The 72,089-nt window shown below is 34.5% G+C and overlaps 2 long non-coding RNA genes and 1 pseudogene across 7 annotated transcripts; 2 read left to right on the forward strand and 1 right to left on the reverse strand.

Moving 5' to 3' along the window:
- Positions 1-4,976: 4,976 nt before the first annotated feature.
- Positions 4,977-18,697, reverse strand: LOC146899074 (uncharacterized). Of its 6 annotated transcripts, XR_015022919.1 has the most exons (9): positions 18,568-18,697; positions 7,243-17,014; positions 7,083-7,122; positions 6,947-6,964; positions 6,731-6,789; positions 6,320-6,418; positions 6,114-6,191; positions 5,872-5,981; positions 4,977-5,783 (listed from the first exon to the last, which is right to left on the reverse strand). It is a non-coding gene; the product is annotated as an uncharacterized LOC146899074 (long non-coding RNA). The 6 variants fall into 6 exon arrangements; XR_015022917.1 differs by having other exon boundaries at positions 7,083-17,014; XR_015022916.1 differs by having other exon boundaries at positions 4,977-5,225; positions 5,362-5,427; positions 5,547-5,783; positions 6,731-17,014.
- A 4,211-nt stretch (positions 18,698-22,908) lies between these two features.
- Positions 22,909-33,198, forward strand: LOC146899075 (uncharacterized). The gene is made up of 2 exons (XR_015022921.1): positions 22,909-23,048; positions 30,092-33,198. It is a non-coding gene; the product is annotated as an uncharacterized LOC146899075 (long non-coding RNA).
- Positions 33,199-65,966: 32,768 nt separating this feature from the next.
- Positions 65,967-69,299, forward strand: LOC146899076 (uncharacterized; annotated as a pseudogene).
- The last annotated feature ends 2,790 nt before the right edge of the window (positions 69,300-72,089 follow it).

Here is a 72,089-nt window from a genome sequence, read left to right on the forward strand (position 1 = left end):
CTTTTACGTAATACTTATTTACGGGTAAAATAGTGTTTTGAGGGTAGATTTTTTAGTAAAACTATGTATATTAAGTCACCGATTTGTGGAAAAATAATTAAGTTTTTACGATTGTAATCTATTATATCAAGTGGCATAGTTTATTTTTTAATACAAGTTATTTTTAGTGCATGGTCATATATCAATCACAGGGTTTAAATTCAATTTGTTGACAAAAACAAGATAAAAAATCATATAGTCAAATTAAATGGTGGTGATGTTTCCGCAATCAATTCATGTATTAAAAAAATCAAAGGCTTGTTGTTTACATGCAAACTAAATTACCTTGTGAAATCTTAATTTCTAACACGAATAGAAATAATCTATTTCCGATATAGATTCATCGGTCCAATTATTTGGAATGTCCGTGGTATGTTTACTGTGGAATTGAGTAGAATGTGTACAAGAATACTCGCTAATAAGTGGTCTTTAGTTCGATGCCTTAAAATATAATTGCTCACACCCATTGCAAAGTTCACCAACCGGAAAAAAAATATAAAAAACAAGAAAACCTTATTTTCTTTAATAGATTTGATCAATTTTTCGTTTTGTCTATGACAACTGATCCAATCCAATCTAAGCCAAATAAATTTCCATTTGTTTATAATAAATGTTGTTGACTTTTATTTTGAAACATTGACCACGTGACTTGGGACTTGTGTGATTGTATATGTTACTATTTACATTTTTTTAGTAATCTATTTGGTCTCATGAGAAATGTCATGCATGGTTGCATTTTTTTTTCAACATCGTCGTTCCTTTGTGCCAAAATAGTAAATAATTTTGATATCAATTTATTGTTGCCAATCAAATCAAAAGATATGCTAGGTAATATTTTTCGTACACCTTGAAATATTATCCTCATTTTTTTTAATGTCTTTAATATTTTTCTATATTATATTGAAAAATGGTAAAAGTAAAATGTCCAAATTTAACTTATCGATTTTCAACACAATTATTTTTTAATATTTAGAATACTTAAATTTTAGTCAAATAACCTTAAAGGAAAAACATAATTTCAATTTATTTCTATTTTAAAGTTTTATAGAAAACAAATATTATTATTTTTTTTATAAATTTCCTAATAAAATAAGTTCAAATCTTAAATCCACCATTCAAAATATAATATTTGATGCTATAAATACCTAGGAACTTGTTTAATTTCATGGAGGCACTTGAATTTTATAATTGTAGACATTTCGTTTCTCATTCGTGTATGTTTTAGATTTTATTTTATCTTTGTCACAATGATTTTTCTCCATCTTCGTTTTATATTGTGCCACAAAAGGCACCTCATTAGCCAAATCATTATCATATGTTACCATCATTAGTCTTATGTTGGAGGTGAATTTTCTATCAGTCGATGAATTACCAAATGCATATGATTGAATTATATTTTTCTCAATGCATTTTGTAGTTCGTCGATTTGATTGAATTTCACATTTCAATAAAAACGTTTTAAAAACTTATCAAGTATATATTTCTCCTTTACAAAGGCTACACTGGGTTTAAGCTAAGGAGAAGTCAAATTGAATTTCTTTTTATGTTTACAACATTGTAATAACGTAACAAAATATGGACCTAAGTTTTAGATCTCTTTGTTGAATAGTATATATGAATAAATTGACTTAGAGGAAGAGGAATGCTAGCAACACTCTCTTTTGAGCACTCTCTCTAGCACTCATTCTTTTATTATGTTAACTTGTTTTTAATTGAAATTTCATTTATTTTGGCTAACAATTGGTTCAAGGCTACCGTATGTGTTGATTTGACTAGAATTGGTCGCGTGGATGCTTATTGTCGCAATGCTGTGGGGTTTTGTATCCTTGTTGGCGGTGGAATCTCTCACCTTCATAAAGATCTAGATTTGGGTTCTAAGAATTCACGTATCACTTTTATTTTGCAATTTAGTTTTGAGCTCGTATGTTGGCTCGTTTAATTATTCATTGTTGCGTGGAGTTTTACTCTAGATTGTGATTTGTTTTTACCATACCATTTAGGGTTATTTTTATGTTGTTTGTTTTTTCATTTTTACCATCTGGGTTGGTTGTATTTTTTTCAGCTGGGTAAGGATTTATGTCCCCGCAATCTTTGTATAACTTTCTTTTTTAATCGACTTAAGACGTCTCAAATTCATCTCCACGCCATATGCTTTAAACAAAATTTGTGGTTAATTGATAAATTGTCGTTATCTTGAAATATAATATGAAAATATTTGAACAAAAAAATTAAAGGCTATAATAGTAATACACAAGTTATCGTTTGGTTAAACATATCACAAGAAACAAATCATACTCATTTGCAATAAAATTATTGAGGCATTTTATTATTTAATTGTCAAATCACAATAAATATGAATGTACTTAAACAACTAAAGTTTTCGAGCAAGTGTTTATCACTTAAAAATAAAAATGCATGATTTTTTATTCGAATTAACTACCCAATAATAAAGTTAGAGAATCACCAAAAAAAATTGTATTATTCATATCATTATTTTCCAACACATGTAGGAAAAAAAAACAGTAAAAACCAAAAGCAATTTTTTTTCATACTTATTTACGGGTAAAATAAGTGTTTCGAGAGTAGATTTTTTTAGTAAAACTAAGTATATTAAGTCACCGATTTTTGGAAAAATAATTAAGTTTTTACGATTGTAACCTATTTTATATATATATATATATATATATATATATATATATATATATATATATATATATATATATATATATATATATTTGCTAAGCAGGGAGAAAGACAGACATCAAGAGGCATCACCGACAGCCCAACTAGGCTGGCACCCCGGGATGCCTCCGTCCTATACCTGCCAATCTCTAAAATTTAATAATAAAGGAAAAAAATATATACAAGGAGAGGGGGGACTAGACTAAAACCCTCAAAAGAAACCAAACAGAACAAAAGGAAACAAAAAAGAAACTACGGAAATCTATAATTTGATAGGCCAATTCTATCTCTATAGAAGTCCGTATGCAACTCATTCGGAAGTGTGTCAAACCAAACAGTACCCTGAAGCGCATGACCCAAATTTTCCAATTTATCCGCACAACTGTTACCTTTCGTAAAGCAATTTTAGTATCGACATTGCCAATACCTTGGACATTTCAATATAATAAAATCATTGAGAAGATGGAGGAGGACCACCCCTTTGTACGGGTATTATGGTGCGGCTTTCCGAGGACTTGCTTTTTCATAGTTAGCTGTTGCTTCTTTGATAGAACTTGCGTTATTCCTTCGTTAGCGGTCCGTTGGTCACATTCTCGGATTCTTGCCCAAAGTTCCAAATCACTCTGTATGATTTTGCTAATGTGCACTTTTGGCCCAAAGTTCCAAATTTGATTTTGGAACCTCCTCTTTGTAGAGGTAGCTTCTTGAAAAGCACAATAGCATCTAATATCATAAATAGTACTACAACCAAATTAAAGTTTCAATGACTAACTATCAAATAAGATAGTAAAGAAAAATACTAGCCAACTAATAGATACGTTATGTATTCCCAACCAGTACTTCTCCAAAGTCCTTGAAACTGAACAAGTGTTCATGCATCCTTAGATTCATCGATATCGTCAATGTCATCAAAAGAGTGAACAACTTCCACATGTTCTTGCATCTTAATCCTTACATGTTATGAGTTATTTAGTCAAACAGATAAAAAAAAAACTTGTAAATCAAACTACAGAATCAAATCTAATATCGATATGAAATATTCTAGATTAAAGTGAAAAGTCAAACCTAACATGAGTTTACAAGTTTATTGATTGTAAGACATCAATCAAAGAAATGTTAAATTTAAAGTAAACATCATCATACTCACATTAAACTGTCGTGTTTTTTCCTTCACAAGGATAGTAAGAAAAAACTTGAAAATGGACATGCAATTTAAAATCAGAAAGCTAACAATCAAAAAACATGTTTAGACTTCTAAAAATAACCATGTATAAACCAATATTTCATTAAAAAAACATGTTTAGATCTCTAAAAACAACAAGTATAAACCAATATTGTGACCTTGAAGAACCATGCACAAAAAACATAAAATCAGTAAGCTAAGAATCAAAAACATGTTTAAACCTCTCAAAAATAGAAACCATGTTTAAACCAATATGTTGATAAAAAAAAAAAAACATGTTTAGATCTCTAAAAAAAAATAAAAAAATGCTCAAACCAATATTGTGACCTTGAAATGATTGTTATTAGTACAAACAACATGCAAGCTAATCTCAGTAAGCTAACAAACAAAAAGAATGATTTTTTGAACGAAAAAAAATACTAAAACCTTTATAATCAACGATTTATATAAGTAAAAACCTTTATAAAAACAAGTAGTGAATCGCAAAGAACCATAATCGATTTTAAGCTAACGACCGGCTAGAATCAAATCAATTTTAAGCAAAAGACTGATGGAAGAATCTCATATGAATGCCTTGCAAGAGCTCAAAAACGATTTTAAGATACGGATTTGCTAAAATCAAAATTGTTTAGGAATTTAAAAATTCAAATTAATTCATCACATATTAAAAAAAAATCTAAATTGTAAAGTTATTATTCATAATGTTTTAAACATGTCTACAAAAATTATTAAAAAATTGAAAGATAAGTAAACAACTTAAAAATTCAGAAAAACAATTGCAAGAAATTTTTATAGGGAAGAAAATATGTGATGGCTTAAAAATATTCTATGGAAGATAATTTTAAAAACCGACAGAACTAAACTTCGCAAAACAAAAAGTATTTTTTAATGAAAACAAGCACATGTTAAGGATTCTACATAGAAAAATTCCTTAGTTTTGTAATGCAAGATTATTAGATTTAGACAGCCGAATCGAACCTATAACAAGTTGCTTTGATTATAAAAATCTGTTATAATTGGTTCAATTTAATTATCTAACATCAGTTGATTGTTCTCTCTAAAGCAAACAAAGTTTGAACTTAATTAATAAACTAAAATATGAAAACCCAAATTCTAAAGTTGGTACATTTGCAAATTAGTATATCCATTAGTATTTTCTTTTCTTTTTTGGTAAACATATATCAAACAGTATGAAATAGAAAACAGATAGCTTAGTTCCTTTCCTTACCAATCGTCTTTCAAAGATACATTAAACATACAACTTGTCTTAAGATAGCTTAGTTCCTTTCCTTACCAATCGTCTTCCAAAGACTGCTACCTCCTGTGATCATGTTTACCAGATCACCATCAGTTACTCGCCCGAGTATGCGAAAAAAACTAAGTGAGAGAACTAGGCCAAGCGGGACAAATGGTTCCGGCATAATAAATGGCTATTTCTGCTATAACAAAGAGCGTACACTGTTTAAACAGGAAGTAAATTGAAACTTGAAAACCTTAACGCAGGCTGCCAAAAACTCATCATCCTACATAGTCAACAGACACAGAGATTACAACAGAATCTTGTTCAACTAATGCTAGTCCTCACCGGAAGATCAGCCAACAGAAAGATAACGAAAAAAATATACATTTTGTCTGAAGCTACCTTTGCGGTAATCTCATCCACCACCCATGATAGGTTTTTAAGCTATAAGTCCAGCCCTCTTTGTTAAGAATGAAGTATACGTAAACCATTCGATAAAGTCCCAAAACCAAGATTGATGCTGTAGAGGAAGAAAGCAAAGAGGTATGTTCTAGAATCTTGGTTGTTCATAACAAACACAATGCAAAGATACGCCGTAAGAAAATGACTGGTTTTTTCCAAAAGCTCTTCACAACCCACCTGCATTTGCAATGACTACGATGTAATGTAATACAAAGAACCAACCCAAGTAGAATGAACAAAAGATATGTAACTCGGTAGAAATCACCTTTGAAGCCTAGCATACTGTTTGATCTGTACTAAAGAGAAGTATAACTATCCATCAAAAGTGGTATGGAAAAGCTTCCCCAAACTAAGACGCCAAAATCCCAGTTTTTCCTAACACAGATCACGGATAAAGTAAGGTCAAATCCATAGAACATTGTACTCTATCCAGACTAACAAGGCCGAACACTATAATAAAGAAACAAACACACTATCCATCAACCCATCAAAATTCTTGTTCCTCACCACAGTGTTACGAGGAATTTGTTGATATTGTAATACTTAAGAATCATAAATTCTAAAGCTCTTCTTATACCCAGATTCCTGATAAACAACACAAAAATCAACATTACCACATCACACCATGAAAAGAAAACAATTCCAATCTAGAAAAATTTATTCAAGGAAAAACGAATCGTTTAAACCCAGAGCTCATACCAACTCCTTAATACCACAGCCTATACCATCCAACACAACTTTCATAGGCTATCTCGGCTTTAACAACCAAGCAGAACTTCTTAATCTCGCATAGCTTTTGCAGTCCCATCTCCCTATGACAGACACATGGAACTTAAGGAATCAAGAAAACTAGATCCCCAAGAGACAAATGTGACGAATTAGAGTGGAGATCACCAAATGAAAGTCTACCGATACAATTAAGACACAGCCAATTGCAGAACTTCTTAAACTTATGACTCCATACTGTGACAAAGGTACAGATTCGGGGCAGAAGTTTCTTATTCTAATATATCACAAATAACAAGAAAGAATGGCAGATTTCAAGAACAAAAAAACTCCAAACCAAGCAGTCCAGAATTCCTCAGCGCAGTCTTATCACAAGGCTAAATAGATAGTAAATTAACCTCTGGCTTCCACAGACCACAGCACACCAAATATTCATAGTCTGTCTCCCATGTAACACCTAAATATAAAATTCAAAAGAACAGAGGGAAGTTGCAGAGTCTCAAACAAATGACTAAAATTTAGCATAAACACAACCAGCAGAAGAACATGAGCAATTTCATCCAATTTGATAGATCTTATACTCTGAAACAACAATTTATGCTTCCACCTAATACCTGAGGAATCTTTGGTCACTGTACCAAAAAGGATATCATTTTAGCACACATCATAAATCAGAAATAACAAAACGTAAAAGAATATCATCACCCCCTATCCAAGACAAACAACACCTAACCAAATTGTCCAAAATACCTCGCCTGGGCAGGGTTTCTCCAGAATCTTGAATGGTAAACTGTAGATTAAGACTCAAGTTATGGATAGAGGACACACGTAAACTCAACACTAGAAGAAATAAGTATTACTTAAAAATGACCGATTTATCCTAAAAATGGAAGGGGGAGTATATGATAACCTTATCCTAAGATTTTACAAAGGAAATTGGAAGCTTCCGTTTGATAATAGAGGAGTCCTTGCGCCACTGTAAGGAAGATGATATCGTTGGAGGAGTATACATCATAAATAAAAAATAAGAACGTAGACAACAAACATACAAGAATATCATCTCTCCCCATTGAACGCAGCATCAAAACAAACAGAACTTGATCAATAGGAAGGGAAGAGCCGCTCCAGAATCTTGTAGGCTAAACCACTGGGTAAAACTCAAGTTACCCATACAGAAACACAAAAGCATCAACACTAAAGAAATACATAGAACTTATAAATGACTAATTATAAATGAAAGGGAAGTCTGTGATAAATAAACTCACGCTAACTAGCTTCCACAAAGGAATTGAGAAGCGTTGATGCTGAAATGACTATGCTGAAATGTAACGAATTCATAATCTGGGTAGATAGCACAAAATTAAAGCCTAGAAAATATGTAACACAGCAAACAAAGCATTCTGGTTCATGGGTCCTTGTTAATTTGTTCACAAAAGATAAGCAGTACAAAGCAGCAAAGACAGTTATTTTCAATTTCTCCACTTTCCAGACAGAAAATCGAAAAGGTGCAGTGTGATTGAGAAAGAAGGAAACATTTGTGGTACATCAAACACATGTAACACTAACCCTGTCAACACCAGAAGAAAATGTACAGAAAATTACGCTGTGACAAATAGGTTATAAGTTATAACAAAAAGAACTAAAAGAGAAAGAATAGTAGCCTGATTCCTCTATCAAGTTGAAGATGAGCAGCATAACAAAGAGAGGCCCCATCAAGCTTTCCCAGCTTCTCTAGAATCGCATAAACTTTTGCACTGTCGCATATCGAAAACCCAATGTAGGACAAACGATTGTAAGAAGGAAGTAGTATTGATGGTAACAGCTTCTAAGGGTGAACTTCTCAATTGAACATCAGTAAAAATCGGTAGAAAAGAAAGGAACCGAACGGAATGTTACTGTTTTTTAACACTACACTGCAACAAAACATCATATTTCAATTTTACATGTATGAAAATAAAAGTCAGAACCAAATCAAAACTTGGAATCAAGAAGTCATGAAAGAATATGAATACAAAAGATGAATATCAAACAAGAGAAAATTAAAACGAGAAGGAATCGCTGTTCCCAAATAACCTTCCCTGCAACACGAGGAAATTAAAAACCAAGAAAAATATTTGCTTTCAAAAGACTATTAAGAATTATTGAAAACTAAGAGATTTTAGAAGAGATCACCAAATCAAAACTCGAGCTCCACGCTATAAAGAAAAGAGAATATTAATTTGACAAACAATGCTGCAGAAAAACAGGCTCACAATTCAATTCCTAATTTCTTGCAATCAAATTCCAAAAATAAAAATATTAAATAATGACCATTGAAGAAATTTGAATTATCTATCTGTAGTCTTTTCGTTTCTTATGCATTATAAAGTTATAATAAAATCAAGAATCTCAAATTTCTGCAGATAAGGAGGTATCAGCTCGCTGCAAAATGGATAAAAATGCATATCTCATTTTTAACAGCACAGCTCGTCAAAAAACTATACAAATAACCTAACGAGAATTGGAATAACAGTAACTAAAACCAAAATAATTCATCCAAAGCAGGTGATCGTTAAAATAAGTACAGCAACCTCCAAGATCGAAACCAGCAATAACCAAATCAAACCTCAACATTAAGAAACAAAAGTAACCGAGGAAAAAAAAGTAAGAACACAAAAACTTGAAGATCAAACAAGAAGAAGGTAGAACCAAAACAGAAAATTACCTTTTTAGACTCAATTGGCAACATCCGAAACAGAAAATTCACATCAGAACTCCAGCAATGTTTCATGTTTTGCAAAACATTAACATTACCATACAAATATCAATACCTTAAAACAGAAAATTCACACAAGAACTGCACCATGCTGCCAGAAACACAACAACATCCGTTCATGAAGAATAAGATTTGTCGCAAAAGAGGAATTGGAGTAAACCCAAACAAACTCAATAATCAGATCATCAAAATAAGAACAACAAATGTCTAGATCGAAATCAACAATAAACAAATCAGACCTCATAATCAAGATACCGAAATAACCAACCATACAAGAATAAGAATACAACACATGAAGATCAAACGAGAGGAAGATAGACACGACCGTAAGAGACCGCATGTTCACATATTACCGCTCCTGCAACACCGAAGAGTATATTACAGATCAACAAATACACTAGCAAGTCACATGTAAGAATAAAAATGACCAATTTTGTTCAACCCAAGGCTGAGCAAAGAGTAAGAGATATGACCAGTTTTATCCCAAGGCTGAATGGAAGTAAGTGAATCCCCTGTGTGAAAACTCAAAGGAACCGACGAAAGTGGATTCTAATCATCAAACGAAGACTGAAATGTAAAAAGATAGCCAAGTTAAACTCAGCATAGTACTCGAATTCTGGGTATAGAAAAAACCAAGCTTCAATACTGGAAGAAACACAATCTTATTACCAGCTTGTACAAAAACTCAACTATATGAGAACAAATACGTATACAAATAAGAACAGAGATGACCAATTATATCCCAATGACAAATGAGAAAGGCTGCAAGTCTAGCCCAAGCTTGCAGAGAAGAATCAAGAACCATGGATGCAGAAATGTTTAAATCTATGTTCAGATCACCATATATGATTGTTCATGTGCCCTTGTTAACTAGTTCACAGAAGATAAGTAATTAGCAGTAAAAAGCGGAGGCACTGATCTCCAATCTCTCCACTTCAGAAGGCAAATTTACCAAATTGCATTGTGATTGAGAAAGAAGAGACTTATTTGGCACTAAACATGTAACAATTACCATGTGAACACCGAACGAGACATACAAAAATGTTACGCCGAGACACATAACTATAGAAAAAGCCATGAAAAAGAAACTAGAGTAGCATCATTCTCCGAACCAAATGAATGATCAGCAGAACATAACTACAAAGACATCCCCTACGTAACCTTAATTTCTTCAAAATCTAAAATTAGAAGACGAAGATAGAACCAGAAGAATTCCTAAGTTTAGAGATTAATTCCTGCAACACCAAAAAGTAAATCAAGGAAGATCTGCTCTCATATCAATAAAGATATATTGAAATTGAAAAGAACTTAATAGAGATCACCAAATCACAGCGCTTGGCTCCACGCATGAAGAAGGTTTAGTTTGACAAATTACGCTGCAGAAAACATACTCAAACGTCAATTCTTATGACTACCAATCAAGGACCAAAAACAAAACAATGAAAGAGCCAATGAAGAAATTTATCTAGCTGCTCTCCTTGTCCTTGCATCATAACTGATAAGGTTCTAGATATCAAGACTTCACAGAGCTCACTGAAAATTAAATCTTTGTACAAATAATTCTTGATTAAAATTCAGTTTGCATGTCTTGCAATCAAAGCCCGAAAAATGTATCTTCTGATTATAAATAATGAATGTATTGCGATCGAAGCCCGGAAAATGTATCTGCTAATTATAAAGAAGTGACACGTGAAAGATCAAACAAAGGGATATATAGATAGAACCAGAAGAAATCATGAGTTCACGTTCTCCCGCAACACCAAAGAGTAAATTAAAAAAAAAAACAAGAGCTCTGAAAATGACAGAAGTTTTGAAAAAGAAATTAATATACATCACCATATCGAGAATGTTATCCGTTGATAAACCACACTGCAGGAATACACGTTTCAAAAACCAGAAATTAAAATAGTAGAACAGCTCATTACAGAAATTTTATTTATCTATCTGCAGCTGTGTCCTTGTTCTTGTATACTATATATCAAGATGTTCAAGACTTCAAGGATCGATGCAAAAAGGATTAACCATTTTGACAAAGGATCGATGTTCAAGACTAGGAAAGACATTATTATTTTGACATACCAGGCTGCAGAAAAACCATGTTCACAGTTCAATTCCTCTCATAGTTAAAAGCTCAAAATTGAAAATAACAAATAATGAATCGTTGAAGAAATTCAATTTATCTATCTGAAGCCACTCTCCATTCGTATATGTTGTGCCAATAATCGCAAAATGTTCTGAATTTCCAGACTTCAGCTCGCTGCAAAACGGATAAACGCATATCTTGATTATCCAATTTTGAAGAACTACATCCAATAATCCAAAAATAAACAAATAATTCTTGAAAAGCGATCCATGACCTCCTGGCCCCAGGGAAATCAATACTCTAGAATCTTGTATGCTCCATACTCACATTCCTGATACAAAAACTGCAACTCTAGCAGAGCACATATATACACATGTAAGAAAAAAATGACCAGATTTATTCATCCCAAGGTTGAACAAAGAATAATAGGTATGACCAGATTTATCCCAAGGCTGAACATAAAGTAAGTAAAGCTCTCTGCATGCCACACACACACTTATAGGCCTACTGAAGTTCCTAAATCGAATTAATCCTAGCAACATTCAAAAGTGTATATCAAATCACGTATCCTTGTTAATTATGTGACAGAAGATAAGTAATAGAACCCAATTTCTCCATTTCAGAAGGAAAACTGCACCATGACAAACAGTTGTAGAGAAATACAACAAAAAGAAGGAAGATAGTTTATTTCACCAAACCAAGCCGCTGTTTGACATTCAAGTTAGAAAAAGTGCCCAACAAAGCCGTCCGAATTTCTCAAGGAATGTGTGAACTTCGCATTGTCAGATTACATGTCAAAAAACTAAAAATGTAAGACAACAGCAGTATGAAGAGATAAGAACACCTACGGCTAGACTTTTCAAATATAACCACAACCCTCCCCGCACATGAAGGAGTAAATCGAGAAGACGGAACAGTAAAACAAAATAAAATTGATCCACAATTTGTATGCTTGACCAGGTCACCATGAAATCCAGAGTGAGCCGAAATAAACCAGTACACTTCATAATACATAACGTGGTTGTTCTAAGATACATTAACTAGGGATGATTTAATGTATCAAGTTTTGCTAAACATGACAATTTCCTGAAATAAATAGAAAAATCACATCAGAACTCCAGCTATGTTTCAAAGTTCCGCAAAACATTACTATTACCTATTGCTCAAATAGAAATACCTTAACAGGAAATTCGCACCAAAACTACACCATGCTGCCAACATATTAAAAATGTTCCTCTGTTATTTGTCGTAACAGAGGAATTAGAGAACAATTAATTGGAACCCAAACAAACTAAACAATCAAATCGTTAAAATAAGAACTGCAAACGTCAAGATTGGAAACAACAATAAACAAATCAAACCTTCAAATAATCAAACTAGAAAAGAATAAGAATACACCACATGAGGATCAAACAAGAGAATGATAGATAGAACCATAAGAAATTGTATTGTCACAGATTATTGCTCCTGCAACACCAAAGAGTAACGAATCAAGAACATTCATACTCTCAGAATAGTTAATATTGAAAACAAAAAGATTATCAAAGATATCACCAAATAAAAATGCTAGGCTCTCTGCTGCGAAGTAAGTTATCGGTTTGACAAACTGTGCTGCAGACAAGAATGTTCAAAATTCAATTTGTATGCTTTGCAATCAAATCCCAGAAATTAAAATAATAAAGGACTTATATTGAAGAAAAATCGTTTATCTAGCAGGAGCCGTTTCGCGTTCTTCTCCGTTGAATTAAGTGCTGTAGATATCAAGACTTCCTTGCTCGCAGTACAACAGATAAACGGATCCTCAGTTATCAAATGAATAGTTATATCGATAAATAACAATAATCAAAAAATAACAAATAATACTCAATAACTGATAGTAAAAGAAGAGCCAAGAACAGCATGGCAGAGTTTGAAATATACGAGCGAAGATTGATTGGATGAATTTACTAGAGATCACCAGAAATATACTCAAGGTTCCATACTCTGAAGGAGGTTATCATTTAGACAAACCAGGCAGCAGAAAAAGCATGTTCACAGTTCAATTCTTCTCATGATCAAAAGCTTAAAATTGAAAACAATAAAGAATGAATCATTGAAGAAATTCAATTTATCTATGTGAAGCCGTTCTCCGTTCGTATCCGTTGTGTCAAGAATCGCAAAATGCTGTAGTTTTTCAGAATTCCGCTCGCTGCAAAATGGTTAAACGCATATCTCAATTATCCAATTATGGAGAACTAAAACCAATAGTTTGAAAATAAACATAGAATTCTTGAAAAACGATCCATAAAAGAAAAGTAGAGACAACTGTGAAAAGAATTTCATAAAGATCACCAAATCAAAATGCTAGGATCCATGCCATGAATTTAATATGAGTGTGACAAACCACACTGCAGAATAAGAATGATCAAAATTCAATATATGCCTCTTGCATTAGAAGTAATAAAGTACAGCAAACACCAAATCTAAACCAACAAAAACAAATTATCAACCAGACGGATCATGAAACCGAAAAAACAAGGAAAAATGAATAAGAGGAAGATACATATAACCATAAGACATCGTATGTTACAAAATTACTTTTCCTCCAACACCAGAGAGTAAAACAAATCAAGAAATATATGATCTTAGAGACGATGAGGAATTTTTGAAAATGAAAAGAATTTAATAGAGATCACCAAACCAACAGTAGGCTCCATGCATCATGAAGGTTATTGGTCTAACAAACCACGCTGCAGGAAAACAAGTTGAAAATTCAATTTGCATGCCTTGCAGTAAAAACCCAGAAATTAAAGTAATAAAGAAGGAATCATTGAATAACCAATTTATCTATATGGAGCCGTTCTCCGTATCCGTATGTCGTATCAAGACGTTCTAGTTATCGAGACTTCTCAGCTCGCTGCAAAACGGCCAAATGTATGTCTCGATTATCCAATGAAGTTTATATGCAATAATCCATAATTACAGAAATAATTCTTGATAACGATAGTAAGAGAATAGTGAAAAGAAGCATAACCCCAAGATCCCGCTTATAGGAAAACCCGCAATTAAGCAATCAGGGAGCAAACAATCTGGCTAATGGATCAAGTAAACTCTAGACTCAAGACATCAAAATAATATATGCTCTCCTGCAGCACTAAACATTGAACAAATTTTTTTTACTTCTAGAGGCTCCAAGCTATGAATGAATGAGATCGTTATTTTGACAAACCACACTGCAGAAAAGCATTTCCAAAATCAATTTGAATGTCTTGCAATCAAAGTCAGATTAAAAATAATAAATAATGGCTCGTTGAAGAAGTTTTAAGAATACGTTGACCTCAGCTGCAAAATTAACAAAATCAATAAAGATTTAAACAAAAACGATTTACTAGATATTATCAAATCAAAACTTGAGGTTCTTTTTTTTTTCTATGAACCACGGAGAAAAACTTGAGGTTCTATGCTATGAAGGAGGTTATTATTTTGACAAAACTAGGCTAAAAAAGAAAGTTCATGATTCAGTTTTTATGTCTTGCATCAAAATTAATTAAGAAAGAGCGATCACCAAGATTGAAACCTCCGAAACATGAAACCAGAAAGGAAAAAGAATACAAAACTCATGATATTATTTCTCCTGAAACACTAGAGTTCACCAAATCAAAAAATATTAACTGATTAATACATAAAGAAACAATATAGAAATTTTGAATACAAAAATAATTTAACAGATATCACCAAATCAAATCCATGCTTAGTTTGACAAATCACCACGCTGGAGGATAATTGAGAACATGTTCAAAAATCAATTTGTGTGCTTACATTCAAATTAAAATAATTAAGAACAATTCAATAAGGAAATTTGATTTATATATCTGGAGCCGTTCTTGTCCCTTGCGTCAAGACGTTTCTCTGTAAAACCAATAAAGGATCTCTCGATTATCAAATAAAGATATATTGAAAATGAAAAGAACCGAACAGAGATCACCAAATTAGTTTTAGTTTGAAAATGAAAAGAATTTTGATGCTACGCACGAAAAAGGATATTAGTTTGACAAGTTATGCTGCAGAAAATGTAGCTCACTGAAAAATTAAATCCCAAAAATTATTCAAATTAAAATTCAATCTGCGTGTCTTGCAATCGAAGCCCAGAAAATGTATCTGCTGATTATAAAGAAGTGACTGATTATAAAAACAACTCATCAAAGATCAAACAAGAGGGAGATAGAAAATTGACACCAGAGAGTAAATAACAAATCAAGAGCACTGAAAATTGATAGAAATTTTGAAAACAAAAAAGACATTAATTTATATCACCAATGAGGAACAACTACAAACCACAGAATTCAATTATATATGTTGCAATCAAAGCCCAGAAATTAAAATAATTGAACAGCTCATTAAAGAAATTTGACTTATCTAACGGCAATCGTTTTCTTGCTCTTTGTATGTTATATCAAGATGTTCAAGACTTCAAGGATCGCTGCAAACAGATTAACGCATCAAGTTTCGCAAAAACTTGCCATTTTCTGAGATTCAGTTGGCAACATCTAAAACAGAAAATTTCCAATTATGTTTGAAGTTTTGCAAAACATCACCATTATCTGACACGCAAATAGCAATACCTTCGAACAAAAAATTCACACCAGAGGTGTTAAAAACAATCAATTGAAACCCAATCAAATCATTAAAATAAGAGCAGTAAATGTCAAGATCAAAAACATCAATCAAATCATTAAAAAAAGAACAGCAATAAAAAACAACAATAAACGAATAAAAACGAATCAAACCTCAGAATCAAGATACCAAAATAACCAACCAGCAAATAATAATAATAAAACACAAGATGAATATAGATAGAGAATCGTAAGAGATAATACGTTCGCAGATTATACTCATGCAGCACCAAAGAGTAAATAACAAACAAAAAAAAAATATATGCTCTCATTATCGATAAAGAAATTTTGAAAACGAAAAGATTTTAATAGATATCACCAAATCGAAACGCTAGGCTCCATGCTACAAAGAAAGTCAATAGTTTGACAACTTGTTCTGCACAAAAAATGTTGAAAATTCAATTTTTCTGCCTTCCAATCAAAGCTCAGAACTTAAAATAATAAAGGCTTCATCAAAGAAAGTCAATAATGAATTGAAGAAATTCAATTTATATCTGAAGCCGTTCTCGGTACGTATATGTTGTGTCAGCAATCGCAAAACGATCTGGATTTCCAGACTTCAGCTCGCTGCAAAACGGATAAACGCATACCTCGATTATCCAAATATGAAGAGCCATATCTAATAATCCAAAAATAAACAAATAATTCTTGAAGAACCAATCCATGAAAGAAAAGTCAGGAGATCCATAATGAACTCCTTGATAGCAGCAGATCAAAGACCCTAGAATCTTGTATGCTTCATACTCACGTTCCTGATACAAAAACATAAAAACTGCAACTCTAGCAGTGCACAAATACAGATGTAAGAAGAAAATGACCAGTTTTACTCATCCCAAGGTTGAACGAAGAGTAAGAGGTATGAACGGAAAGTAAGTAAACCTTTCTGCATATCTCACACTTATAGTCTTACTCCCCTGTAACACCCACACCGAAAACTCAAAGGAACTGACTAAATGTTCACGTCTGAATTTCGATGGCCAAATTAAGCCTCGTTGAAAATATAACTTGTCGATTCATGTAATTAGTTGGCAGAAGATAAATAGTACAGGCAGACGCCCTCATCTCCATTTTCTCAAAATAAACATGTGCAGTGTAACAGAGAAAGGAGATTCCTGTTGAACACTTACCCTGTAACTCCACAAAGTTGTCCAAACCAAGCTGCTAATCCCAGATCATAACTTTCTTGATTTCTCTGGAATTGTGTAAACTTACAAGTCAACAACCTAAATGTAATATTACAGTAGTATTTAAGCGGCCAGAGAACCATAAGGTCGAACTTCTCTGTAATAATAAACTGATAAGATAATGAACCCATCTCTCACCGCACATCAATAGACCTATCTCTCATGTGTAACACACAAAAGACATGGAGTAACTCAATATGACTGGACAGTAGAACTCTACAGAGAATAAATGAGATGAAGACAATTCACAACCTAGAGTGTATCAAAATAAACCTGATTGCTAGATGCTACGCAGAACAGTTTCAAAACACACTGCAATGCAAAAAACAGTGCATGTTTCAATTCACAATTCAGTTGTCGCAAAACAATTACTACCATTATCTGATACTCAATCAGTAACAACTTAGAAGAGAAAATTTACATCAGAACGCGAGGCTTCATGCTATGAAAAAATAACGTTATTAATTACACCTTACACCTATTTCATGATATTACTTGAGGCATCGGTGAAAAGTAGACAAAGAGAACGGAAAGGAAGACAAAGGGAACTCGATTGTAACTCGAGGTGTAATAAGAAAATTCAAAACCTGTTCGTTGCGGAACTAATAAAAACACCAGCTAAATATTTTCCTTTGATTGTGAAAAATCAACGTTGTAATTCTTTTGCTAGTTTCTTTTTTTTTTCTGAAGAAATTTTTCTATTTTTAATTATTCAAAAATACGAAGATATAAGAGTATTCTCTCTATTGTGATTGCCGAATAGAAGTTTAAATCTAACCTTTCTGAAGTTAATATCATGAGTACTTTCCAATAGAAAATTATCAAAGTGATCTCGTACAAGTGCTAATCTGGATCAGACGCTGTTAATTCAAAAAGTTATTCAAAAATGCATAGATATCATTGTAGTTTTTTACACCACTGTTACTTGGTTAATGTTATCTCTATTGTTATTGTTCAACAGAAGTTTAAACTAACCTTACTGAAGTTCAATATCATGGTGATTTCCAACAACAAATTATCAAAGTGATCTGGTACACTTGCTAATCTAGATCAAATGATGTTAATTCGAAAACAGAATTGAAACTAACAAAATTGATCATTAGAACATCTTAAACATAAAAACAGCATTTGCTTAGTTAACACTGTCAGGTCAAACAATCAAAAGATAACTTTCAAAATACATGTACATATAAATATTACAATGACCAGTTCTGTACCAAGTCTAATAGCGTGATAATCTTGACCACAACTTTCACAACACATTAAACATTCCTAAGCAAGAAGCAGGCCTGATTTGTGCACTAAGGAGAAGCAATAAACTCCTCACACTTGATTAAGCAAAGAGATATATTCCATTATCGTGGTTGTTCTTAATAAAAAGAATGCAGGACAGATTAATAGTAAGAAATGGCTGGTTTTGTCCAAAAGCTGAATGGACAGTCTATCATCATGTTCCACACAAGCATTTCACAATCCACCCACATTTGCAATGATCGGGATAAAATACAAAGAACCAATCCAAGCAGAAAGCACAATGGATGTATAACCAAGTAGAAATCACCTTGAAGCCGGTGCACTCAGAAAAACCAATTTATTCTGATGCACATCATCAAATAATAAAGGCTATAGAAAAGCTCCCCTAATAAAGACAGTCATCCGGACAATAAGTGACCACCAAAGCTGTCCAAAACAGATTACAGATACAGGCAGGTCAAACCATCACAAGGGAATATCTACTCCACTGACAAAGCTACAAATTTGGGACAGAAGATTCTTATTCTTATATAACTAGAAAAGACAGCAGATTACCAACCAGAACATAACACCAACCAAGCTGTCCAGAATTTCATATCCTCTTCGCAGGCAAAATCATATACTCTAGAATCTTGTATGCTTCAATAATCATGCACCTGATGGCAAAAACACATATATCCATCACTAGCATGAGACATATCAAAGGAAAAATATCCCTAATGTCGTATCATATACATACAACTATGTAAAAAATTACTGATCTATCACACGGCCGAATGGATAGTATGTAAAACTTCGATACTTGCAACAAACCATCAGAGGACCCCTCTATCCCAAATCCCAACAAAAAAAAAAACACAGCTAGAAAACTACCAGTTTTATCCCAAGGCTGAACGGAACCTTGCTTCCTGCCACATTTTTAGGTTTCTCCTCCGTTACACTCACACAGAAAACTCAGAAACTAAAAAGGCAGAAGCTGACTATCAAACGAAGATGGAAATATTAAGAATCTTGATAAAAATGACCAAATTATAGCCTAGCAACAATAGGGAGTATGTGACACAGCCTGTAGAAGACGTTGATTCGGTGGAACCAATTTCCATCGAATGTGCAAGATTGTGCAAGATTGTCATGTAGCCATATGATAGAAACAATTTAAGCTACCCCTCTGTAATGAAGAGGATATCTTCATCATCTTTAAATTACAAATAACATTTAAAACAAAAAAACAATATAAGTTGGTCATAGAAACAAGATAAGTAGTACAAAGGACAAAGGCACTCATCTCCACCAATTTCTCCCTAAGTTCAGATTGCCAGATTAATCCTAGCAACAGTCGAAAACGTATATCAAATCATGTATTAATTAGTTGACAGAAGTAGTACAAAAGACAGAGGCACTTATCTCCACCAATTTTTCCCCAAGTTCAGATTGCCAAATTAATCCTAGCAACAGTTGAAAATATATGTCAAATCATGCATCCTTGTAACTAGTTGACAGAAGATAAGTTGTACAAAGGAAAGAGGCACTCATCACCAATTTCTCCCTAAGTTCAGATTGCCAACTCATTCCTATCAACAGGCGAAAATGAATATCAAATCATGTATCCTTGTTAAGTAGTTGACAGAAGATAAGTAGTACATGGAGCGGAATCACTCATCTCCACCAATTTCTCCTTAAGTTAGATCGCGAAATTAATCCTAGCAAACAGTCATAAGTGTATATCAAATCAAATATCCTTTATAATACACAAACTGTGGTTATTTTAGTGATGTATCAAGTTTTGCAAAAACATTACCATTTTCTGAGACTCATTTGACGGCATCCAAAACAGAAAATTCATATCAGAACTCCAGTTATGTTTCCAAGTTCCGCAAAACATTACTATTACCCAAACAGCAATACCTTAACGCAAAACAACATCTGTCTACGAAGAATAATATTTGTTGTAACAGAGGTATAAGAGGACAATCAATTGGAACCCAAACAAACTAAACAATCAGATCATCAAAATAAAAACTGCAAACATCAAGCTACTGTAGAATCAACCAGAAAAGAATAAGAATACACCACATAAGGATCAAACAAGAGAGTGATAGATAGATTCGTAAGAAATCGTACATTCACAAATTTTCTCCTGCAACACCGAAGAGTAACGAATCAAGCAATATTCATACTCTCAGAGTAGTTAAAGAAATATTGAAAACAAAAAGATTATGATAGATATCACCAAATAAATACGCTTGGCTCTATGTTGCAAAGTAAGTTATCGGTTTGACAGACCGTGCTGCAGAAAAACATGTTCAAAACTCAGTTTGTATGCCTTGCAATCAAAGCCCAGAAATTAAATTAATAAAGATCTCATTGAAGAAAAATCATTTATCTATCAGGAGCCGTTCCCCGTTCTTGTCCGTTACATTAAGTCTCCTAGATTTGAAGACTTCCCTGCTCGCAGTACAACGGATAAACGAATCTTTGATTATCAAAGTAAGAGTTATATCGAAAAATAGACAAATAATACTCGCTAACTGGTTGTAAAAAAAGAGTCAAAAAGAATGACAGAGTGTGAAATATATGCTCACAGCAGCATTGAACGGATGAATTTACTAGATAGAGATCCCCAGAAAAATACTAAAGGCTCCATACCCAGAAGGAGGTTATTACTTAGACATACCAAGCTGCAGAAAAAGCATGTTCACAGTTCAATTCTTCTCATAATCAAAAGCTTGAAATTAAAACCAATAAAGAATGAATCATTGAAGAAATTCGATTTATCTATTTGAAGTCATTCTCTGTTCATATCTGTTGTGTCAAGAATCGCAAAATGTTTCTAATTTTTCAGAATTCTGCCACTTGCTGCAAAATGGTTAAACATATATCTCGATTATCTAATTATGAAGTAGAACTCAAAGGACTGACAAAAGTGGATGCAAATTACGAAACAAATACTGAAATTAAAAGGAAAACCAAATTATAACCTAGCAACAGTAGACAGTATACGACAGCCTGCAGGAAATGATGATTCATTGTAACAAATTTCCATCCAATTTTCAAGATCGTCATGTAACCATATGAAAGAGGCAATTTAAGGAGGATCATCATCATCATAAATAAAAAATATTGAAATATTAATAAAAGAAAACTATAGAAAGACTGTGTCTCTCATCAAAGTTAAGTCGTCCCTAACAATACGAGAAACACAAAAACTTGAACACAGAAAAAAACACAAAATCATCAACACCAGCTTGTACACAATTAGGACAACAACTCAGAACAAAAACATATACGTATGTATAAGATGACCAAACGAATGAGAAAGTCCGTGTTAATCAAATCCAAGCTTGCAAGACAAGTCGAGAAGCACGAATGCATAAATGTTCACATTAAATTTAGATCGCCAAATTAAACCTCAGAGATTGAAAATTTAACTTGTTGATTCATGTAATTAATTGACAGAAGAAAATAGTACAGAGGAGAAACACTCATCTCCAATTACTCAACTTCAGACAGCAAAATGAACAAGGTTGTTGAACACTTACCCTGCAACACCACAAAGTTGTCTCAATCTCTCCAAAACTCTGTAACCACCACAATTCTCCAAACCAAACCTAAATGTAACAAAACGTATAATAGGGTAATAGTAGTGATTGAGAAAGGAGACTTCTGTGGTACACCAAACCATGTAACAATTACCCAGTGAACACCAAATGACAGTAGTATTAACGAGATGAATACAATTCATAACCAAGAAGCTGCACTGAACAGTACATGTTTCAATTCACAATTCAGTCCGATAATCACGTAGTTTCACAAAACATTACACCATTATCTGCAGTCAGCAACTTCTTATAAGATAAAGTATGCATCAGAACTCGAGGCTTCATGCTATGAAAAAAAATGGGTTATTAATTACGCCTTACGCCTCTTTCATGGTAGAAAAGAAGGCAGAGAGAATGGAAAGGAAGTCGAAGGGAAGATAAAAGAAAAGTGGGAGACAATGGATAATTTAAGGATATTTTGTCAATTCAAGTGTAACTCGAGGTGTAACAAGAAAAAATCAAACATTGTTGGGGAACTTGGTCATGAAAAATCAGTATTATAATTTCTTTTGCTAGTTTTAATTATTCAAATAAAAAATACAAAGATATAATTATAGAAGTTCAAACCTTACTGAAGTTTTAAGAAAAGATCTGGTACACGTGTTAATCTAAAAGTGATCAGATGCTGTTAATTCAAAAAGCTATTTCAAAATACACAGATACATATATAATTGTAATTTTTTATTTTACACTACACTGTTGCATGGTGAACATCAACGTGATCTGGTACACTTGCTGGATTAAATGGTGTTTCAGAAAGAGAAATGAAAATATCATTAGAACATCATAAACATAAAACAGCATTTGCTTATAGTTACTTCCCTTACCATATTTTAATTTGTACTCTAGTTAACACTGCTAGGTCAAACAATCAAAAGATAACTTTCAAATACATTATACATATACTTTCAAAAGACAACTTTCACAACACATTAAGAATTCCTAAGCTAGAAGCAGGCCTAACTTATGCACACTTGGTTAAGCAAAGAGATATATTCCAATACTGTGGTTGTTCTTAATAGAAACAATGCAGGACACACCATTAATAATAAGAAAATGGCTGGTTTTGTCCAAAAGCTGAATGGACAGTCTATCATCATGTTCCACACAAGCATTTCACAATCCACCTACATTTGCAATGACCGGGATAAAATACAAAGAACCAATCCAAGCAGAAAGCACAAAGGATGTATAACCAAGTACAAATCACCTTGAAGCCGGTACACTCAGAAATATCCACTTAGGAGAACCGATTTATTCATATGCACATCATCAAATAACAAAGGCTATAGAAAACCTTTGCGATTAAAAACCGCCATTAGGACAATAAGAGACCAACCAAGCTGACCAAAACAGATTAAAGATACAGGCAGGTCAAACCACAAGGGAATATCTACTCCACTGACAAAGCTACAAATTTGGGACAGAAGATTCTTATTCTTATATAACTAGAAAAGACGGCAGACTACCAACCAGAACATAACACCAACCAAGCTGACCAGAATTTCATATCCTCGTAGCGGGCAAAATCATATACTCTATAATCTTGTATGCTTCAGTATTCACGCTCCTGATGGCAAGAAAAACATTATGGTTCCACAAAGAATCCTTATACTGAAATGTAAAGAATCCATAAAGAATCCACAAAGAAAAATCATATACTCTAACTGAGCTTCCACAAAGAATCCCTATACTGAAATGTAAAGAATCCATGCAGAAAATACGCAGCAAGCAAAACATTATGGTTCATATGTCCTTGTTGATTTGTTCACAAAAAATTATGGTTCATATGTCCTTGTTGATTTGTTCACAAAAATTTAGTACAAAGCGGTAAAGACACTCAACTTCAATTTCACCGAACCCATGCAACAACCCTGTCAACACCGGATGAAAATGTACAGAAAATTTACATTGTATGAAAAAGAACTAAAATATAAAGACCTAAAATTTACATTGTAGGAAAAAGAACTAAAATATAAAGAATAATAGCTTGATTATTCAAACCAAATCGCAGATCAGCATAACAAAGAAAGGAGCAAGCTGTCCCAACTTCACGAGATACTGTAAGCTTTGCACTGTCAGATTTCAGATCAATAACCAAATGTCGAAAAGAAATCAACCCAACAAAATTTGCAATCCAAGTAGAGAATTCCCAAATAAACACGAGGCTTGATACTAAACAGAAGGTTATGGTTTCAGAACCATAACCAAGTCAGTTCGCGTGGTTTTTTAAAAAGACTGCAAAAATCTGGTTCCGACTTTTATTGCTATACATGTAAATTTGAAAGGTGATGCTGTTTTTTTTTTTTTTTGCAGTATGGCGATAAAAGTCAGAACCAAATCAAACCTTGGATTAAAAAAAATCAGAAAAGAACTAGCGTACAAAACATGAAGGTGAAAAAAGAAAGATAACAGCAAAAAGAATAAAAAATAATCAAAACAAGAGAAACAAAACCAAAAGGAATCACTTGTTCTTAAATTACCTTCCCTGCAACACGGGAAAATAAAAAGTCAAGAAAAACATGCTTTCAAAAAATATTGAAAACCAGAAGATTTTGGAAGAGATCCCCAAATCAAAACTCGAGGGTTTTATGCTATGAAGAAAGAACATATTTGTTTTACAAACCACGCTGCAGAAAAACACAATTCAATTCTAGCGTTTTGCAAACAAATCCTAAAAATAAAAATAATAAAGAACCACAACTGAAGAATTCTAATATTTTGCAATCAAATCCTGAAAATAAAAATAATAAAGAACAACAGGATAGCTCAAAACAAAATCATGCAAAATAACCAAACAAGAATCAGAATGACAATTAACTAACAATTCATTATTTGTGATAATCATAAAAATAAGTACAGCAACCACTAAGATCAACATCAAAATTAATAGATCAACATTAATAGATCACCTCTTGGAGCACCAAAAAGGAAAATAAGAAATCAAGAAATATGTACTCTCATAATCAACAGAAATATTGAACAGAAAAATAGATTCACAATCCAATCTGCAGCATGTCTTAAGAACAAAGCCCAAAAACTGAAAGTAAAGAACGACTTTGATATATCTGGACTAGTGTATCTCCAAACGTTGTAGATATCCAAACTTTAGCCCTCTGCAAAACAGAAGTGTATATCTTGATTATCCAAGAAAGATGGACAGAATCAACGTTGTAGATATCCAAACTGGACAGAATCAACGTTGTAGATATCCAAACTTTAGCCCTCTGCAAAACAGAAGTGTATATCTTGATTATCCAAGAAAGATGGACAGAATCATAAATATTGTTGAAGCTCTCCTAATATTTAGTTTAATGATTCTAAACATCGACACATTACAATGCCAAAGGAAACCTATTTTCCAGAACAAGTACATTCAAGGCATGAAAAAGACAAGGAAACGTGCAGAAATCATTGTCAAAGTAGAGATAACCAAATGAAAGCTTAACAACGGCAGCCAATTGCAGATTCTTGTGCTCCATTAAGGTCCCCCTTAAACCAAGTCCTTGCTCCAATTGCAGAATCTGTTAGGCATAACCATTTTAGAGAGAAGATTCTTACCCTTAATTATATATACCACAAAACGCTGGAAAGTAGAAAACGAATTATAGTAGAGGAGGGGACAAATCAACAAATTAAAGTGTCAAACCAGTCCAGAATTCTTATATGCTTCATGCTCTCCTGAGACAGAACCGCAAAAACTGACAGTTGCAATAAACCAAGTCCTTGCTCCAATTGCAGAATCTGTGAGGAATACCCCATTTTGGAGTGAATATTTTTATTCTCACAGACGGCAGAAAAATAGAAAAAAAATTATAGCAGAGGAAGGGACAAATCAACAAATTAAAGTGCCAAACCAGTCCAGAATTCAACAAATTAAAGTGCCAAACCAGTCCAGAATTCTTATATGCTTCATACTCACTCCTGATACAGATCAACAAAAACTTGACACTTGCAAGAAACCATCAGAGGACCCCGTTAGAAAATTACCATTTTTATCCCAAGGCTGAATGGAACCTTGCTTCCTGTCACATTTATAGGTTTCTCCTCCATCACACACATAAAACTCAAAAACTGAAAAAGTAGATGACCAAATTATAGCCTAGCAACAATAGGGAGTATATGACACAGCCTGCAGAAGAAGTTGATTCAGTGGCACCAATTTCCATCCAATGTGCAAGATTGTCATGTAGCCATATGATAGACACGATTTAAGCTACACCAAATACAGAGGAGTCCTTGGGCCACTGTAATGAAGAGGACATCTTCATAAATTACAAATTTCAATGAAAACTACGTTGATCATAGAAACAAGATAAGTAGTACAAACAAAGGACAGAGACACTCATCTCCGCCAATTTGTCCCTAAGTTCAGATCGCCAAATTAATCCTAGCAACAGTCGAAAACATAAATCATGTATCCTTGTTAATTAGTTGACAGAAGATAAGTAGTACAAATGACAGAGGCACTCAACTCCACCAATTTCTCGCTAAATTCAGATTGCCAAATTAATCCTACCAACAGTCGAAAACGTATATCAAATCATGTATTAATTAGTTGACAGAAGTTAAGTAGTACAAAAGATAGAGGCACTCATCTCCACCAATTTCTCCAAGTCCAGATTGCCAAATTAATCCTAGCAACAGTTGAAAGTGTATATCAATCCTAGCAAAAGTCGCAATTTTATGTCAAGTCGCGTATTCTTGTTAATTACGTATATCAAATCATGTATCCTTGTTAATTAGTTGACTGAAGATAAGTAGTACAAAGGAAAGTGGCATTCATCACCAATTTCTCCCTATGTTCAGATTGCCAACTCAATCCTATCAACAGTCGAAAGTCTATATCAAATCAAATATCCTTTTTATTTAGTTGACAGAAGATAAGTAAGTAGCACAAACCAATTTCTCCATTTCAGAAGGAAAACTTAACCTGTGAACAACAGATGATTCATGTGCATAAACACTACACCGTGACAAACAGAAGGAAGATAGTTTAAATCTCCAAACCAAGCCATCAAACAAGAGAATGATAGATAGAATCGTAAGAAATCGTATGTTCACAGATTATTTCTCCTGCAAGACCAAAGAGTAACGAATCAAGAAATATTCATACTCTCAGAGTAGTTAAAGAAATATTGAAAACGAAAAGATTATGATAGATATTACCAAATAAATACACTAGGCTCTATGCTGCGAAGAAAGTTATCAAATTGACAAACCGTGCTGCAGACAAAAATGTTCAAAATTCAATGTATATGCCTTGCTATCAAATCCCAGAAAAAATTAAAATAATAAAGGACTCATTAAAGAAAAATCGTTTATCTATAGGAGCCGTTCCCCCGTTCTTGTCCATTACATCAAGTCTCCTAGATTTCAAGACTTCCCTGCTCACAGTACAACGGATAAATGGATCTTCGATTATCAAAGGAAGAGTTATATCGAAAAATAACACAAATAGAAAGAAAGAAAAAAAGAAAAAGAAAAGAAAAACATGACAGAGTGAGAAATATATGCTCTCAGGAGCATTGAATGGATGAATTTACTAGATAGAGATCACCAGAAAAATACTCAAGGCTCCATACTCAGAAGGAGGTTCTTACTTAGACATACTCAAGGCTCCACTGAAGAAATTCGATTTATCTATTTGAAGCCATTCTCCGTTCATATCCGTTGTGTCAAGAATCGCAAAATGTTTCTAGTTTTCAAGAATTCTGCCACTTGCTGCAAAATGGTTAAACATATATCTCGATTATCTACTAATGAAAAACTAGAACCAATAGTTTGAAAATAAACATAAAATTCTGGAAAAACCGATCCAAAAAAGAAGAAAGAAAACTGTGAAATTCTTGATATCTACATTCCAAAAAAGGATATCGAAACACCAATCCATAAAGATCAAAAACCCAAGCGAAAGGATAAACTCAAGACTCTTGTATGCTTTGCACTCACGCTCCTGATACAAAAACATAAAAACTGCAACACTAGCAGGGCACACCATCAGAGCATAACTATCCCATCCCAACACAAATCAACGTAAGAAAAAAATAACCAATTTTTAATCCCAAGGTTGAATGAAAAGTAAGAGGTATGACCAGCTTTATTCCAATTCTAAACGAAAGTAAGAAAACCTAAATGAGATGACATCAAAGCAGTCTCAATTTCTCCAGAATTGTGTAAACTATCACACTGTCAGATTACATCAAAAACCAAAATGTAAGGAATCAGTAGTATGGTGGTGTAAGAAAACCTAAGGCTGAACTTCTCAGATATAAACAAGAGGAAGATCAATAGAACCAGAGTATGTTCACCGATCACTTCTCCTGCAACACGGAAAAGTAAATAACAACAAAAAAAAAAAAATAGGATGTAAATTGAAAAGAATTATCACCAAATAAAAAGGCTAGGCTCCATGCCATGAAGACGGTTATTAGTGTGACAAACCATGCTGCGGGAAAATATGTTCAAAATTCAATTCGTACGTCTTGCAATTGAATCGGAAAATAAAATAATAAAAAATGGCTCAATAAAGAAATTTGATATTTATCTATCTGAAGCTGTTGTTCTTTTCAGGTGTATAAAAATTTTCTAGATAATGCAGACTTCGCAGCTCACTGCAAGATCGATAAATGCATCGCCAGATTATCAAATGAAGAATTATATCCCAAAAAATACAGAGACAAGTTTTGATAACCAATTTGTAAACGAAGAGTCAAGAGAAGTGTTAAAAATCATGATATCTATAATCTGAGGGGACCATATAATAAGCAAGTCCCTAATGCTCACGTTTGCTAGCAGGAGAACCCTGAAATCAAGCAATCATGGAGCAAACAATACAGCCAACAGGTTAAGAAAACAAGAAACGAAAGAAAGTATGAACAAGAATAAACAAACTTCAGAATCAAGAAATCGGAATCATCCTCTCGTGTAACACCAAAAAGTAAATTTACAATTTAACAATCCAAAATTTACCAAATGTATGTCTCAATTATCCAATGAAGTTTATATTCAATAATCCAAAAATTACAGAAATAATTCTTGATAACGGATTGTAAAAGAAGATTGAAGAGAAGTATAACCCTAAGATCTCGCTCATAGGAAAACCTGAAATTAAGCAATCAAGGAGAAAACAATATGGCTAATGGATCAAGAAACGAAAGAAAGTAGAAAGAAGATCATGCAAACTCATACATGGTCTCCAGCAACACTAAAGATTGAACAAAAAGAGGCTCCATGCTATGAATGAAGGAGATCATTATTTTGACAAACCACGCTGCAGAAAAGCAATTTCAAAATCAATTTGTATGACTCATTGAAGAAATTCAAATTATCTGGAGAACATGTTGACAGATTCTTGGGATTTAAAGAGTATTGATCATATTAGGCTATGCCTATAAGCCATGAGATAACTAGTATTTTTATTAAGAGTTTTACAAGGTTGATGAACACTGAGATTTGAGTTATATGAAAGAACAAGAGCAACAACTCTACGCTTACACTAATAATGTGAGATATCATCTAGAATAAAATTTAAGAGAACAAATCAGATAATTTAATTTAGCGGCAAAATCAACAAAACCATGGCTATTTGTTCTCAAAATCAATAAAGATTTTAACAAAAAGGATTTACTACATATTACCAAATTAAGACTTGAGGTTCTTAGCTATGAATGAGGTTATTATTTTGACAACAATCTGAAAAAGAAAGTTCATGATCCAATTTTTATGTATCGCACATGAACTCAGAAATGAAAAAAGATACAAAATTAGAGGAAGAAAGATAGAACCAGAAGAAATCGTGATTTCATAGGTTATTTCTCCTGAAAAACCAAAGAGATCACCGAATCAAAAAATATTAACTGATTTAATATTATACATAAAAAACAATGAAGAAATTTTGAAAAGAAAAATTAACAGACATCACCAAATCCCCGCTTAGTTTGACAAACCACCACGCTGCATAATAATTAAGAACATAATTAAAATTCAATTTGTATGACTTCCAATCAAATCAAAATTATTCTTAATAATCAATTGACTCTGCACACTTGGTTAAGCAAAGAGATATATTCCATTATCGTGGTTGTTCTTAATAGAAACAATGCAGGACACACCATTAATAATACGAAAATGGCTGGTTTTGTCCAGAAGCTGAATGGACAGTTTATCATCATGTTCCACACATCATTTCACAATCCAAGCAGAAAGCACAAAGGATGTATAACCAAGTAGAAATCACCTTGAAGCCGGTGCACTCAGAAAAATCCACTTATTGTTATGCACATCATCAAATAATAAATGGTATAGAAAAGTTCCCCAAATAAAGACCGCCATCAAGGCAATAAATGACCACCCAAACTGTCCAAAACAGATTACAGATACAGGCAGGTCAAGACAAAGCTACAAATTTGGGACAGAAGATTCTCATTCTTGTATAACTAGAAAAGATGGCAAACTACCAGAACATAACACCAAACTAAGCTGTCCAGAATTTCATACCCTCGTCCTGGGCAAAATCATTTACTCTAGAATCTTGTATGCTTCAATATTCATGCTCCTGATGGCAAAAACACATATATCCAACACTAGCATATGAGACACATCAAAGGAAAGATATCCTCAATGCCATAACATATACATACAAATTTACTGATCAAAGGAAAGATATGTAAAAATTTACTGATCTATCGCAGCTGAATGGTTAGTATGTAAACCTCCGGTTTCCACAGGTCACAACACACCACATTTCCCCCTGTAACACCCACACAATTCAAAAGAACTGAAAAAAGATGCCAAGTATCAAACGAAGACTAAAATGTCGAATTTTCATAGCAGAGATGGCCACCAAATTTAAGCCTGCAGAAGAACCGGAACAAATTTCTATCCAATTTGCAAGATGTTGGACTCTATGACACGGCAATTTAAGCTTCCACCTAATACCGGAGGTGTCCTTGGACCACTGTAACGAAGATAATAGCATTTTAGGAGTACACACCATAAATAAACTAACAACAGAAACAACAAAAGGTAAAAGAATATCATTTCCCCCTGCTAAATTATTCCCCAACAAACAGATCACCAAAACAATCAGCACCAAACCAAACTGCCCAAATTCCTAGAGTTTAAGCAAAAGCCGCTCTTCGGGATCGTATATCACTAAGGCCGACTTTCGTCCCTTCTCAACGGGTGGGTCTTGCAGTCAAGCTCCCTTCTGCCTCCTCATTTTGGGAAGGTCAGAGTAAGTTACTCTAGCATCTTACAAATTGCAGAGTTGCTCCAAATCTTTTATGCTAAACCACTGACTAAACTCAATGGAAGAAAAACATATAACTTAAAATGATCAATTATATCCCAAAATGGAAGGAAAATCTGTGATAACCTCACCCTAACTAAGCTTTCACAAAGAATCCTTCACTGAAATGTACATAAAATATATACCACAGCAAAACATTATGGTTCATATGTTCATGTTGATTTGTACAAAGCGGTAAAGACACTCAACTTCAATTTCTCTGAACCCGTGCAACAACCCTGTCAACACCAGATAAAAACGTACAGGAAAATTACGTTGTAGGAAAAAGTACCAAGAGAGAAAGAATAGCAGCTTGATCATTCAAACCAAGTCGCAGATCAGCATGTTCGTAGTAATAAGGTTGGCTGCGGCTTTAAAATCAAGGTACATCATGTACCCTGTAACACAAGCTGATAAAATTTCACAACAAAAAACCCCATTTACAAACACAGTGAGTCGGGAAGGAACGAGAAAACTAAATCCTCAAAAAAGATATGGAAACTTAAAAGAAATCATTGTCAAAGTAGAGACAACCAAATGAAAATTCTGGTGCTCCATTAAACTCCCCCCAAACCAAGTCCTTGCTTCAATTGCAGAATCTGTGTGTTTTGGAGAGAAGATTCTTATTCATTTATATAACCACAAACGACAGAAAAATAGAAAAGAATTATAGCAGAGGAAGGGACAAATCAACAAATTAAAGTGCCAAACCAGTCAAGAATTCATATATGCTTCATACTCACTCCTGCTACAGAACAACAAAAACTCCGACACTAGCAAGAAACCATCAGAGGACCGCGCTATCCCAAATCACAGCATAAAAACACACTAGAAAATTATCAGTTTAATCCCCAGGTTGAACGGAAGTAGTACAAAGGACAGAAGCACTCATCTCCCACCAATTTCTCCCCAAGTTCAGACCGCCAAATTAATCCTAGCAACAGTCAAAAAATATCAAATCATGTATCCTAGTTAATTAGTTAACAAAAGATAAGTAGTACACACGACAGAGGCACTCATCTCCGCCAATTTTTCCCTTAGGTCAGACTGCCAAATTAATCCTAGACCCAGTCGAAAACGTATATCAAATCATGTATTAATTAGTTGACAGAAGATAAGTAGTACAAAAGACAGAGGCACTCATCTCCACCAATTTCTCCCTAAGTTCAGATTGCAAAATCAATCCTAGCAACAGTCGAATATGAATGTCAAATCATGTATCCTTGTTGGTTACTTATATCAAATCATGTATCCTTGTTAATTACACATATCAAATCGTGTATCCTTGTAACTAGTTGACAGAAGATAAGTAGTACAAAGGAAAGAGGCACTCATCACCAATTTCTCCCTAAGTTCAGATTGCCAACTCAATCCTATCAACAGTCAAAAATGTATATCAAATCATGTATCCTTGTTAATTAGTTGACAGAAGATAAGTAGTACAGGGAGCAGAAGCACTCATCTCCACCAATTTCTCCCTAAATCCAGATCGCGAAATTAATCCTAGCAAACAGTCGTCAGTGTATATCAAATCAAATATCCTTTAAGTAGCACAAACCAATTTCACCATTTCAGAAGGAAAACTTAACAGTGAAGTGTGATCTGAGACTTCTGTTGCACACCAAACCTATGTAACACTTAACCTGTAAACAACAGATGATTCATGTATATAAACACTACACCATGACAAACAGAACGGATAAGAACACTTACGGCTAGACTTTTCACATATAATCACAACCCTCCCTGCACACATAAGAGTGTATCTAGAAACCTGTACACTTACTAATACACAACAGACTGTGGTTATTTTATGATACACTACACTGAAGAAAACAGGGTTTAATTCAAAATTCCACCAGGAATGATGTATCAAGTTTTTCAAAACATTACCATTTACTGAGACTCAATTGGCTTCATATCAGAACCCCAGTTATGTTTCCAAGTTCTGCAAAACATTACTATTACCTGTTACTCAAATAGCAATACCTTAAACGCACGCCCACAAAGATTAAAATTTGTTGTAACAGAGGAATTAAAGGACAATCAATTGGAATTCAAACAAAAAGAATCAACCAGAAAAGAATAAGAATACTGAGGATCAAACAAGAGAATGATAGATAGAATCGTAAGAAATCGTATGTTCACAGATTATTGCTCCTGCAACACTGAAGAATAACGAATCAAGAAATATTCATACTCTGAGAGTAGTAGTTAAAGAAATGTTGAAAACAAAAAGATTATGATAGATATCACCAAATAAACACGCTAGGCTCTATGCTGTGAATAAAGTTATCAGTTTGACAGACCGTGCTGCAGTAAACCATGTTCAAATTCAATTTAGTTTATTTAGTTTGACAGACCGTGCTGCAGAGAACCATGTTCAAAATTCAATCTGTATGCCTTGCCATCAAAGCCCAGAAATAAATTAATAAAGAACGTTGAAGAAAAATCATTGATCTATCATGAGCCGTTCCCCGTTCTTGTCCGTTACATTAAGTCTCCTAGATTTCATGACTTCCCTGCTCGCAGTACAGCAGATAAACGGATCGTCGATTATAAAAGTAAGAGTTATATTGAAAAATAACACAAATAATACTCGCAAAAGCATGACAGTGTGAAATATATGCTCACAGCAGCATTGAACGGATGAATTTACTAAATGTAAGGGATCAGTAGTATGATGGTGTAAGAAAACCTAAGGCTGAACTTCTCAGATATAAACAAGAGGGAGATCAATAGAATCAGAGTATGTTCACAGATCACTTCTCCTGCAAGACGGAAGAGTAAATAACAAAAAGAAATATATGATGGCAACATTCATATCAGAACCCCAGTTATGTTTCCAAGTTCTGCAAAACATTACTATTACCTGTTACTCAAATAGCAATACCTTAAACGCACGCCCACAAAGATTAAAATTTGTTGTAACAAAGGAATTAGAGGACAATCAATTGGAACCCAAACATAAAAAATCAACCAGAAAAGAATAAGAATACACCACATGAGAATCAAACAAGAGAAAGATAGATAGAATAGTAAGAAAACGTATGTTCACAGATTATTGCTCCTGCAACACAGAAGAATAACGAATCAAGAAATATTCGTACTCTGAGAGTAGTTAAAGAAATGCTGAAAACAAAAAGATTATGATAGATATCACCAAATAAACACGCTAGGCTCTATGCTGTGAATAAAGTTATCAGTTTGACAGACCGTGCTGCAGAAAAACATGTACAAATTCAATTTATATGCCTTGCAATCAAAGCCCAAAAATTAAATTAATGAAGAACTCATTGAAGAAAAATCATTTATCTATCAGGAGCTGTTCCCTGTTGCTGCGATGAAAGTTGTTATTTAGTTTGACAGACCATGCTGCAGAAAAACATGTTCAAAATTCAATCTGTATGCCTTGCCATCAAAGCCCAGAAATAAATTAATAAAGGACATGTTGAAGAAAAATCATTGATCTATCACGAGCCGTTCCCCGTTCTTGTCCGTTACAGTAAGTCTCCTGGATTTCATGACTTACCTGCTCGCAGTACAGCAGATAAACGGATTTTCGATTATAAAAGTAAGTTATATCGAAAAATAACACAAATACTCGGAAAAGAATGACAGTGTGAAATATATGCTCACAGCAGCATTGAACGGATGAATTTACTAGATAGAGATCACCAGAAAAATACTCAAGGCTCGACATACCAAGCTGCAGAAAAAGCATGTTCACAGTTCAATTCTTCTGGTAAAAAAAAAAGCTTACATTAAAAACAATAAAGAATGAATCATTAAAGAAATTCAATTTATCTATTTGAAGCCATTCTCCGTTCATATCCGTTGTGTCAAGAATAGCAAAATGTTTCTAGTTTTTCAGAATTCCACCACTTACTGCAAAATGGTTAAACATGTATCTTGATTATCTAATTATGTAAAACTAGAACCAGCTGTTCGAAAATAAACATATAATTCCTGAAAAAATGATCCATAAAAGAAGAGTAGAGAGAAAAAATTCTTGATATCTACATTCCAAAAAAGCATATCAAAATGCCAATCCATAAAGATAAACTCCAGACTCTTGTATGCTTTGGACTCCAGCACTAGCAGGGCACGCCATCAGAGCACAACTTATCCCATCCAAACAAAATCCACATGTAAGAAAAAAACAGTTCGATTCCAAGTAAGAGGTATAACCAGTTTTATTCCAAGTCTTAACGGAAGTAAGAAAACCTAAATGACCGAATACATCAAAGCAGTCACAATTTCTCCAGAATTGTGTAAACTATTACACTATCAGATTATATCAAAAAACTTAAATGTAATCAGTAGTATGATGGTGTAAGAAAACCTAAGGCTGAACTTCTCAAATATAAACAAGAGGAAGATCAATATAATCAGAAACAAGAGGAAGATCAATATAATCAGAGCATGTTCACAGATCACTTCTCCTGCAACACGGAAGAGTAAATAACAAATAAAGAAATATATGATGTCGATAAAAGAAATTTTTAAAATGAAAAGAATTTAATGGAGATCACCAAATCAAAATGCTAGGCTCCATGCCATGAAGCAGGTTATTATTGTCACAAACCATGCTGCAGAACAACATGTTCAAAATTCATTTCGTATGTCTCGCAATTGAAGCCCGGAAATTAAAATAATAAAGAATGTTCTTTTCCGTATAAAAACGTTCTAGATAATGAAGACTTCACAGCTCACTGCAAGATGGATAAATGCATCGCCAGATTATCAAATGAAGAATTATATCCCAAAAGAAGAATTATATCCCAAAAAATACAGAAAAAAGTTTTGATAACCAATTTGTAAAAGAAGAGTCGAGAGGTGTTAAAATTCTTGATATCTATAATCTGAGGAGAGCATATTAATAAGCAAGTCCCTAATGCTCATGTTAACAGCAGAACCCAAAAACAATAACCTCAAACCCTGAAATCAAGCAATCACGGAGCAAACAATACAGCCAACAGGTTAAGAAATCCAAATCATATCCTCTCATGTAACACCATCAAGAAATCCAAATCATATTCGTGTAACACCAAAAAGTAAATTAACAATTTAACAATTCAAGAAACATTTGTTCTTAGAATCAACAATGTAAGATTGAAACGAAAAGGATTTACTAGATATTATTATTTTGACAAACCACGCTGCCAGTCTAAACCAACAAAAACAAATAATCAACCAGAGAGGAATACATATAACCATAAGTAATCGTATGATACAAAATTACTTTTCCTGCAACACCAAAGAGCAACACCAAAGAAGGTAAAACAAATTATAAAATGAAAAGAATTTGAATTTAATAGAGATCACCAAATCAATCAAAACGCTAGGCTCCATGCATCAAGCAGGTAATAGTTTGACAAACTCGCTGCAAGAAAACATGTTGAAAATTCAATTTGCATGTCTTGCAGTAAAAACCCAGAAATTAAAGTAATAAAGAACGAATCATCGAATAAACTGATTTATCTATCTGGAGCCATTCCCCATTTTCGTATCAAACCGTTCTAGTCATCAAGACTTCTCAGCTCGCTGCAAAACGTCCAAATGTATCTCAATTATCCAATGATGTTTATATTCAATAATCCAAAAATTACAGAAATAATTTTTGATATCGGATTGTAAAAGAAGATTGAAGAGAAGTATAACCCAAAGATCTCACTCATAGGAAAACCTGAAATTAAGCAATCAAGGAGAAAACAATATGGCTAATGGATCAAGAAACGAAAGAAAGTAGAAAGAAGATCATGCAAACTCTAGACTCAAGACATCATAATCATACACGCTCTCCAGCAACACTAAAAATCATACACGCTCTCCAGCAACACTAAATATTGAACAAAAAGAGGCTCCATGCTATGAATGAAGGAGATCATTATTTTGACAAACCACGCTGCAGAAAAGCAATTTCAAAATCAATTTGTATGTCTTGTAATCAAAGTCAGATTAAAAATTAACAAATAATGGCTCATTGAAGAAATTCGATTTATCTGGAGCCGTTCTCCTTACTTATCAATTGAATCAAGAATACCTTGACTTTAGCTGCAAAATCAACAAAATCATGGCCTATTTGTTCTCAAATTCAATAAAGTTTTAAACAAAAAGTATTTACTACATATTACCAAATTAATACTTTATTTTGACAAAACAATCTGAAAAAGAAAGTTCATAATCCAATTTTTATGTATCGCACATGAACCCATAGATGAAAAAGAATATAAAATTAGAGGAAGAAAGATAGAACCAGAAATCGTGTTTTCATAGGTTTTTTCTCCTGAAAAACCAAAGAGATCACGGAATCAAAAAAATATTAAATGATTTAATATTATACATAAAAAAACAATGAAGAAATTTTAAAAAGAAAAATTTAACAGACATCACCAAATCCCCGCTTAGTTTGACAAACCACCAGCTGCATAATAATTAAGAACATATTTAAAATTCAATTTGTATGCCTTCCAATCAAATCAAAATTATTAAAAATTTATTAAAGAAATTTGATTTATCTAGCTGAAGCCGTTTTTGTCCCTTGTATCAAGAGGTTTCACTGCAAAACCGATTAATGATGAAGAATTAATTAATTATATAAAAATCTTAAGAAAATAATAATTATCAAATGAATTTTAAGAAATTTTTATGTAAAGAAGAGAAGTGTGATTGTCTGAAATTCTTGATTCTTATATCTGCAATCTGTTAAAAGTATATCCTTACGATCTCGTTTATAACAAACCCTGAAATTAAGCAATCACAGAGCAAAGAATCAAGAAAGTTAAACACCAAAACAAGAAATCAAAATTTCATTCTCCAAATCAACAAAGAAAGATATAACCAAATAAAATGTCGAGGCTCCATGTTATTCGTATTTTGACAAACCACACTGCAGAAAAACATGTTCACATGTCAATTCTTATGTCCATGGAATCCGAGCCAAGAAATAAAAATCATAAAAACAAATCATTAAAGAAATTTGATTCATCTATGATCTATCTAGTGCCGTTCTCTGTTCTTATCCATTGAATCAAGAATCTCAAAACGTTCATATTGCTGCAAAACGAAGAACATGTATCTAAATAATCCAATTATGAAGAACTATGTCCAATATAATCAAATAATTATTGATAACCGATGATTCCAATGAGCGAGCGATTTCTTTGTTCTCCGTTCTCATATGAATAGCAAAACGATCCAGATTCCAAACGGATACATATATCGATATTATTTGATTATAAAGAACTATATCCAATAATCAAATAATTAATCAAATAATTCATGATAACCGATTATCCATAAACTACAGATGGATCGAGCGATTTTGGCGTTCTTCGTTGTCATGTGAATAGCAAAACGATCCAGATTCCAAAGTTAAGATCACTGCATAATAATGGATAAACACATATCGATATTATCCAATTATGAAGAACTATATCCAATAATCAAATAATTAATCAAATAATGATTGATAACCGATGATCCATAAACTAGCGATAGATCGATTTTGGCGTTCTTCGTTCTCATATCCAGATTCCAAACGTACGATCGCTGCAAAACCGATAATCACATGCATCGATTATTCAATTATGAAGAATTATATCCAATAATCCAAAAACTATACAAATAACCCTCGATATAAACGATGATCCATAAAAGAAGTGTGAAATTATTGATATCTATGCAATCCGATAAACGCAAATCCATATCGATCGATCAAAGAAATCTGAACAACGAACATGCAAAACTTTCGAATCGAGAAATCAAAATCATCAATCAAATTGAACAGAAAAGAAGAAGAAAACAGAGAAAGATAGAACAAACGAGAGGAGCGTAAAACGCGCTATTTCGATGCACATTGGAAATAGGGAACTTGTGAGGTTTATATAGCAGGCGGGGTCAGATTTGACGGCTACGATAACGCGTGTGGTGGAAACTTGGACGGTTATGATTGAACTAAAATAAAACGGTTCTAAATAAGGCGGTGTGAACGAAACACGCTGGATGATAAGATTTAGTAGGAAGTCATTTATTTTTTTTTGAGGGAACTGTTGTTTCGCGTGTACCGACTTAAAATTAAAGCTTATCTCTAAAATCTCTGATATAATAATAAAACGATAAATACACCAAATTATACATTAGCGTTAAATATGTTTTTGTTTCTTAAAAATATACTAACTGTTTCTTTTAGTTCCTCTAAAATTTTTCTTTGACTTTTAGTCTTTATAAAATTTTCAATCACTACTTTGGTCCTTATTTTTAAGTTAATTTTTGTATTTTTGTATCTCTTAAAAACATATTTAACCCTAAACATTATTATCATTTTAATTTGAATTGGGGTTAAATTTATTTTTACCTCCAGCTTTATTTTTAATTCCTTTAAAAAAAATCCAAATTTTCTTCTTTTAAATTCTTTTGTTTGATTCGGTAATTTTTTTTTTCTTTTATTTGGTTAAATAGTCTAATGACATAGAAATTCAGTTTTTTAAGATGAGTAAATGAGATGTAAAAGGGTTCGAGCTCCTGCATATATTATGATACAATGTTTCTACCAATAGAGTGAAGTTCACAAAGACTCTTTAAATTTTCTATTACCAATTTTATTTTTTACATTTTTACAAAAGTTCACTTGTTTCATATAAATATAAATATTTTTTATTAGATCTACGAGTGCACGTCTATTCGATTTTCTTATTGTGCATATAAGTACACCCTCTGATTATTATTATAAGCAAAAATTCATGTTTTAAGTTCATTTAATAAATAATGTATGTGGTTTGAGAAATATAGAAGATAGTAAAACTTTCAGAGGAAGGTATGGTATTTATAGTGCTTTGAGAAGTTGAAAGAAGTTGAAGGAAGTTCCAACTTTACAGTTTCTTTCTTCCAAAGATTAAGACACGTGGAAGATGGCGTCTGCAAATGCACCTCGTAAAAAGAGGGAAGTTTTTAAAGATGTGTTTAATCTTTATTTTTAATTCCCTAAATATTTAAATAAATGTGAGAACTTTACGGTTTCCTTGGTAGTTTTAACTTGAGAAGTTAAAGCAAAGAGACTTTTTAGTTTCTCATCATTGCCATTCTTGAAACTTGTTCCCAATGTAAATTTTGTAATTTAGAAAATAATGAATTGGCAAATAAGAATTTTTTAAATAAAATGAAGTGCCATAAAACGGTTTTTAATACCGTTATAAAACCAAAATTACAAAATTTAAAGGGATAAATTATTTTTCAAAATAAAAATTACAAAGAGTTATTTAAGTTTCAAACTCAGACTTGAGCTTGTCAAGCTGGCTCTTGAGATCAGTTAGTTTCTCGTCGAGGGCCTTGCCATTGTCAACAAGTGTTGCTATTTCTTGTTGAGACATTTTCGACTTTTTGGACTTTTGGATAGTAACACTAGCTTCCTTCTTTATGAGATCCTCCTTTTTCAGGATGGTGGCTTTCTGGAGCTCTAAATTCTGAATTTCTGCTTTGTATTTGGCAATAGTGGAATCGATTTCGCCACCTTTTGTTAAGTATCTGGAATCTCTTGACGAAAGGCATCGAGCTTTGCTTGAAAGGTGGAGACTTCAGCCAAAAGTTGGTCACAACGCAAGGTTTGCTCCTCAAGTTTAGTATGGTCAGTTTTCTTTTGTTGAAAGCCCTGATTGATGCCATCCATAAGAGGCTCCAATGTCTGAGAAAACTTTTGGAATTTCGAACTAGAAGAAAGCTTGCTCAATTTCTGAAGCAACTCTTTTATTTCAGCAATTATGCTGTCATCTTGCTCTATAGCTTCAAACAAATTTGTCCCCAGCACTTTGCTTCGAAATTCTGCTAGGAGATTTTCCTTCGAGGTTTTTGATGGATCATCTGTAGAAGTGTCCGAAGACTTTCCAGTGCTCTTAGAGAAAAGAACATCACTTTTCACTAAAAAGTCAAAGGCTTCTAAAGGATTATTCTTCTCCAGTCGATCGAGTTCCTCTTGACTCATAGCCACATTTGCTGGTTGGATAGTTGTCATTGGTGTAACCTCCTTTGACGAGTTATCACCAGGGTTAGACATGTTACCCAAGTCGACGTTGTGTTTATCTACAACAACAATGTGTGGATCTCCCTGAACATCGAGGTATGAGTCTCCTAGGTTGAGTCGATCATCTTCGCCTTTCGATGGATCTTGCTCTAAATCTTCGACATGTAGTTCTCAATGTTGATTGAGAGAAGTTACTTCGAGATTCGAGGGAGGAGTACTAGTCTCAACACCCTCTTCTTCCTCTACAATGGGTGACGCTGCCTGAAGGTCAGTGGATGGAAGTTGTGCATGTTGAGATGTATCAGCATGGCTATGTTCGATGCTCTAGTAAGGAAATGGTGTGGACATTAAGAAATGTTCTTGGAAAAAAATAAATGATTCCAGGTTTAACAGATTGAGTAGGGTTCGACGATTACCTTTGAGACATTATCACCAACGCAGGAGTGAGCGCTGTTGGGTTTTGAATCTTTGTGGCTATGTTTTTTCCTTTTGGAAATAGACATGTATGAGGACCCTTTAGTGGGTGTCGCTTCGGCAGTTGTCTCTCGTGCCTCTTGTTTCCTTTTCCTTCGACGTTCTTTGTTAGTTGGCACTTCAAAGGTAGTGATAATCTCGACATCTTTAGACGGAATGCCAGGCTACAAGGGTAGAAAAATTGACATTAAGTTGTCGTCGTATAAACGAAGCATTTAAGGATCCATCGAAAGAAAAGGAACTTACATTTTCTTCAATTATGGAATCTTTGGCCTTTTTGGGAGAAGGCTCGGAGGACAATGTGATCTTCTTTTTCTCTGACTTAGAAGATTTGTGTTTCTTAGATGGTTTCTCCGATTTGGATTTCGATCGTGTCTGCGTGTAACACCCCGTTTTCCCAACATAAAAATTTCTTAATAAAATCAGAGTAACTCATCGTGAGCGGAATGTCACATTTCATAAAAATCTTAAATGGATTAAATAAATATTTATCCTTCAAATTCAATCAACAAATTACTTAATATTTCGCAGCGGAATTTATCAACGTCTAAAAATAGTCTTCGGCACCAAGGCCAAAAATAGTCTAAACATAATAATAAGTTCAATTTCAACTTCATTATAAATTCTCATAAGACAATACGTAAGGAATAGAAAACAATGTCAAAACTCCCATCCCGTTACGTATCAGAGCACCTAAAGACACACTTGTGAGGAGTCCACTCACGACCACACCTAATCTTGATTACCTACAAGTTACCCATACGAAGAGCAACATTTTCAAGCAGAAGGGGTGAGATTTCTCAAACAATAATATTAAGTATATAAATCATAAATTACATTTAACAACATAAACATCATATAATTCAACAATTATATTTAAATACATAGACATCATCAATTCATCTTAGCAATATATCATCACATAACAGTCATAATCATCGTCACATAACATCATCCAAATATTTCATCATTAGGTACTTCGTTAAAACATCACAACTTAACGACTCGACTCGACAATGCATCTAGACTCGTCTTATGCAACTCTTATCGTCTTAAATCATCTTGAATCATCATGAAAATGCAAATGCATGTGGTACCAATCTAGGGCATAAGCCCTCGTCGCTTATGAGTATAAATATACTCCTAGGGCATAAGCCCTCGTCGCTATTGAGCAAAAGCTCCTAGGGCATGAGCCCTCGTCTCTGGTTGAGCAAAAGCTCCAGGGCATGAGCCCTCATCTTTAAATGAGTATGCATGTACTCAACATCTTACGTCTTAGAAACTTCATGAACATCTTATAACTCCTTGACTTAGACCGACACTTACATCTTAAATAAAACTCAGCAGTATATGCAGCATATAAATAATTCATCTCATATCAGCATCATAGTACAACAGCATCAAATGATAATCAACAACATCTTAAACATCGCATCGTCTTAAGCATCATAATTGACACATATAGTGCATAAATAACAAGATCACATCTTTATATAACCCATCTTTAATTAGCACATCAATTTCACAGGATAAGAACTTTATTTTTGACTTAAATCAAAAACTCTATTTCGATGGCTTTCACATACAAATCTTAAATAAAACCAAATAAATAAATAAAAAAAATATGAACAAAGAATGACTAAATGTGCAAGAAATCACGTATCACAGCCACACCTTAAATTGACTATTTTGTGGCTTTACCAAATAAAAATATAGATGCATACTTTTTTTATCAATATCTAAATAGGACAAAGAAAATAGATATACATACATCACATTTATACTGGATGCAAATAAATAATTAAATAATTACCAACATAATTAAATACATATATGTTCAAGTAGAGTACTATAATCTTTTAAGCTGCCATACCAGATACAAAAAAAAAGGAAAAATTAGGTCTTTATTATATATTTAAACCTGACACAACGTTTCACATATTGCTATTTTCAATCCATACGTAAAAGTACCTTAGAAAATAAGAAGAAACTTTCTTTCGGTTCATATGTATCTTTTAAACCAATTTTCAAAGAAATCTTTAGTATTTTGAAACAATTCTTAAACACTAATCATGAACGAATCAACATTGAAGCAGAACTACATGCCTTCGGCAGATTGATACACTCAAGCAATTTTTTAACCAATTGAGAGATTAATAAGAAGTGATACACCTATCTACAAAAGCTAGAGGAACATGGATAGAAGTCCTCTCTATGAAACTCAAACAAACTGTTTTCTCTTTTAAACAATTAGGAAGAAAAAAATAAGAATAAAATTGTTTCATAAATATCGAACAGTAAGAGCAGAAGCACAAGTTCATCACGCCATATCAAAATAATTTATCAATAATTTATCAACCACACATACGATATATGATTCACATTCAAATCACATGTTGTTAGTTAAGCCACATAAATCTAAATACATCATCATATTTTAATCACAAATTTAACATGAAAACATCACAATTCAGAAACGAAAAATCGACATATAATTATAGTGACATAAAAGAACACGAATTTAATCATAGATTCATCAAAGGAATCAGAAAACAACGAACATTAACAACCCTTCACTACTCATATGTTCGTACAACCTTTATGGTGAATAGAGACTCCCCTTACAAACTCATCCTAAAGCATGTTAGATGCAATCTAATGATTCACAGACCTAATATTAGTGATAGATAGTCTCACCCTTACCTTATAACAGATGAAATCGGCAGCCTCCAGGGTTCTCTCCTCTTCTCTTGACTTTTCTCCCTTTTTCACCAAAAACTGATCGTACGTTATGTCTTTCTCTAAACCTAACTTCCTCTTAAACCACCTAACTCTCTAAATTTATAAAAAAAAACAGCCTCACATCTCAATGATTATTTTATTTTCGAACCTTATTTTATTAAATAATAAAATAAGTCACAATACTTCATAAAATCTCTAAAAATCACATAACTCACATAAATCTTATAAATCATATAAATCACTTAAATCACATAAAAATCATATAAATCACGTAAATCTCACAAATCACATAAATCATATAAATATATGCTAAAACTTATGAAAATAATTAAATAATTAAGACAGGCGTTACACTGCGCGCTTGCATCATCACCTTTGTCATCATCTCCTGAATTCAGGGAAACAGCTGCAAGCATATGGTGTTGGAGTAATCCCTAATATCCAATCAAAAATTGATTGGGTTTGGCTTTGTATCATGATATTAATATAAATATATATTGTGAATATATATAATAATAAGGCATTTCTTTATTGATTTTGTTATGTTTCAAAATAATAAAGTCCCTAGAATAGATAGTTCATGTAATGGAATATTAAGTGTGACTTAATCATGAGATTACATTACGTAAAGAACGCTATTCTTAAACATATCCATAGTCAAGCTTTAATATGAATTGGCATAATAATAAAGCATAAAGACTATTATGTATGTAGACTGATGACCGCATCTCATGGGTCATTGATATTGAGATATTAAGTCTATACATAGGTATAAATATTAGGAGTAATATTTATACTGGATTGACCCACCGTGAGAATACTACATAGTATGTTATGAAAATGTCATAAGATATTCTCACAATGATAATAATGTATATCGCTCTTAGACCTGAAACCACTATGATCCCTAGATGTGGACTCAAGTGCTTTGTTGCCATTCTAACGTTGTCTGTAAAAGGATAACCATAACGTTGGTTGATGGGTACTTGATGAATCATGCTGAGGGACATGAGTGTCCTAGATGGGATTTGTCCCTCCTCATAAACAGGAGATATATCTTTAGGCCTCTTGATGAAATATGACTGTAAAATTGCATGGCCATGCCGAACTAAGTCAATATAAGATATTGGACTTATTCGTTATTCAGTATATTTCGGAATCAAGGAATATAAACATTGATTTATACAAGGGTGACAATATCTATGCCTTGGGATCAATAAAGATATCGAGACAAAGGAGTAAGTGCACACATGAGTATTATCATGGAAATGTTTCGTCAGATCACTTGACATTCTTGTCACTTGGGTAGCAATGATGTGTTGCTAGATACCGCTCATTGTTTATAATATTAAATATTATATTTAATATTATTGCCAACGTGACTAGAACCTATAGGGTCACACACAAAGAACAGTCAAAAGAGAAATATATAAGTATGACTTATATAAGGGGTGCGTTTAGTAAATAACGCTAATTAGTTAGCAAAATTACTAAACTCGTTGTTGGGCTTACTGAAGCCCAATAGTGACTTATGACTTGCATAGCACACTAGAAGTTCTATAAATAGAACTCTGGTGCTGAAGTTTTTGGTTACACGTTTTGAAGCAACCCTTTTCTTCTCTGCACTTCCAATTCATTGGCTAGCACCGAGTTTTGGAGGAGCACTGTTCGTGTGGACTTGCTAGAGGCTTTGCTGCATGCTGCTTGCTTTGCTGTGATCGAGATTCCAGTTTCCAGTTCCAGCTTTCAGATTCCACAGTTCAAGGTAACAATCGAATCACTGATTCATGTTTGAATTTCGTAATGATCCAAGGAATGAAAATCGAAAATTTTCCGCTGCTTCTACTCCATTCTTCTATTCGATTTTCCTTCAGTGGTATCAGAGCCAATTACGAAGCCATGAATCGGATTGCTTTGTTACTGCTTTATGTTTTAATATGATTAAACATTTTGAATCGGAATTAAATAATAAAGAGAATTAAAATTGGCATCGTATCATGTTTTCTGTGCATGGCTTTTCGATTTGTTTGATGTTTCAGAAACCGTTTCTGGTGAAGTATTGACATATCGATTATACATATCGACGGGAACATGATTGGAAACAAATCAAATTAGATTATCTTTTAAAATTGTTTTAAGAGATAATAATATTTTCGCAAATATTTGATTTGCTAATATTTTGATATTCTATAAAGAATTAATTTGGAATGCAAATCCGTTAATAAAATAGAATATTAAGTGTTAATATTTTATTATTTAAATTTAAATATTAATTAAAATTGATTGATCAATATCATATATGTGATATATGATTTTAATACAACATCATTATATGTGATATATTGATGATATCATTCGTTCAATAGGTTTTATATAATTGATTGTGAATTTGTAGTCAACTCGTGAGATTGAGCTTCGAATACCGATTCTGGTGAAGCATCAAAGATCCGGTTGTCCATACTGAACAAACAATTGTTAAAACTATTGATGTTTGATTGTTGTATTAGGATACCTAACTATATAAGCGTTGTATTATTATGGTTGTATCATTCGATCAATTGTTTTCAAAGAGATTGTTGTGAATTTGAACAATTCGTGAGAGTGAGCTTCAATATCCGAATCTGGTGAAGCATCATAGATCCGGTTGTTCATGCTAAACAAACAATCCTTGAAAATATTTATGTTTAATTAATTTATTTAATTGGAGAAAGGTAGTAAATTTAAAAAGATCATGATTTTTAAAGAGTTTCAATATCAGATATGATTTTTGAATTTGGTAATAAAATATTTGCTTAATTTTAGCCCTGTAATTTGTTTTGGAAACAAATTGATTGCCTAAATAAAGCAGATTTAATTATAATAATTATTGAGTGTCAATATTACTATAATTAAGTAAATAAAAAATTCTACCTTTTGGATTGTTTTTCAAAAGTTGTTTGAAAGGTAATAAACGATCCTAAATTGATAGTTAATTTAAAAGATCATGATTTGAAATAGTTTCAATGTCATATATGATCTTTTGAAATTATTTAATCGATTTGCATGACTTTAACTTGATTTGTTTATAATTTAAAAGAATCATGATTTGAAAGAGTTTCAATATCATATATGATCTTTTGGATTTGATCATAATATTTGCCGAAACGATTTGGGTGTTCATAAACGTGTCAAGTGTTGATGCGAAATACGCAATCTAGAATATTTTGGAACACAATCTGAGATATTTTGGTATGCAATCTAATATATTTTAGTACTTGATCTGAAATATATTTTGGTACATAATATAATATATTTTGGTACTCAATAAAATATATTTTGGTACATAATATGAGATATTTTTGTACTTAATATAATATATTTTTGTACTCAATATAATATATTTTGGTACTCAATTAAACCCCCAGCTAATCTGCGTAGTGTGATCGTATGTCAAATTTTAATTTAATTTATTTAATTATAAGGTATAATTAATAATAATAAAAGTGTGTTTGTTATTATTATCATGTGAATGATTATGGCTCTAGTCCTTTTATTTTATTTCTTTTAGATATTAAAATACGGCCCGCGTGTCGTGCCTCTCTCTTATATCTCTATTGTACATTCTCTTCTCATCCACTCCATCGTATGTAAAACGAGTTTCTTTCATATGTAATGTAAATAGAATGCAAAGAAGTAATAGGGCTCATGACGTTAGGATAGTCCTGGAGGTCAAGCTTGGAGAAGCAAGGTCGTTTCTAGGATTAGTTTAGATTCTCTCATTGGCTTGAGAGAGTCATAGCGTTAGGATGGCCATAATCATGTCACTTTTATTATTGTATAATCGTTATGCATGTTATGATTGGAGTGCGAATATATATGATATATAAGCCGTGGTGAGGTGAGATCAAACTTAATAAAAATCCTTCAATTCAAAATATTAAGTTTAATGCTTTCCAAAATTTTAACACCCTTCAAGTGTAACACCCCGTTTTCCCAACATAAAAATTTCATTTAAAATCAGAGTATTTAATTCATAACGGAATGCCACACACTACTTTAACATCTCAAAACAGATAGTAATAATTATCCTTCAAATTCAACATCATGAAAAATCTTAAACTGTTGCAGCGGAAAATAGTTCAACATTTAAAAGTCTTGGCACGCAGGCCTTATTGAAAAATCTCATAAATTGGTTCATAAAAGAGACACGTAAGGAATAGAAGTAAAAGCAAGCCCCTATCCCGTTACGTATCAGAGCACCTAGACACCAAGTGAGGAGTCCACTCATGAACGCCTCTAATCTTTATTACCTGCACATTACCCACGGTCGAGGCAACATATACGCAGAAGGGGTGAGATTTCATAATCAATACATTAAGCATATAATCCAATAAAATGCATTTAACAACTTAAACATTAATAACATATCAGTAATTAACAATTAGCATATTTTTCATTTCATAACAAACACAATCATCAAATACCATTACTAATTTTCATCGCAAATCATAATCAACTTAACACTCAACTTGACGACACAACTCATCTTTGACCATGCAACTCTATCAACTCAATAACAACTTGACAACACAACTCATCTTCGACCATGCAACTCTATCAACTCGACAACAACTTGACAACTTAAACGACATGAAACTTCTTGATATGCAAATGCATGTGGTACCATTCAACAACAAAATGAGCATAATAGGCTCTTCAACGTGTGAGCACAAAGGCTGCCGGGCCTAAAGCCCCCAACTTTAATGAGCACAAAGGCTGTCGGGCCTAAAGCCCCCAACTTTAATGAGTATGCAATGAACATCAACTTCCAACAACTTAGACAACAACATAAACAACTCATACGACTCATAATCATGGACAACTTCTTAAACTCTTGCAACATAGACCGACTCATGCAATTTCAAGACTTTAAAGGTCAGCAGCAATGAACAGCAATAGATTTACAACATATAACAGTGTTGGAATATCTCAACATCATTTAAGGAATGGATTACATCAACATAAATATCATAAAACATCATAACATTATTCATGCAACATTACTAATCATTTCAGTCATATAAACAGACTTCTGTAACATCTGGAAACATCCTAAACCTCCCTCATTCTTACTTCTAAGGTCAGCTCAAGACTATACGTGCGAAAGGATCGCATCGGGACAATTTTGGGCAACTGACAGCCTAACTCGCAGTGGCGAGTGATTCTACTCGCAGTGGCGAGCTCAAAGGTCTGGCTCGCAGTTGCGAGCGATGTTACTCGCAGTTGCGAGTGTCTTGGGGTAGCTCGCAGTTGCGAGTGTTCTTGCTCGCAGGTGCGAGCGATGAATGTCAGTACGGCCAGAAACCTAAAAATTCCAACTTTTCACTTAATCTCCTAATTCTAACCTTAATTCAACATCTAATTATCATCCTATGGTATATCTAAGTTCTGTACACTAATTTAGCATCAACCTAACATCTTTTCATGATTCAATCCTCAAATTCGGTCTTAAACCTAATTCCCAATTCTCACCAAAACTTAATCTAATCATGCTAAATTCATCCTATAGAATCATACTCTTAATAATATTGAAAATTAGTCTCACCCTTACCTGGTAATAGCAGAAATCGATAGCCTCCTTTTGTTCTTCTCTCTTTCTGACTTTTCTCCCCTTTTCTCCAAAAACGTACGTATTCTGTTTTCTAACTTTTGTTGTCTATTTATCTCTCCTAATTACTCTTCTCACTACTAATTGCTCATCTCACAACACAGCCCAATTTTTAATATTTTATTTTTTTTCTCATATCTTATTTTATTTAATAATAAAATAAGTCATAACAACTTAACAACTTCACCACAACAAAATACCCCACATAATTCATTTATAAATCATATAAACTACTCAACTTCATGAATCATAAAATCCACACATATCAATCATGAAAATCACTTAAAATATATATATAAATATATTTTTAAATAATCAATTAATTAAGACGGGCGTTACATCAAGACTAATATCAAAATGTGTAGGTTTCGCCTCCGCGAGGTGCACTTTCTATACTAGTAAGTTGCGGTGCGGTAATCCAATTTACCCAAGTGTTATTCTTTTGGATTTAACTTAACTAAATTAATTTTAATAAGATTAAAATAAATTTAGAAGCAATGTTTGGGAACATCTATATGATAGATTAGAGTAAGGAGTTATTCACTCAAATGATTTGAAAGTTGTATGAGATACAATTGGAAGGAGTTCCTACCTAAATAACTGAGTTTTGAGTACAGCCCCCGTTGACTTAAAGCAAGGTGAAATATGGATTTCAACCCACTAGAAAATCTTCCAACGGGATTTTCCGAATCAAGTGTTTTGAAGGTCATTTGATTTGAGTAAAATAGTGGGAGCGTATTTAATTAAAGACCTATTTAAATATGTTTTAAATCATGATACATTTATTTTATTTATTTTCTGTATTTAGAATTTCTTTAGCATATAAATTTTATTATACTGTTAAAAGTTCTTATGAAGAACAAAATTTTCAGAAAAGAGTTTCTGAATTGGTACAAAATTTAAGAATTGTTCTTAAGAATGAGAAAAACTGTATATTCTCGAGCAGTTATTTCCTAGCAACTTTCTATGTCTATATTTGAAAAACAACGCTTATTAGAAGCATTGGGTCAAATGAGTAGATATAGGATATCTCATAGTGGTAACGACGATGGAGAATGATATGATCATTCAACCTCAATGTTATAAGATGAATAGTTTAAGCCTATCAAGTAGATGTACATGGATAAGAATAAAATTCAAATTCTGTTTTTCTACCTTTGAAAGGTTAAACACGGTTGCAAAAAGGGGAAGCAATTATTTCAAAAGTTGAAAAACAAAAATTGCTCGTAGTTTTGAAAGGGTCAAAATATAAGAAAGAAGTAAGACTTCTTATTTACCCATATAGTTATAGAAAGTTAAATTTCTACTTCTTCATCATAAGTATATGATACTTGATGATTAATCTCATATTTGTTGAAATATAGAGAGTTTTAAAGAAGCAGAACATTAACTATAAGTGAAGTTCACCTACGTCTGGAATGGAACAAATTGTTTCATTGACTATAAGAGCTTATGCTTGGACTTAAACTTAACTTGATATGGAACCAAATAATTGTTATTAAATTCCATATAAAATAGAAACATTAAATCATAAATCTTGTATTGACAAGAGAAGGATTATGTAGTTGAATGATAGACAAATATTGTCCTATTGTCCTAATAATGTTTTCTATACAATGTGCTGATCAAGTAATGGATTTGAGTTCCATGATCTTGATAAGCTAGTCTATAACATATGAGAAAAGGATCAAATGAGATTTGAACCTTTTGTATATCATTGGCATCACTGTTTAGTACAAACAAGTGTGATTCACATTTCCAAAATCCATGGATATGGACTATTGGACTCATTTGGTTTTATATCATTTGAAGGATGTGAGTTCCACCTTTCAAAATAGATTAGTATATCGGTAAAGGTGAAAAGGACACATAATCTATTTGAGTTGATATACATATGAGATGTATATGGAGCACTAAACATATTTGCTGGATATTTTATTTATCTTACTTCATCTAACATTACTAATTAATAGTATATGAGAAAAGTGTATTTGACACAATTCAAGAAATCTTTGAAATTGTTCGAAGAGTTTAACAATGAAGTAAAAGAAATAGGTTTGAAAAGTATAAAGACCATATGAGTAAGTCGTGATGGTAAATGCTTGATTAATGAGTATAATTATTATTTATATCGCTTCATGTTTGACATGAATCGATCTAAAATAGTTTGGTTATAACTCATTGACTCTTGATGTTAAATTAAATTACAGTTATTCTTCACCCACTACAAGTTCCAATAGAGTAATCATAAAGACACCATATTAGATATGGAGGTAAGAGTACCTAGTTTTTGATTTTATGATAATTTGAGGTTATATGGTTTATTAGATAAACTAAACTACAAATTAAATGAATGTACATTTGTGGAGGTACCCTAAGGAAACTAAGGGATACTGATTATACATCACCTTTCATGACAATAGTCGTTTGTCTCTAGATCTGGAGTATTCCTATTAAAGGAGTATGTCTCTGCAGGAGCCAGTGGGAGTGTTGTAGAACTTGAATTAAGTCAAGTACCACAAAATACATGTATCTTTAAGAATGGAACATGAACTAATTCAACAAAGGGTTGTTGTTAAATCACCAGTTCGAGTAGCACAAGATCTAGATGAGTTTGATATGTCATATCACTACAATGAGTAACATGATTTTGTCATGGCTCAACAAGGTGTTATGATTTTCATGGTAGATGAGCCCCAAACTTACTAGAAGGTCGTAAATGGCCTGAACTTTGAGAAATGGCTAAATGTCATGGGATCTTATAAAGAATCCATGTACACAAACCATATATGGATATTGGTCAAATCATCCAAATGAGTATGACTCATGAGATGAATGTGAGTTTTCTTGTAGAAAGCTGACATGGATGGTATTATGAATACATTTAAGATGTGATTGATTGTAGAAGGTTTCATGCAACTCGTGATGCAAATCATGACGAAACTATTACATCATCATAATGCTTAAATCTAACGATCCCACTTGTCATTATTGTATAATGCAAATTCTAGGAGATGGACAACGATGTTGCATTCTTTAATTAGAATGACCTTGTATATGTATTTGACATATATGTAGGTTTCGTTAATCCAAAGGATGCTAGAAAGGTATATATATTACAAAATTCATGTATGAATTGGAGCAAGCTTCTTGAAGTTGAATTATTTGTTTTATTAGTGAAATTTTATGAAAAACTTTGATTAATAAAAATCTTGTGCACACAAGGAGAATAGTGGGAGCATTGATATTAGTTTGGTGGAGTATGTGGCTGACATACTAGTCACCAAAACAATTTATCTACACATATGAGACATGGTTAGAAAATTATTTTCAATATGTACCAAAATTGATTGTAGTGTTCGACACTAGAATACTTTCAAGAATATACATGGATGTCTTAAAGGACTAAGGATTGTTTCTTGAACACGGATTAAAGGAACATTGTAAAGAAGTTACAATGATGCTGACTTTAATATCGGTGTACAGTATATCCAAATCGCAATTTGGAATAAATGCTATGCTTGGATATCAACTATGAAATTTGTAAAAGTACAAGCTTCAAATAGTTGTTGTTTCTATTGCAGATGTCAAATATATATGATTTGGATTGTTTAGCTCATAACTGAGCGAAACCATGTGTCTCTTGCGTTGCGGATTCCATTGATCCCGTCTGAGGTGAAATTGGTTTAATCTTGCAAGCAATGAATACTTGATCTCACCAATAATCCAAATGTATACTTTGACACTTCAATTTCTTTTCGATGGAAGATCGAAAGTGGAAATTGAAAGAAGTGTAACCTACCAACATAGGAAAAAGTTCCTTATCTACTAGAATAGTATCATGCCCAGGGTGTGCTTGATGCTAACACTTGATCAATATATATTGAGTTAATATTTGATTGGCTTTTAGTGCTAGTGGGAGATTGTTGGAGTAAGCCCTAATATCCAATCAAAAATTGATTGGGTTTGGCTTTGTATCATGATATTGATATAAATATATATTGTGAATATATATAATAATAAGGCATTTCTTTATTGATTTTGTTATGTTTCAAAATAATAAAGTCCCTAGAATAGATAGTTCATGTAATGGAATATTAAGTGTGACTTAATCATGAGATTACATTACGTAAAGAACGCTATTCTTAAACATATCCATAGTCAAGCTTTAATATGAATTGGGATAATAATAAAGCATAAAGACTATTATGTATGTAGACTGATGACCGCATCTCATGGGTCATTGATATTGAGATATTAAGTCTATACATAGGTATAAATATTAGGAGTAATATTTATACTGGATTGACCCACCGTGAGAATATTACATAGTATGTTATGAAAATGTCATAAGATATTCTCACAATGATAATAATGTATATCGCTCTTAGACCTGAAACCACTATGATCCCTAGATGTGGACTCAAGTGCTTTGTTGCCATTCTAACGTTGTCTGTAAAAGGATAACCATAACGTTGGTTGATGGGTACTTGATGAATCATGCTGAGGGACATGAGTGTCCTAGATGGGATTTGTCCCTCCTCATAAACAGGAGATATATCTTTAGGCCTCTTGATGAAATATGACTGTAAAATTGCATGGCCATGCCGAACTAAGTCAATATAAGATATTAGACTTATTCATTATTCAGTATATTTCGGAATCAAGAAATATAAACATTGATCTATACAAGGGTGACAATATCTATGCCTTGGGATCAATAAAGATATCGAGACAAAGGAGTAAGTGTACACATGAGTATTATCATGGAAAGGTTTCGTCAGATCACTTGACATTCTTGTCACTTGGGTAGCAATGATGTGTTGCTAGATACCGCTCATTGTTTATAATATTAAATATTAGATTTAATATTATTGCCAACGTGACTAGAACCTATAGGGTCACACACAAAGAACAGTCAAAAGAGAAATATATAAGTATGACTTATATAAGGGATGCGTTTAGTAAATAACGCTAATTAGTTAGCAGAATTACTAAACTCGTTGTTGGGCTTACTGAAGCCCAATAGTGACTTATGACTTGCAGAGCACACTAGAAGTTCTATAAATAGAACTCTGGTGCTGAAGTTTTTGGTTACACGTTTTGAAGCAACCCCTTTCTTCTCTGCACTTCCAATTCATTGGCTAGCACCGAGTTTTGGAGGAGCACTGTTCGTGTGGACTTGCTAGAGGCTTTGCTGCTTGCTGCTTGCTTGGCTGTGATCGAGATTCCAGTTTCCAGTTCCAGCTTTCAAATTCCACAGTTCAAGGTAACAATCGAATCACTGATTCATGTTTGAATTTCGTAATGATCCAAGGAATAAAAATCGAAAATTTTCCGCTGCTTCTACTCCATTCTTCTATTCGATTTTCCTTCATATGGGTGAACAGATAAGTAGCATTTTTCTATAAACATTGTTTATTTGTTCTTAAGAATTGAAGTGTTTCTTACCTATCCCTATTGGAGAAGTGATTCGAACATGAGGTAGATCTAAATGGAGGTGACCTCTAAATGTGTGCAAATTATATCTAGTCCAAGTCACTTTATCCTTTTCTTTTGTTTTAAATTTTTGATCCATTCCTAGTAAAGAAATCACAAGGTAGCCATTTTGGATATGGTTGCCTAAAAGCCAGAGTCAACTTGCAGGATGGCAATGGTGGGAATTTCATTTTAAAATGTAATGCAAAGAGGTATTTACTAGGAGTAAAAGGTGGAAATTTCATCGTGGGAATTTTATCAAAAATTTTTTCTCTTAAAGTTTGAGCAGCATAGTGAACTGTCCTTTTCAGATGTAAAGGATCCTATGCAGTTTGGAAGAATTTTTGAAAAGCTTGGATTTCTCGAATATGCGTAACTTTGCTCTTCTTCGATTTGTTCTGCACATTGTTAAAAGCAAGTATCAGTCGAGGAAGCAAAATATCAAGATTCACTTTATTGGCTTGACGTCTATAGTAGTCTTGCCACCATCGAAAGAATGCTTCAATACATGCATGAGATAAGGCAAAAGGAATAAGCTCAAAAACAAGGTTTTGTCTTTGAGTTTGGCGTAAAATTGATCTCCACACATGCTCTATCAAGGGCTGCTTCAGATCGTCTACACATTTATACAAAGAGCTAGGTTTTCATTGAACCAAACCAAATTGTCTGGCAACGTGGATTGGCTGATAGCCATACACCCCATAAGGACCACCGGTTGTTATCCTGCTAGACAGGAATGTGGGAGTCAGATAAGCTTTCCATATAGCATTTATCTCTGCTTCATCTTCGATCAAAGACGGTGGGAACTCTTTTCTAAACCAAGTTGGCCCTCGAGTCCTATTTGTAAATGGGGCCAAAGAAGAGGTGAAAACATCACATCCTAAAAGGGCCTCATAAGCAAGGGAAAATAACTCGTGTGAGTTTCTGTTGCCATATCGAAGCATGGCTAGACCGATTCCTTCAGCGGATCTATCTTCGTATGCCTTTGTAAAATTGGTGGGAAGGTAGACTGCCAACTTTGTTCTGAAAGTGGCCAAAAGCCACAATTGAAATAACCAAATAGGGCCAGGAATAATTAAGCTACTTCCTGATTGGTATTCTTTAATACTAGTCACTGCTTGATTTAAGTTCTCATACAAGGATCCTAAAATAAGTTTGCTAAGGCAAATATACATCCCTTCATGTAGTTGAATGGCTAAGGTTTTGAATCCTTTAGGGACCTGAATGGATCTTGAGCAAAAGATGTACACGGATAACCAATATGTTAAGAAGGCAATATGCTCTTTATCAGAGACTTCAGCACTTGTAGTAACATGTTGGTCTATTATAAAATTGCCATAAGCAAGTCTGACGAAGTCAAAAGAAAACTCTGAGTCATGATTGTCTGGATCGAAAGTTTGGCTGGTGGGTTTTAGACCAGTAAGACCAGCAACATCTAACAGAGTGGGAGTTAGCATGCCACATTTCAAATGAAGGCTACTGGTTGATGGATTCCAGAAATGTAAGGCGGCAATTATCATCTCGTTATGGTATTTAGGTCCTTGCCTAGATAGCTGAATGAGGTCAAAGATACTTATATCTTTCCAGAATTGACCCTTTTTTCCCTCTACTTTGTCTAACCAGCGAATGTATCTCTCATTGTTATCATGTTTTGGTTCTGTTCTGAACTTGGATTTCAGGAAACTGAGGTCATAAGGACCTTTGGTAAAATTTAGAGGTGAGTGTTTTTCAAAAATGAGAAAAATGGCGCTAAGCTTTTCTGAGTTTTCTTCATCATTTGGAAGGGGTCCTAAGTATGCACGCGTTGAAATAGGACACGAAATAATTACCTGCGATTTCCAGATTTTTTCTTCAGCCTCCTTAACATCCGGTTCTTCTATAAACTGAGAACTACCATTTGGAATTTCTTTTGAGAAATTGATGGTTTTGTCACGATTTGGAGGTTGAGAAGAAGACCCTTCTGGATTCATCATGGTTAAGCGTTTTTTATGAACGTTTAGAGACGAACAAACAATGAGAAATTTCTGGGTAAAAAAGAAGTTTAGTGATGAAGTCTTCTGTGAAGAAGAAGAAGAAGAAGAAGAAGAAACATCGAAAATTTGTGGCCAAGATGGAAAGGTAAAAGGAAAAGGAGAAACCCTTTTCTTATAACCTTTTTGATTTAGACAAGTGTCAACATCTCATATTGACAGTTTTTTAATAAATAAAATGGTAGTTCCCAATGACTGGAACGTGGCCCACTAACTATAAGTGGGGACTCCATAAAACGTTCTTTGAACTATTTTTTTTAGATGATGACGTCGTAGAAATCGCTTCGATTGGAATTATTTATTTTGCAGGGGCTCTTTTATTCTTATGTATTTAAATCGAAGATGGGACTTGTTGAAAATGATCGAGACACGTGTTTCAGTTCGACAAAGCGAAAAGTATCGAAGGGCAGTTTTTTTTCGGATAAGGTCAAGCAACACATATATATATATTCCAAATTCAAATCGAATAGATAGGCGTTGTTCGTTTGTAGCAGTTGTAGTTTTAAATTCTAATATAGATAGTTGTTTCTATTTACTATAAATAGTAGTTTCTCGCAAGGGAAAGTGGTCACAATCCAATCATACACAAAACTTACACTCAAATTATCCGCATGGAAGAGAGAAACGAGTCACAGGTTGCAATGTATGAATATGTGTACCAATTTACATTCAATAAATGCAATTTAAGTTTATTTTCTTAAGTACCTTTGCAATTTACTTGTTTCATTCAAGCATTTATTTTTATTTCATTTGAAAGTAGCTTCGACGGATTTAACTAGGTTAGATTCGACAAGTTATCTTTATAAGCTTCTTCTATGTTCTTGAAGAACAATCACAAATTCTAGAAAATAACAAAAAACACATGTCCTTTAGATTTACTGGTTGATCTTGCAAGTAATTAATTTTAAACCAGCGATTGTTTACCAAAAATCTGTGTAAACAGTAGTATAGATAAAAGTTAAGACAGCTTAATTGAGCCTATAACAAGTTGCTTTGATTATAAAAATCTGTTGTAATTGGTACAATTTTAAAGCCAAAAAGGTTTGAACATAGCTTAATCTACCTTTAGTGGATTGTTCCATCTAAAGCCAAAAAGGTTTGAACATAGCTAATAAACTAATATATGAAAGCCCAATTTCTAAAGTTGGTACATTTGCAAAACTAATATTATATCTAACAGTGTTTTCTTTTCTTTTTTGGTAAACATATATCAAACAGTATGAAATAGAAGACAGAATTGGGATAAATAAATTGATCAATGATACTTTAAAAACATAAATCTTGTCTTAACATAGCTCAGTTCCTTCTCTTACCATGGTACAAAAGAAAAGTAAAATTCCCTTCTCAACTTTATTCTTTGCCCCCCTAACCAATGGTACCAGATCCACCATCAGTTACTCACCAGACTATGCGATGAAAACTAAATGAGACAACTAGGCCAACCGGGAAATGGTTCTGGCATAATAAATGGAGTACTTTCTGCCATAGCAAAGGGCGTAGACCATTTAAGCAGAGGAAGTAAATTGAAACCTGAAATTCATAAAGCAGGCTGCCAAAAACTCATCATCCTACAACAGAACGGAGATTACAACAGAATCTTGTTCGATTATTACTCTAGTCATGATAGCCAATTGAAAGATAACGAAAAATAGACGTTTAGTCTAAAGATACCTCTGTGGTAATATCATCCGCAACTTCCGCAACTCATGTAGATTTTTAAGTTAGGAGTCCGGACACCACTCTTTGTTAATAGTGAAGTATACACAAACCATTCGATAAAACTCACAACCAAGATCGGTGCTGTTGAGGAAGGAAAAAGGATAGGTGTCTACCAAACTTAAGCAAAGAGGTTGCAAACAAACACAATGCAAGGACACACCTAAGAAAATGACTATTTTTTTTCCAAAAGCTTTTCGCAACCCACCTACATTTGCAATGACTATGAGAAAATACAAAGAACCAACCCAAGCAGAATGCACAAAGGATATGTAACTCAGTAGAAATCACCTTTGAAGCCTGGCATAGTGTTTGATCTGTACTAAAGATAAGTATAACTATGCTTGTGCTCTTATCAAAAGTGGTAAAGAAAAGCTCCCCCAACCCCAAACAAAGACGCCAACATCAGAATAGTAAGAGCCGACCCAAGTGTTATACCCTAATTTTGGACCTAAAAATACTAGCTCAATTCTTCTTTTCTTGCTTTTCAAGTCATTTGAATTTGTCTCTGATCAATTGCATTTTGCTCTGCATTTTATTTCAATGTTATTTGCAAAATTCATGAAAAAGGGTATTTTAGTCATTTCTTGCATTCAAATTCATTTTAGTCCTTTAAAAAATTGTTTGAGTCTTTTCAAATAGTTTGGGTAAGTCCTTATTTCAATTCCATGTCAAAATCCGTTTTAAGAATTGCATTTAAAGTCATTTTAAGTCAGTTTAGCCCCTAGGGGCATTTTAGTCTTTTCATGTGTTAAAACTCTGTTTAAATTCTTAAAATTGTCTCTGAGTCTTTTAATTTGCTTGTATAAATTCTTGCTTTAATTCTATGTCAAAAAACATTCTAAAATTGCATCTGAGTCATTTTGAGTCGTTTTAGTCCCTGGGGGCATTTTGGTCATTTCACACGAAATTTTGGCAGAGAGAGGTTACTTTAAAGTACCTCATTTAAGTAGTTGGTTCGTTTTAGCCCATTTTGTGTTTTTTATTGGTTTCACTTTACGTTTATTCCAAATTACATTTTTTAATTCAATTTTATTAATTCTTTTTGCACTTTAGTCCTTTTTCTATTTTTTTTATTTTTTTTTCCTTTCCAAATTGCATTTTGGTCCTCCAAGTCAAACTTTTTTTTTTTTTTAGTCCTTTTTTGGTCAATTGCATTTTAGTCCCCAAAGTTTCAAATATTGCAAAATAGTCCTAATTTTTGTCCAGTTTATTTATTTATTTTTTAGTCTTTTTTATTATTTTGCAGATAGGTCCTTGTAGTTTTCAATTTTGCAGAAAGGTCCTTTTGTCAAAATCCAGCAAGGCCGAGCCATTTCAGTCCAAACACAGGTGTCAACATCCCAATGGATTACAAATACACATGTCAGCCTATAAATAGCCAGCTCATCAATGCACAGCACAAGGAATCAATCAGAATTCGCCAAATCATCACAAACAGTTTTCCACTTCTCTCTCTCTTCCCAAACAGATCAAAATCATAACCGTTTCTCAAGAACATCAAGAACATTCATCCCTAATTCATCAAACCCTAAATTTCCAGAACAAAGAATTGAACAAAATTGAAGCTAATTCGTTGCAATTCTCAGAGATTCGAGTTCGAATCTTCATCATCGAATTGAAGAAACTGCAATTCAAGCACAAGCTCAGAGAACTTGTACGATCACAGTGGAGAAGAAGAGGAATTGAAGAAGCAGAATCGAACCAGTGAAGAAGAAGGAGAAGAACGTCACCAGTTCAACAACAACAAATCATTCACCAGAAACTCAGAGAAGATTCACAAAGGGTTTCTTCGTCTTCTCATTCGAATCTCCAGGTAAATTCACAAAACCTTCTCGTCTTTCGTTTTAAATCATCATCGAAGGCTCAAAATTGAAAATAAACGGTGAATCGAAGCGAAAACTTCGAAAAGATTCAAAAAAATACGAAACGAAACCCTAAAAATGTAAAATCTCAGAGATTCACCGTTTATTTCACGAATCAGAGTTCGAATCTATAATCAGTATAGAAAATAGGTTGGATTAGGGTTTAGTTTCAAGAAGATTAGGAAAAAGTTTGAAACCCTAGAAACCGTAAAGTATAGGTTCCGATCTACATAGATCAAGGCCTCTTTCATGATTTCTGGTGTTTGATTCGTGTTCAAGACGAAAAATAAACGGTGAAAAGAGTTAGATCATAGAGATTTGATGAAGTTAGGGTTCCGTCATCACCGACGGTGGTCAATCCCGCCGGAGAAGAAGATCGGAGAGTCTAGAGAGAAGGGAGAGGAGTTTACAATGTAGAGAGAGAAAGATAGAAGGGAAATGAGGTTAGACCGGGCAAATCCATTTATATAGGTGCATGAACCAGACCGGTTCGTTTGAACCAGTCTGGTTCACCCCTGGGCCTTGTTTCTCCACCGTCTGATCTAGGTCATTAGGAACTGGATCAATCCAACGTCCCTGATATGTTTGGATGATCCAGGATCCGTATTCCCTTGGGCCTGGGTTCCTTCTTTCCGTTTTCTTGTGTTTATTGCTATTTTGCATGCTGTTTCTTGCTATTTGCACCCTTACCTGTCCAAAACTCACCATAAAAATTCCTAAAAAATTACTATGTGTTCTTGATCTTTTTCTTGATATTTTTGTGATGTTGTTATGTGTTAAGTCTTGGTTAAAAAATATGTGTGGTATTTTCTTATTAATTGTTACTATTTTAGTTGAAATTTGTGGAGTTTTATACGTTCTTGAGCTTTAAAAAACCCTTTAAAAATTCTAAAAAAATTCATGTATGTTTCTTGTTATTTTTGTGATATTTCTATGCATTTTGTTCACTGAAAATTTTGTCAAAAAATATTAACACATTTTCTTGCATTATTTCTTGATTTTATATTAAAAAACCTCTAAAAAAATTGCTCAATTCCATTCTATGTTCTTGATGACTATTTGATGTACATGTTATATGATTCTATGAATTTTTAGCTACTGTTTGTACATAATTGTGATGCTTGTGTGTGAGTCTTGATTAGTTGCTTGTTTTACAAGTTACATTTGGGAATAAATAATGCATATATGTCTAAATTCACCTTAAAAATGTCAAGTCCATCATATTGCTCTAATTCTCACTTTAAGACTTGATTCTAAGCCTTTGGAAAATGTATGAGAATGTGAGAATTTTAGACAATAGGATTCTTGCATTTTGTGAGTAAATTTTAGCCATATTTTTGCATTGTTTGGCTTCATTTTGTGAAGTTTTCTATGCTTTTGTCCTAATATTTTACTTGCCTTATTTTCTTTAATATCACCCTATGCTACTAACATTTTCTTGTTCCATGTTTCATACATCATAAGCATGTTCTCCATCACACTTTCTTATCCCATCTCTTTACATTTCTTTTTCTTTTTAATTCACTTGTGTGGGATTAAGTTCTCACAAAGACCATAGAATGTATCTAGGCCAATGATGTAAAGGACAATGGACTCTAATGATGTACACCGACACAAGCACCGACACATGCACACACATCACATAGATATTTTTAGATGTATGGCTAGGATATGCATGTTTAGATGTATGTTTAGGATTGAACGTTTAGATGAATTCCTAGGATTTACACTTAGAAAAAATCATTTTTTAAACAAACATGAACAACATCACTCAAATCTTTTTCCTAATAAACTTTGGGGATCCAAACCCCATTGATTTTCTCTTTTATTTTCTTAATCAAAATTTCAATGAATTTTAATCATACTTTGACTTTCTTTTTCAAAATAACTAATCAAACCCCACCTTTTTCTTAAAATCTCATGCCTTTAAGGCCTCTCAACCTCCATTCTTCAAAATTCCAATTTTCAAACTTAAAATCAACCAACAAAAACAAAAACATTTTTGGAAGAGAACTACGGTGGATTTGATCCCTTAAACGGGTACGTAGGCAAGGAATCAAAATTCCTTCAATTCAAATAAAATAAAAATTCAAACACTTTCTTCTCCCTCCAATTCTTGACTTAGTAAACTCTTAGGTGTAAATATCACTTTTCAAATAGCATTTAGAAATAAAGCGCGCGCATAGAAAGTAAAGACGGTTCCTATAGGTTACTATAGTCGTTATGGGTGCCTAACACCTTCCCGTAGCGAAAACAACTCCCGGACCTCGATTCTCAAGGGTTTTGCTTATTTTTTTCCCTTCCCAAGAAAAAAATGAGATATCAAAGGTTAAAAAGGTTCAAACGTAATCAATGTTTGACACCCGAAAACCAAGATAAAACAGCTGGCGACTTCACTGGGGAGATTCGAGAGTTACGCCTAGTCTTTATTTCCACGCTTGCGCTCTTTTCACTTGTTTCTTTTACTTGCTTTCTTATGTGGATAAATGTTTAAATTCTTGCAAACGTGTGGGGTGAGAATATCAAAAGTCCTACACCCGGGCTGAGTGAACTTAGGATTTAGGAGGGATATAATCGACAATTCATTCCGGGGGTTGCCTCGTGTTTTGGATTATGCGATCAATCCCACATAGCTGAGGCATTTTGGGGGTGATGTTGTCGGCGCGTGTTGTCGCGTTTAGGCACTTTACTTCTAATTGTTCTATGACGCTATGAACCGTAGATAACCGAACCCATCCATGGCCATTTTCTAGGATGTAGTGCGGAGGCTAAACCGAGTGATGTCTCGAGTTTTAGTCGTCACGCGATACTACACTCAAGTTAGACCTTCTTATGTATAATTATGGAGCGAGTATTGTCTCGTGGCACCATGATATACGTCAGAGAGGTTGCAACTTGGGAACCTTTTTAGAACCCGGTTACTATTATCCTAAAACCCTAGTTTCACCGGACACCGTGTCCACCCATGACTCCTTGACCTTGAATCTCAACCCACCATGTTTTCTCCGTACTTGAACATAATCATGCATACATGCATTCATGCATAAACTTTTTCCATGCATTTTATCGAAGGGCTTAGACAAATTGAATTTGTAAACATTGTAGGGATGGGGAAGACTAAGTCCTACAAGTTCAAGGAAGTGGATTTGGCTAGTTTGAGATATTTGGCACTCAAGATCAAGGATCCGACTGGTTTCCGACACCGTTACGGGGCTTTACTTACTATTCTCCAGACTAATGTGGATGAGAAGCTTGTGCACACTCTAGTGCAATTCTATGATCGGGACTATCGGTGCTTCACTTTTCTCGACTTTCAGTTGGTGCCTACTCTGGAGGCTTATTCTTGCTTGATGGGTCTATCTATTGCTAAGGGGGTACCCTTCGCGGGACTTGAGAATCCTCCCACTCCATTGATTATCGCTAGAGATCTCTATCTCAAGACAACCGATGTCTCCAAGAATCTTGTCACTAAGGCTCACATCCGAGGGTTCACTTCGAAGTATCTACTTGAGAAAGTCAACCTCAAGACCACTTGTCAAGACACTCTTGAAGCTATTCTCACACTTCTCATCTATGGGCTTATTCTCTTTCCAAATCTTGATGACTTCGTGGACATGAATGCTATTATGATCTTCCACTCCAAGAATCCAGTTCCTACTTTGCTAGCTGACACATACCATGCTATTCACGATCGATCCGGCAAGGGTCGTGGATACATTCTTTGTTGTGTACCTCTTCTCTATAGGTGGTTTATTTCGCACCTTCCGAAGTCTTTTCATGATAATCCAGAGAATTGGTCTATTTCACAGAGGATCATGGCTCTCACTCTTAATGAAGTGGTTTGGCTCACCCCAGCTTCTAGAGTCAAGGAAATTATCTTCGGTGGTGGGAAGTTTCTTAATGTACCTCTTCTTGGTACCCGGGGTGGAATCAACTATAACCCGGAGCTCGCCTTGCGACAATTTGGTTTCCCGATGAAAGAGAAGCCCATCAATCTTGCTACATCCCCTTACTTCTTCCACTACTCCAATGCCCCCACGGGAATAAGAGAAGATTTCATAGAGGCTTGGTCTAAACTTTGAAAGAAAGAGGTGAAGCATATGGGTGTAAGGTCCGGTGTTGCTCATGAGGCCTATACACAGTGGGTGATAAACCAAGCTGAGAAGATTGGTATGCCTTACCCCGCCATGAGATATGTGTCTGCATCTATTCCAACCATGCCTTTGCCTATACTCCCACCTACTCAGGAGATGTATCAAGAGCATCTAGCTATGGAGAGTCGGGAGAAGCATCAGTGGAGGACTAGATACTATGAGGCTGAGAACTTGACCATGACTTTGGATGGAAAAGATGAGCAAAAGATTCATGAGGTGATGACACTGAAGAAAGAGTTGGCTAAAGCTAGGAAAGAAATTGAAGAAAAGGATAGGTTGCTTATGAGGGACTCCAAGAGGGCTAGGGGTGCCCGTGACTTCTATGCACGATACTGCAGCTATGAGTCTGAGTCTGAGGATGATGTTTCCACTTCCTATGCTTGAGGATTTCTGTTTCCTATTGCTATTTTCAGTTGTTATTGCTGTTTTACATTTCGAAGTCTATCCCTTGGCTTAGTATTTCAAAGGGAATCATCTTGTTAGACTCTGTGATGTTTGTTTGTTTGTTTGGTTTTGATGTTTCAATTGTTTAAGTAATGTTTACAAATTTCTAACTTGTCTAAAACCCTTCGATAACACAAAAAAGAGTCTTTTTGCATATGCATTAACACATCTCATGCATCATATACATTCATTGGTCACAAAAAGCTTCTCTCGTGCTCATTGCCTCCTGGTTTTGTCCGCCGCAGTCTGAAAAGTGGCTCGTGCTCGTAAGGTTTACCAACCAGATAGAGTTCATCAAACAAGATTTTACAAGAGAAGAATCATGGCTAACTTTGAAGAAGAAAATGCTCAGCTCCGTGCCGAATTGGCTGCTATGAAAGAAGACTTGGCTAAGGCTCATGACGCTATGTCCACTATGATGGCTGCACAAGAACAACCAGCCACATCTGTTCCAGTTTCTACTGAAGGGATCCCGTCTATCCCACTGTCTATTGTGGCTTCTGATGCTCGTTTTGTTATGCCCAATGGGCGTCCTTATGGACTCTCAGCTTTCTATTCTCCTAATACTGCTGCGGGTATCTCTTGTTTTGCTGGTCAGGGACAGATTCCTATGTCAACTTTTGCTAGTACAAGTACTTCTATGCCTCAAGTGACCACTGTTGTTACCGACCCTGTTGTACACACTGTGCAGCAGGTAATTGATGTTGACACTCCGCTTGGACAAGACCCCATAGTGGAGGCTATGAGAGAACAGTTGAGAGAACTAGCTGGAGAACTCCGTGAGGTCAAGGCTAGCCGTGGGAAAGGTGTCTCTGCTAAGGCTCGTGATCTATGCTTGGTATCCCGATTTGAGGTCCCTAAGAAGTTCAAAGTGCCAGATTTTGACAAATACAATGGAACTTCTTGTCCACATAGCCATGTCATTCGGTACGTCCGAAAGATGGCCAACTACGCAGATAACGATGCACTGATGATCCACTGCTTCCAGGATAGCTTGATGGAAGATGCGGCAGACTGGTACACTGGTTTGAGCAAAGACAATATCCATACTTTTGAGGAACTTGCTGCTGCCTTTGAAAATCACTATGAGTTTAATACCCGCTTGAAGCCGAATAGGGATTCTCTTAAGTCTTTGTCTCAGAAGTCAGATGAAACCTTCCGTGAATATGCTCAGAGGTGGAGAGGGGCAGCTGCCCGTGTTTCTCCTCGGCTTGATGAGGAATAATTGACACAGACATTCCTGAAAACTTTGAAGAAGGAATATGTTGAAAGAATGATAGTCTCTGCTCCGAATAACTTCTCCGACATGGTTACTATGGGAACTCGCCTTGAGGAGGCTGTCAGAGAGGGTATCATTGTTCTTGAGAAGGGTGAATCTTCAGCCAGTGCACCTAAGAAGTATGGTAATGGCCACCATAAGAGGAAGGAATCCGAAGTAGGGATGGTATCCGGTAACCAATCTTCAGCTACTGTCGCTCCTATTAATGCTGCTCAGTTGCCTCTGCCCTACCAATACATGCAGTACTCTCAACATCCTTTCTTCCCACTATTCTACCAGCAATATCCTCTGCCACCGGGTCAACCACCAGTGCCCGTTAATGCCATTGCTCAACAAGTACATCAACAGCCTCCTGCACAACAACAGCAGCAACAACAGGGTCCTCGGCCCAAGACTTATTTTCCACCAATACCAATGTGGTATGCTGATCTGCTCCCAACTCTACTCGCTAAGGGCCACTGCGTCACCAGACCAGGCAAGCCTCCGCCTACACCACTGCCTCCTAGGTTCCGACAGGATCTCACATGTGAATTCCATCAAGGTGCTCAAGGCCATGATGTTGAAGGTTGCTATGCTCTGAAATATATTGTAAAAGACCTGATGGACAGAGGACGGTTGACTTTTGAAAATAGTGTTCCTCATGTTCTCGGCAATCCACTTCCAAATCATGCTGCTGTTAATATGATCGAGGCTTTTGAAAGAGTTCCCGTTCCTAGAGAGGCTCCCATGTTGGATGTCCGTAATGTTGCTACTCCCTTGGTACCACTGCATGTCAAACTTTGCCAGGCTTCTTTGTTCAATCATGATCATGCTTCTTGTTCAGAATGTCTTCAGAATCCTATGGGTTGTTGTGTGGTGCAAGATGATATACAGAGCCTGATGGATGACAAGCACTTGATTGCTAGTGATGTTTGTGTGATTGTGCCTGTGTTTCATGACTCTCCTGCTGGAAGTACATCTCAGACAAGGAATGTTGAACCTTTGGTGATCAGGTTACCTGGTCCAGTATCTTATGCCTCTGCAAAGGCAATCCCTTACAAGTACGATGCGACCATGATAGAGAATGGAGTGGAAGTGCCTCTAGTATCCCCATCTACGGTTGATAATGTTACTGGTGAAATTACAGCTCTGAGAAGTGGAAAAGTCTGTCCACCCTTGTTTCAAAAGAAGGTGGTTACCCCTGTTGCTACAATAACTCCACCAGTTGCTCCTCCTATTGACAAGAACACCGGCCCATCAGGCCAATCTATTGACGAGTCTAATCTGGACGAAATTATGAGGCTTATCAAGAGGAGTGATTATAAGATTGTAGACCAGCTGCTGCAAACTCCGTCAAAGATATCCATCTTGTCCCTGCTCTTGAGCTCAGAAGCTCACAGGAAAGTGTTGATGAAAGTACTGGAACATGCCTATGTTGATCATGAGGTCTCTGTGGATCAGTTCGATGGAATAGTGGGTAACATTACTGCTTGCAATAACTTGGGGTTTGGTGATGATGAGCTCCCCGAAGCAGGGAAACACCACAACTTGGCTCTGCATATCTCGGTGCAATGTAAGTCTGACATGATATCCAATGTGTTGGTGGACAATGGATCATCTTTAAATGTAATGCCTGAGTCTACACTGAGACAGTTGAGTCATCATGGACTCTCTCCAAGGGAAAGCAGCTATCTGGTTAAGGCTTTCGATGGATCTCGCAAGGATGTTCTTGGGGAAGTAGACTTGCCAATTACCATTGGTCCTGAGACATTTCAGATCACTTTCCAGGTCATGGACATCAATGCTTCTTACAATTGTCTCATCGGAAGACCATGGATTCACGATGCTGGGGCAGTAACTTCTACTTTACATTAGAAACTCAAGTTTGTGAGGAATGGTAAGCTTGTCACTATACACGGTGAGGAAGCATATCTGGTTAGCCAAGTGTCATCTTTCTCTTGTGTTGAAGCAGGGTCCGCTGAAGGGACGTCATTTCAAGAATTGACTGTTGAAGGTGCGGAGCCTCGAAGAGCTGGTACTGCTATGGCCTCATTGAAAGATGCCCAGAAAGCTGTTCAAGAAGGGCAAGCTGCTGGCTGGGGCAAAGTGATTCAGATTTTGGAAAACAAGCGTAAAGAGGGCCTTGGATTCTCCCCGACCTCAAGAGTTTCAACTGGAGCTTTCTACAGTGCTGGGTTTATCAATGCTATTGCTGAAGATGCTGCTGACAGTAGTTATGTACCTACATTTGTTGTACCAGGAGGCACTGTGAGAAATTGGGAGGCCATTGATGTTCTTTTAGTCATGCATGCTTCCATGTAATGTGTCTTGTTGCTCATGTTTTTCTTTGTTTTCAAAATAACAATCCTTTCGCTCTGCCCGAGGCGAAAGTGATATCATTGTAAGGGCATGTTTGTTTCGGCATTGCCGTTATCAATAAAAGTTGTCGTCTTTCTCACGACTCTTTATTTTTTACTTTTTAGTGCCTTTTTCTTGGAAATAATGGTAATGCCAGAAAAAACCAAAACATCTGTATTTTCTTATTAATTTCAAAAATCTGCATGAAAAACATTTTTCTAAAATCATCCCAATCATATTATGCAGATTGAACCATAATAAACCCGTTGAACACAATGACCCTATGGTTCCTCCAAGTTTTGAATTCCCTGTATACGAAGCCGAAGATGAGGAAGATGATGAAGAGATACCGTATGAGATCACTCGACTGCTTGAGCAGGAAAGAAGAGCCATTCAGCCTCACCAGGAAGAGATTGAGCTTGTCAACCTGGGTATTGAAGAGAACAAGCGAAAGATTAAGATTGGTGCTGCACTTGAGCCAGAAGTGAAAAAGAAGATTACTCAGCTTCTCCATGACTATCCAGATGTCTTTGCTTGGTCCTATGAAGATATGCCGGGTTTAGATCCCAAGATTGTGGAACACCGGATACCGACAAGACCTGAATGTCCTCCTGTCAAACAGAAATTGAGAAGGTCTCGTCCAGACATGGCTCTTAAGATCAAGGCTGAAGTGCAAAAGCAAATTGATGCGGGTTTCCTCATGACAGCTGAATATCCTGAGTGGATTGCCAATATTGTACCAGTACCAAAGAAAGATGGGAAAGTTCGAATGTGTGTTGATTACAGAGATTTGAATAAAGCCAGTCCGAAAGATAACTTCCCATTGCCTCATATTGATGTGCTTGTTGACAGTACTGCTCAGTCTAAAGTGTTCTCTTTTATGGATGGTTTCTCTGGCTATAACCAGATACGAATGTCTCCTGAAGATAGAGAAAAGACATCGTTCATCACTCCGTGGGGAACGTTCTATTATAAAGTGATGCCGTTCGGCTTGATAAATGCCGGTGCTACCTATCAAAGAGGTATGACAACTCTGTTTCATGATATGATTCACAAAGAGATTGAAGTATATGTTGATGACATGATTGTGAAGTCAAGTGATGAAGAGCAGCATGTTGTGTATTTGAAAAAGATGTTTGAAAGATTAAGAAAGTACAAGTTGCGGTTGAATCCTAACAAATGCACATTTGGTGTAAGATCTGGAAAGTTGCTAGGCTTCATTGTCAGCCAAAGAGGCATTGAAGTTGATCCTGATAAAGTCCGAGCCATCAGAGAGATGCCGGCCCCTCAAACTGAAAAGCAAGTCAGAGGTTTCCTCGGACGCCTGAATTATATTTCAAGATTCATATCTCACATGACAACTACCTGTGGACCAATTTTCAAACTACTCAGAAAGAATCAGCCTGTTGTATGGAATGATGAATGTCAGGAAGCTTTTGATAGTATTAAAGAATACTTGTTGGAACCACCCATCCTTGTCCCGCTAGTGGAAGGGAGGCCTTTGATTATGTACCTGTCAGTGTTAGATGATTCCGTGGGTTGTGTTCTCGGCCAACAAGACGAGACTGGAAAGAAAGAGCACGCTATCTACTATCTGAGCAAGAAGTTCACTGACTGTGAGACTCGGTATACAATGCTTGAAAAGACTTGTTGTGCTTTAGCTTGGGCTGCCAAACGCCTGCGGCATTATATGGTGAATCATACAACTTGGTTGATATCCCGAATGGATCCAATCAAGTACATATTTGAAAAGTCTGCTGTCACTGGAAAGATTGCACGTTGGCAAATGTTGTTGTCTGAATATGATATTGTATACAAAGCTCAGAAAGCAATCAAAGGAAGTATCCTTGCTGAGCATCTCGCTTGTCAACCTCTTGATGATTACCAGCCGATTAGGTTTGATTTCCCTGATGAAGAGATTATGTATCTAAAAGCAAAAGACTGTGAAGAACCACTGATCAATGAAGGGCCGGATCCCAATAGCAAATGGGGATTGGTATTTGATGGTGCTGTCAATGCTTATGGTAAAGGGATTGGAGCCATTATTGTAACTCCGCAGGGACACCACATTCCTTTCACTGCTCGAATAACTTTTGAATGCACGAACAACATAGCTGAATATGAAGCATGCATCTTGGGCATTGAAGAAGCCATTGACCTGAGAATTAAGCACCTTGACATCTACGGAGATTCTGCACTTGTTATTAATCAGATAAAGGGTGAATGGGAGACTCATCATGAGAAGCTGATCCCTTACCGTGACTATGCAAGACGTCTGTTGACATATTTTACCAAGGTGGAGCTGCACCATATCCCTCGGGATGAAAACCAGATGGCTGATGCTCTTACTACTTTGTCTTCCATGTTTCGTGTGAATCACTGGAATGACGTGCCCGTAATCAAGGTGCAGCGTCTTGATAGACCCGCTCATGTGTTTACTATTGAAAATATGTCAGATCAAGATGATGAAGATGTGAATAATGGAAAGCCTTGGTATCATAATATCAAACAATTCTTGCAGAGTCATGAATATCCACCTGGTGCTTCCAACAGGGATAAAAAGACCTTGAGAAGATGGGCTAGCAAATTCCTTATGGACGGAGAAATCCTATACAAGAGGAACTATGACATGGTCTTATTGAGGTGTGTTGATAAACAAGAAGCTGAGAAACTGATGCATGATGTACATGACGGTACTTTTGGGACCCATGCTTCGGGCCACACCACGTCAAGGAAACTGTTAAGAGCCGGCTA

This window comes from Medicago sativa, chromosome 8 (assembly GCF_051527215.1).
Source record: "Medicago sativa cultivar Bolivia chromosome 8, Bolivia_mono, whole genome shotgun sequence".
Lineage (NCBI taxonomy): Eukaryota > Viridiplantae > Streptophyta > Magnoliopsida > Fabales > Fabaceae > Medicago > Medicago sativa.